The sequence below is a fragment of the Saimiri boliviensis genome, chromosome 1 (assembly GCF_048565385.1).
Source record: "Saimiri boliviensis isolate mSaiBol1 chromosome 1, mSaiBol1.pri, whole genome shotgun sequence".
Taxonomy (NCBI): domain Eukaryota; kingdom Metazoa; phylum Chordata; class Mammalia; order Primates; family Cebidae; genus Saimiri; species Saimiri boliviensis.
The window spans coordinates 288,243,504-288,315,592 of record NC_133449.1 but is presented as its reverse complement, the minus strand read 5'-3'; positions in this window follow the sequence as shown (position 1 = coordinate 288,315,592).

Genomic DNA, 72,089 nt, shown 5'->3' with positions numbered 1-72,089 from the left:
AAAAGATTATCTTAGTGAACATTATTTAACCACATGAGCCCTTTTAAAACAGAAATTTCTCTCTCTGGGGGAAGAAGAGGAATTCATAGATATTGGAAGCACAAGAATTCTTCTAGACATTGTTTCTAGCCTTAAAGATGGAGGGAATCCATGTGCAAGGACCAGTGAGTAATCTCTAGAATCTGGGAGCAACTTCTGACCTGATTACCAGCAAGGAAACAGAGACCACAACCCTGTATCTGCAAGGAAATACATTCTGCCGACAATATGAATAAGATTGGAGCACGTTTCCACCACCCCCCACCCCCCACCCCCACCAAGCTACCAAATAAGAGTTCAGCACAGCTAAATTCTTAATGCTACCCTTGTGGGACCCTAAACAAGAACCCATCTGAGGAAGGCTGGACTTCTGACCTATAGAACTCTGAGACAATAAATGTCTACCTTTTTAAGATGCTAAGTTTGTAATAATTTGCTGCTCACAAAAAGAAAGCACAGAACCAGAAGCCTAAAAATTAAAACAGTGCCTTCCAATAATATAGACAATATTCACAAAATAATCTTTGATATTTATTTAAACAGAAATATTTGCTTATTTTGCTAAAAAGGAACCTTCTAGTTAGGATTTTAAACAGTTTTTATTCTGTTCTTATACTGTTTGTCTCACATTTTTTCTGTTATGTTGTCAACATTTTCTTCTTTTCTTTCTTTGAGGCAAAATCCTATGTGTTAGTGAATATCTTAGGAAAAAAAAAAAAACAACAATGAACAATGAGGATAGAATTTCCAGCAATACCACTCTGCTTCTCCCCATCCCCTCTTTATTTTTGTCATTCTTTGTCTCTAAGACTTGCTAGAGAAGTTTGTGAAATATAAAGTTGTTTAGTTTCCATTACAATGAAGTGACAGTTCCAACCACATAGAGCAGGTGTGAGGCTATGCTGCATGGAGATAAATTTTATGGGTTTCTGAGTAGATCTGTCTGGTTTGCAATCCTGAAAGTTATTTTAAAATGTATAATATTTCTTGCCATCCAAGTGCAAGTATGTTTCATACTCACATGTAACCACAAGCTTTAGCAGTTATGAAAACAGCAACATACTTCTATGTTGAAAGTTAGATTACTCTTATTCTAAGCAACCTTATATTGCATACATCTAGGATTTTAATCCAAATTTCTCTAGATCTTTCCATCTCACTCAAAGAAAAGCCAAAAACTCCTCCTAATAATGGCCCGTGAGATTTCTGATCTGCTCCTTCCACCAGTTCTCTGGTCACATCCACTCCTACTTTCCCCTTTGGTTTTCTCGTTCCAGCCTTCTTGGCCCTCTTAAATTCACACAGCATGCCCTTGCACCAGGTATTTGCGTGATTAATTTATCTTCCCTTAGTATCCTCCCCCAAGATAGCCATATGACACATTCCACTTCCTTCAGATTTTCACTAAAATGTTTCCACTTCAATGAGACCTCCCATAGCCCTTTTTCCCCAAACAACACTTCTTATCCCCACGTTGCAGTCATACTCCACAGAGTCAGGATTTTCCCTCATCCAAAATTTGGTTCCAGTGTTGAGACCAATGATGCCAAACACACATGAAAAAAGCATAAGAAGGGTTATTTCTCACATAATGAGGCTTTTTGGAATGAGCAATGCTGGTTTGCTGAGCACTCAAAAAATAGCTGTGATAGCAGAGAAAGGAGACTGGCTTGGAGTTTTATTACGGTTAGGGAGTAGGGCTCAACTGAGTGTTCATGCATGCAGGCATGGACAAAGGTTTGTATGGTTTTCACTTTCTGCCAGTGTCAAAAAATGGAATGCCTGGGTTTTCCTTATCAGCTTTCTTAGATGTAGGTCAGAGACAGAGAAGGGTGTGGAGGGGCTTAAAAGCTGTCAGCAATCAAACCTCAAAAATGAAGTCAGGGGCTTCATTATACTCTTTTCCATACTTTGTTTTTCTTTTATCCTCATCCAACACACTGTTTACATATATATCTTATTTTATTGTCCATTCTAGAAAAAATGTAAATTCAGTTCACGTAGGCAAGGATATTTTCCTTTTTGGTCCACACTATGTTATACCCAGTTCCTAGAAGAGTACTTGGCACAGAGCAAGAAATCAACCAATATTTGTTATATGAATCAATTAATATTTGTTTCTTCTGCATAAGTATTCTGCACTTGACAATTAAATATTTGTTAAAAGGATGAATGCAATGCAATGAAATTTCTGACAAAGCATATCAGAATGAATCATCTAAATTAATAAACTACTATAAAAATTGTACTTATCCTAACTACTTTGATGTCAGCTGACATATAACAAAATCTTTAGATGAAAAGTACATCAAAATATATTATCATTAAAGATACATTTGCATGTGAATTATTTTTAAAAACTCCATAACTCTATGATTTATACATTTTAATTCAAGTTCATATTATGTCTTATCTCCAAATAAATGGGGCAGTCAATTTGAAATTTTCTATTGTCTCTTGGATGCTCCCACCCCAAGAAACTTAAGCAAAGTAGAAATTATTTGGCCAGTAGTAATGAGCTCACATTTTTGGCCTATTATATTCTAGGCCAGTAAATATTTCAGAACAGTAATGTGCACAATAGCATTTTGGTTGATTCTTTTTAATTATTTTCATCAAATATTTAAAAACTAACACCATTGCCACAGTTCAGAAGAGGTAATTTGAAAGCAGGTTTTTGAAAAGAGAGAGTATTTAAAATTCCAAGCCAGACATAAAATCTCAGAATGCCATCCATAAGTTCCAAAATTTAAATGCAATAGTCCATGGCTGGCTAGTATCTAAGGTAAGGGGCTGAGCAGCTCAGTCATTTCTATAATCATAGAAATGTATTTTCAGTGAATTCTCAGTATTTGACAAATAATATCGTTTAGCTGACCATGCTAGAAAGGTTTGACTTTCAAATCTTAATGCCAGTATATTATAACAATAGAGAGTTCTAATACGTCTTTCCCTTAGCAAATGTTCTGAAGGAATTTTAACCTCACAAATACATCTCATATTTCAGTCCTGGCATAGTCAAGCCAGGCAGGTAATAGAGGTAGGTAATAAACTGAAGAAAGTAATAATCAGCAGTAGGTAATACTGTGGAGCTGGAGCCCATCATTTCACCTATTAAGTCACCTCTACTACATATATTAGATCTTCCCTTCACAGGGCCAACCTCATACCCAGAATCAGTCAATCTCCAACAAAACCAACCTAAAAAAAAATAAATAAATAACAGGACCTCATCTCAGTCCCATATTCATTAAAATCGGCGTGTTGTTCAGGGCTCCTGAGCATTTCTAAGCCTTGTCTAACATGTTGAAATGAAAGTTGGTTTTTCTCATTGAATGCAGGGGAAACTTTCCAAGTCACCTGGGAAGATGATTTGGAAGGTTCAGCATTTACGAAGCAGGCAGCCGCCTGTTCCATGTCCTCAGACATTCAGCCCTTTACCTTGTCATCTCCCTTCCATCCTCACTCCAGCCTACTTTTTCCTCCAAAGTGACTTTAAGCATTTAAGGCAGGGTCTATGTTCAATTCCATAATCATAAAAATGTAGTTATTTCTCATACTTAATTGCTAAAACACCGTTAGGTATTTCCTTCCCTGAGGCCTCCTACAATCATTCCCTAATCTCTTTTGCTGTCAGGTAAATCCTAGGTATCATTACATGACTGTTGGGATAACTTTTTACATACATATATACATATATATATAGGTATATATATATGTTTTATTTGACATATAGTTGTACATATTTATGGAATACATGGTGATATTTTGATACATGCATATAATCTATAATGATCAAATCAGGATAACTAGCATGTCCATTGCCTCAAAATTTTATTTTGTGTGTGTGCTGAGAACATTCAAACTCCTATCTTCTTGCTATTTGAAAATACACAATAAATTATTTGTTAATTACAGTCACTCTTCAGTGTTATAGAACTCTGGAACTTATTCCTCCGACTTAGCTGTAATTTTGTGTCCATTAACCAGCCTCTTTCCAATCCTTCTTTCCCTACCCTTCCCTGCCTCTAGTAACCACTATTCTATTCTCTACTTTGATACCAACTTTTTGAGCTTCCATGTATGAGTGAGAACATGCAGTAGTTACCTTTCTGTGTCTGATTTATTTTACTTAATATAATGTCCTCCAGGCTCATCTGTGTTGCTGGGAATGACAGCATGTCATTGTTTTTATGGTTGAATAACATTCTATTGTGTTTATATACACAATTTTATTTATTCATCTGTCATTTATTCATTAGGTTGCTTCCATATCTGGCTATTGTGAATAGTGTCACAATAAACACGAAATTGCACATATCTCTTTGCAAAATGATTTCCTTTTTGGTAGGGAAAAGGGAAATGTATACCCAGCCATGAGACTGCTAGATCATATGGTAGTTCTACTTTTAGCTCTTGAGGGTCCTCCACATTGTTTTTCATAATGATTGTACTAATGTATACTTCCACCAATAGTGTATGTGTTCTCTTTCCTCTGCATCCCTGCCAGCACTTGCCTCTTTTTGTCTTTTTGATAATAGCCATGTTAATTTCCATGAGATAATATATCATTGTGGTTTTGATTTGCATTTCCCTGAATCAAATGGCCAAAAATCATATGAAAAAATAAATTCTTCTGGCCATTTGTATGTTTGGAGAAATATCTATTCAGATGCTTTGCACATTGTTGAATTAGATTATTTGTTTATTGCTGTTGTTTGAGTTCCTTGTATGTTCTACATATTAATCTCTTGCTGGATGAATAGTTTACAAATATTGTCTACCATTCTGTAAGTTGTCTCTTCATTCTGTTGACTGCCTCCTTTGCTGTGCAGAATCCTTTAAGATATAGTTCCATTTGTCGATTTTTCCTTTTCCTGCCTGTGATTTTGAGCTCTTAACCACAAAAGTTATGCCCACATCAAGACCCTGAAGTGTTTCCTCTATGTTTGCTGCTAGTAGTTTTACAGTTTCAGGTCTTACGTTTAAGTCTCTAATTCATTTTGAGTTCATTTTTGTGTATGATGACAGATGTTGATCTAGTTTTATTCTTCTCCCTATGAATATCCAGTTTTCCGAGGACCCCAATTCATTAAAGGGACTGTCCTTTCCCCAGTATATGTTCTTAGTGCCTTTGTCCAAATTCAGTTAGCTGTAAATATGTGGATTTATTTTTGGGTTCTCTGTTCTCTTCCATTGGCCCATGTGTCTTTTATGCCAGTACCAAGCTGTTTAAATACTATAGCTTTGTAGTACATCTTCAAGTCAGGTAGTGCTTTGTTCTTTCTGCTCAAGGTTGTTGGGATATTTTAATTCTATATGAGATAGGGTAACATTGGAATTGGAGCTCTCCATGATGTTCTGCTTCCCACCTCTTTGTAACACTGTTTAATCTGCGTGGCTCTATGTATATATTATTTAACAGTCACCATTTCATCATTAATTAGATAGGAAAGGATAGGCATGAAATATATATTTTATTCATTTTCTATTGTTCATGTAGTCTAAGTTTTTCTAATCAAAAAATAGAGAAGATAAAATGTTCTGGGATGTAAAATTAAGAAGAAATGATTTGTAAGGGAACAAAGCAATAATTGGTGGCTCTACGATTGTTAAACATTAGACTAATAATTGCAAAATGACGTATTTCTTTTGCTTTATTCAACTTGATGCAATTTCCTTCTTTTCCATTTTAGGAACTAATAATCCAGAGGCATGAGTAAATAAACTTTAGTTAATTCAGAGTTTTAAAGTTGACTCTTTCTGTTAATTGTTATCAATAAAAGACAGCATAGTCATAGTAGCATGGGTTAAGGTTTTGCAGCATCTTTAAATAATTCAATAAAATAAAAAGTACACAAAATAATGATATCTTTATTTAATAATTGTAGAAACTCCTAACTAGTAGTGAATGCATGATTTGCTCATTTACAAATTCAATGTATAATAATCTGAATTAACAGACAAATGATAGCATCGTGGCTGATGTTTTAATGAATAAAAATAATTTAAGTATTATTTAAAGTTATCTTTGTATCTGAAATATTCTCAGCTTTGCAGTGAGCTGGCAGAAGAAAAGTGAGATTACATGTCTTCTTAGTATCATTTTTAGGATTATCTTTGACATGGATTTCTTTGGCAACATCTCTCTACAAAAGACTGCCTTTGTAGGCAATTCGCTTACAAAAATATTGCATAATGCTGTACTACTGGTTTTATTTCTTTAGCAAGGAACAAATTCCTCCATCTACCCAATTGAAGATCCTTTCTTTTTTGCTGAGAATTCTGAAAAAAATAAAATGGCTTTTTCATTGGCTCTTTTCAAAGTAACGCATACCAAACATCCCAGGAAGAAATTTCAGCTATTCAAGCGATTATGTCATATCTGAAAAATTAGCCTTTGCCTTAGAACCTCAAAGGGAAGGACTTGTTGCCTACCACTGCTGTTTTATCATGGTGCTTTTGTACTATTCATCTTGTTTCTTGTCAACTGCTTTTTAAAATAGACTCATTGTAATTACCAAATGACAATTCTAGTTTTAAATAATGGTGTGGAGCACTGAAAGTCTGTTGCTGTACATGAATTGAACTTTTTCTGAAAAATTTATAGCAGTTGTGTTTTATACAAGGAAAAGTACCCATGTCAATTTTGCCCATTAAATTTGGTTGACGCATGATACCTTAATAAGGTAAAGTCCTTTTTCTATTTACATATTTCAAATCAAGTATGTATTGAGAATTAAATTAATGAATAGAATAATGATCAATAACAATCTAAAGTATTAATTTGACTTTGTGCTAATGAGCAACGTCGATCAATGATTACTTTTCTAAATGTGTGAAAGAACAGAAGCCTTAGAAACATGAAGACTGATGTCCAAAGTCTTGCTGTATCGCTTGTTGACTGTATGATCTTGGGCATGTTACACAAGAAGCAATAATTTTCTGTCCCTTGTTTCAAACTCCAAGAGGGATTCTTTGACTAGTTATCACCACATAATAATTATGCAAATACTAATAACTCTAGTCTCCAAAATTTGGCTTATAATGTTCTAGACTGGTAAAATGCAGAACTTGATAGTTCAAAGTTCTTTCAAATTAAGTCAAGGGCCTAATGCCTGATCCTTCTCTCTTAAAAATTATTAGTTTTAAAACTTCAAAAACTTGTGATAATTTCTAAAGTTACAATCCTATTTTTTTACTTCCAGACAATTCATCCTTGAGTTCCCAGTTAAAATATCAAAATTCTAAAAATGCTTTTATCTCTACCCTCCACCAGCCCCCTCCACTTAGGTCCCCCTCCCCAGTAGCACCCTTTGTCATTTATTCACAGTACTTATTACAGTTTTACAATATTTACGTGTATGAGCATTTGACAAATATCTGTACCCTCCTCTACAAGATTATAAGCTACTTAAGGACAAGGATTACTTCTTTTCCTTGGCTTCTTATCACATGTTAAATGCAGGGTTAGGTGCATTATCAGGATTCAACAACAATTTTTTTTTTTGAGTCAAAAAGCAACTGAATAAATGAACAAATTAAAGTTGATAGCCTTTAATCAAACTTTGAGATATAACACTTTAAGTAAGGGTTTAATATGCCATCCCAAAGTATGCCACATTGGCATAACGATTATTTTAAGCATATACAAGAAAAACTCTCTCCCCTCTCCATATTCACCCAAAAGAAAGACATAGATTTACTAAAGTGCCTCCGTCCTTTTTTGACCAAGAAGGACAAAGGTTGATCACAGAAGATGACTTTAAACTACAACCACAGTAACCTTATTATGAAATTAACTAACAAAATATTACATGTAGTTTTAATATGTGCACATATTAATAAAACCCTAAAATATCCTGAATATAATACTAATACATGGCTATGAAGTCACACAGATTTTGACATTTTTCCCCAAGCTTACAAGTTAAAGAGATAGCTAAAACACAGATACTTATTGTGGAAGAATAACACTATTTTTTCTTTATCTATAATAGTGTCAACCTAAGCAATCTGTCTTTCTGGTGCAACTCCCAAAATTTTATCCATTCTCAGGTGAAAAAAAACTTTCTTTGAACTTTATACCATCTCTGACATAGGCCCCAGCAAAATGTCGTACCTATTCCAGAACCCAAAAACTGCACGAATTGCAAAGTATGAAATTAAATTTTAAATAATTGTCTATAACTTCACTTGTTGCTAATATAAAATAAATAAGTCCAAAGTTGAAAAATATGTAAATCTTTTTAAGGGTTATTTCAAAGATCCTATTTACATTTGCAAATATCAAACCATGACTACACTACAGAAACTTCAAGTTTCAAAGAGAATGTGGCTCTGCTTCTAGAAAATTTTTAAAGGACCATAAGTGGGTTTACAGCTTATTCCAGAAATCATAATTATTAATAAAATGTTATCCAAAACTTGAAAGCAGAACTCAAATAAATGTGTTTTCAATATTATACTGCTGCATATAAGAGACCCAACCAAGTATTACCTATTTCTTTAGGGAAATGTACCAATGTTTGACTTACTGTTCATTATTGATCAAGCCCAGACTATATAAAGTTAGACTTGTAAAACAATCAGTTATAAATAATTTTGGCTAATAAAGATGCAATCATTATTTTCTGATAGAAAAGATGACAATAAAGGGTATAATTTTAATTGTTCTGCAGGATATCCCTATTAATGCTTTTGTGTCTTACCTAGCAACCTTATTACGGCATTATTTATTCTAGTAACCACGCATAATCTACCAATTTTATTCTGAATCATCTTTCCCATCCTGTAGGTTTCTTCATTAATAAATTAAATAACAATATGACACATGTTTTTGATATGCTTGAATACAAATCAAAGCATGTGTCAAATTGTTATTTGAATGCTTGAATGTAAATTATACCTTTTGAAATGTATGCCTTAACACAATTACTACCAAAATTTATTTATGATTTAGGCGATTCCAGTGAGTCAGACAAATCACATTAGATCTCTGAGTCTAGCCGATTACCTTCTCCCTGCACACACTCCTGCCCATTATCCTACTATGGAAAAAATATCATAAGAATGCTAAAAATATTCCTCTCTCAGCTGTGCATACTTTTCTGGAAAGAGATTGTATTATCTTTGTAGCTAAATTATTTCTCTCTCCTAAATTAAAGCTGTTAATACAGCAATCAGTGAATTCTATATGAAATGAATGACTAGAAGCATGAACATTGCATCCAACAGACAAACTATTATCAGGAGTGCAGAAGAAGGACCATGACTGCAATGTCAGTAAACGTGTGAGCCAAACAGTACTTGGAATCCTCTAAGACAAGTACTTAAGCTCTGGGGAAACAAATTTGAGATTCTGTACTGTTTTTAAAGTTATTCTGATGTAGTGACATTTAATTTTATGATGATACGCATTGGCTTTGTTAACTAGTTGAGATAATTAAAACTATATTAATAATGCCATTAATGAGTAATTATATCCTGCACTTAGCGAATAAGAGGAAAACTAATCGGAAAAGTTCACAAATTTGAACGAATATAGTTTGTTACAAAAAACTGAGTTCTGCATAACAAATTTAATTTAGCCTCAAGTTTACAAATCAACAATGTTTTATCTGTTAAAACAGATATTTTCCTATTATAAAGAAACCTCATTGTCTTGACTGGTAAACAGTCTGAGAAAGAAATTTAACTCTATGACAAGATAGGCAAGAAGTAGATATAAACACTTCAATTGCATAATGACAGATATAAAATATTAGTAACTATTGGGCTGGGTGCAATGGCTCACGCCTGTAATCCCAGCACTTTGGGAGGCTGAGGCAGGCAGATCACGAGGTCAGGAATTCGAGACCAGCCTGGCCAATATGGTAAAACTCATCTCTACTCAAAATACAAAAATTGCCAGCCTGGTGGCAGGCACCTATAGTCCCAGCTACTCGGGAGGCTGAGGCAGAAGAATCGCTTGAACCCAGGAGGCAGAGACTGCAGTGAGCCAAAATCGCACCATTGCACTCCATCCTGGGCAACAGAGCAAGATTCCATCTCAAAAAAAAAAAAAAATTAACTATTATAGCTATCTAATAAAAGGACTAACTGAAGGCTTGACTTCAAAAAGATCCTGTGTCAGCAAATCCCCACTTCTTCAATATTAGTTATTAATAACAATTAGTCTAGCTGGAAATGATAGACCCTGCTTCCAGTAATTTTCTACCGAAATCAAATTTAAGAATATAGGCATATAATTTTCCAATTCTATAACTCACTGTTAAAAATTCTGTTTCACATAAAAATTACCAGGCACATGTGTGTGTAGGGGGGAGGGGGTGTGTGTATGTGTGTGGGTGTAGGTGTCAAAATGTAACTATTAGGAATGGAACAAAAGAGATACAATTATGGAAATCCACATTGATTTATGAGCTAAAACATCTTACAAAATTTAGCATTTCACAAAGCTACTAAGCTTCCGAAAGGAAAAGTCTTGTTCTATTTTTCTGTTAATGGCCATTTAGCCAACAGAGTAGGAAATCATATATTTTCTATAATTTCATAAACATTTTATTTTCATAATGTTATCCATATATCAAATATAAGTAATACAGTACCATGCTGACACAGAGGTGCATTCTTTCTACTTGGCTAGATAGAATATCATTTAAAGATAACTCATGTGAAGATGTTCACCTCCCCTCCTTTTCTGCACCGGAAGCTCCTGGCCTAAAATGCTTGCTCTGATTTTTTTGTCCCTTTCCTAGTGCTGCAAATTTCTTTCATGTATCAGACCTCTACCAACTTCAAAGGAATGTAGATGAATCACTCAGGGAAACAGAGAAGAATGAGAATCAAGTCCAAGGGCACTGAAGAATTTACTGGAATAACAAGTCACACATGGAAAGAAGAATTAAAACTCATCTTTTCTTAGCAAAAGTGTATGGAAGAGACTAAACATGTGCTAGCAAGCACTGTCAAATCTTATTAAAGCAGTCTTAATTAATTTGCTGCTTATAGGCAAATAGAGACTAAAAGAAAGTTTACCTTTGCATGATGCCTGAGAAAATGGACTCAACCAGCAAATGAGTAGAATGAACAAGATTAGAAGACATTCAAAAGGCAAACTTCTTTCAGGCACATCAATAACATCTACCTTTTCGTATAATAAATGTTCTTTAACAGTAAGTACAGCATGCCAATGACCAACCTTGCTAACCTGCTGCTTTGATGTGTAAATCATAAATCAATTGTCATAATTCACTCATTAAACCAGGACCTTAACAAGGCAATGATCTGTTTCTATGTGCTATGGTTTGAATGTGCCCCCTACAGTTCATGTGCTGAAAATTTCACCTTCAATACAATATGGCTGGGACTTGGGGCCTAATAAGAGGTGATTAGTTCATGAGGGCTCTGCCCACATGAACTGATTAATGTCCTTATCATGGGAGTGGCTAATTTTCTTGAGAGTTGGCTTGTTATGAACATGAAGGCAGCCCCTCTTACTCTCTCACCTTCTCTTCCCCTTTCCACCATGGGATGATGCAGCAAGAAGGCCCCTGCCAAATGTGGGTCCCTTGACCTTGAACTTCTCAGCCTCTAGAACTGGAAGACATAAATTTCTTTTTTAAAAATTTACCCAATCTGTGGTATTCTGTTATAGCAAAAGAAAACAGATTAAAACACTACATGATCATGAGCTCTCATCTAAGTAGTATGCAGTTAAAACTTTTAAAATGATGAGCTGTAAATACAAAATGCTTTTAATAGAAGTCCTAAGACAACATATTAAACTTTTTGTAAGAGATTTTAAAAAATACTTTTTTTCACAATCTACTAAATGATTATAAAAGACTCAAAAATAATTTAAAATATAATAAGAAAGATAAAATCTTGATGAAACTACCTAACCCTGTGGTTTTAGTGATTACTTTATAAATATGTCTTTTATAAACAGGCAAATGATCTGTAATTCTAAAATAGAAAATCAAAAGCAAAATTTTAATATAACCTATCGGTGATGAATCCTGAAAAGTCCTGATGTGAACTTACATATAGTCATCATTTCTTGTTAATGTAAATTAACATTTAACAACAGAAATATTAATGTATTTTATTATGGTGTGCTACCCCAAGCACTTCTTTACATGCTAAGTAACATACAGGATTACGTTTCTAAAGTAAAAATTCTACTGAATTTTGAAAAACAATTCATCCCAGTGATTTCAGATAAGGGATCATGGGATGATATATGATGATCTGATACATAATTTTACATAATCAAGTTTTACACATTGCTCTTTTTAAATTTTTATTTTCCTGAGTTATTTATACTTGTCTTCGCTATTTTTGAAAGTCTTTATCTAATACAAGTAAATTAAAATTTTAACACTGTGAAAATACTTATCTCTCTTTAAATTTAGACATTAAGAGTATGTCATTATTATACAATGGAAAAAAACATGGTAAGTTTTGAGTGTTAGAAAAGTATTTTAATCATAGATCTATAAATACGGATCGTGAATAAACTAGAAATCTAGTAACAACCCAGTCATTCTTCAGATTAAAATATAAGACTCCAGAAAATACTTGATTTATTCTGAGCCACATTTTTTTAAAAGTGTGGCTCAGGATGACAAAAATACAGCAGCATTTGCAATAATGGTAGCATAAAGAGTTCTGGCAATTTATTCATCAGATTATAATAATAAAACTTGAGCAATTACATTAAAACAGAATTTTAAGGCAATAGAAAATAACCAAAACAGGAAGAAACAAGACATTTTATTTTGTTAAGTAAGAATTGCAGGTTTATAGCTTTTTAGCCTAACAGCACTGTACAATTCACTCATCTGTGACACCAGAAAACTATAGCCTTATCACTTCAAAATGGAATATGATAAAGTTTGTGGCATCAAAGCAGATGAATAAAATGTTTAAGGAATATACTCTAGAAGCAAGAAAATCTCAGAAGAGGTGAGGTGAAAAATGTGAATACAACCCCACCCACTCTTCCATTTCCACATCAACTTACTACCACTTATCATGATCTTCCTGGATGAATGTTAAACATGTATTTGCACAGGAAACTCAGAGAGTTTAGCAATAAGGAAGACAAAAAATATGGAATGGTCAATCCCTTAAAGACAGACCTGTTTCTGGTTAGATTTGTAAGTTTTTGTGTTTTGGACCCACTGAGTTGCCCAATCAGCACACAGCATAGACAACAAAGATATGAAGAGGGTTCTAGCTTAAGATAAAAAGGATTGAGCCGGTACAGCAACTGGGCATCTGGGAGGCCATCCAGAAGCAAGGAAATCACACAGGAGGTAAGCTTCAACATGTAAGCATGAACTCTGACAAATTTATAGCTCACCACTGAAGCATATAGACACAGAAGGGATCCCCCACAAAGCCAGATAGCAGAGCAGGACCAGTAAACTGAGAGCACTCGGCAGATACCCACTCTTCCACAGATGGGAAAAAGGGGTGAGGCAGAGGAGCTTTTACAAAGTGAATCAAAATAAGATGGCTACCTTCTAGAAAATCAAAAAGTCCTCCAAGGAGTACCACTGAATTCAATTACTGCAATGTGCTCTCTACAAAGCCCAGCTTTCAATCAACAATAAGTAAATGACTAGCCATTCAAAAAACACAAAAACATTATCCATGTTTAGGAAAATACCACAAGCTATGAAAGCAAACTAATATTATATCCAACTATTACATACAGAAAGACTTCAGGACAGATTTTATCAATATGTTAAAAGAACTAAAGGAAAATATTGTATTAATGAGAAAACCAATAAGGAATCTAACAGAGAAACTGAAACTATAAAAATAAACAAAATAAAAAATTTTAAAAAAAGAAGTACAATATATAACATGAAAAATTCAGTAGGTAGAATCATAAATAGTAAATTTAGATGACAGAATAATCAGCGAACATGAAGATAGATCAATAGAAATTAGCCAATTTAATGAAGAGAGAGGAAAAGATTTTTAAAAATGAGTCAAGTTTCACAGACCTGTTGGAAACTATTGAAAGATTCACAGAACACCTAAGTGGAGTCCTAGAAGGACAGTATAGAAAGAGAAGTGCAAAAAAATTTTTGAAGAAATAATTGTTCCAAATTTTCTAAGTGGAAAACATGTTTCTGACTGATGCAAGAAATTCAATTACCCTTGTGTAAGATAAACATGCATGCATCTAAACAGACACAAACACAAAAACATACTTAGTCACATCATAGTCAAAGTGCTAAAAGATAAATATAAAAAGAAAATATTGACAGTGGCAAGAGAAAAACAACTTATTATTGGAAAATAATGACATACTAAATTGTTGTCTTCTAATCCAAAACAATATAGGCCCATAAGATATTAGAATAAAGTATTCAAAGTGCTAAACAACAACAAAAAATCAACCAAGAATTCAATATTCAGTGGAAATGAAGACTAAATTAAAGCATTTTAATATGAATAAAAACTGGGAAAATATATATTCCTAATAGACCCACACTACAGAAAAAAATGCTAGAAGTCTTTCAGGATGAAGAAAAGTGACACCTGATGGTCACTCGAATATATAGGGAGAAATAAAACATACCTGAAATACGAAATATGTGGGCACAAAATAAAGACTCTCTATATATGTATATAATATATATATATATTACATGCATATAATACATATTACATTTAATATATAGTATATATTTTATATATACTATATTATGTATTCATATGTCTATGAAATTTCAAAAAGAGAAATAAAGAGAAATTAATAAAATATAAAAACAGTAAAAACAATGAAAAAACTGAATAAATATTATAATCAACTATATGATAATAAATTCAACAACTTAGATGAAATGAACTATTTCTAGTAAAAGCAAAAACTCCTTCAAGGTTCAGTCAGGAAGAAATAGATAACCCTATATCTACAAAAAAATTAAATTTTTAGTTAGAAATACTCTAGGGCCAAATGAATTATCTGATTAATTCTATCAAATATTTACAGGAGAATCAATGCCAATCCCACAAAGAAAACATGTCATAAAAATTGAGGAAGGAGCATTTCCCAATGCATTTTAGGAGGCTAAAATCACCACAGTACCAAAGCAGACAAAGATACAAAAGATACATGAAACTACAAGCCAGTTTTCTCCAGGAATAGAGATGTCAAAATCCTCAACAAAAATCAAATGGAAATCAGCAATACACACACACACACATATAAACACACATGTAATGTACATATGTAAATGTATACTTATTTATATTTTTGCTTACTTGAAAATATTTATTGCCTGATTTTTATATATCAATGTACATGGTAATTTATATTACTATGAAGTAGCTAAACACTTTGAATAGAACACGTGACTGTTTTGTGTAGCACTGAGCATATATGATCACTACTTAAAAACTATTGAATTGAGCAATTGAAATCATTTAGTGCTTAGATGCCCTTGTTAATATCATCTCACCCCAAACATCACATGCAAACATAACTGTACACATACAAAGAACTAATATCCTGTGACGTTTAACATCTACAACTTAAAACATATCTTCAATTTTTTTTTTCTTATACTCTAGGTTATTTTTACAAAACAGGGCTAGGAACCAAAAAATTTCTCCTTATACAATGCTAGCATCCTTTTTACAACGGCAAAACACAGCCAGTTTTTTATAAACATAAAATGCTTATGTTTTCATTTAGTAATACTTAAAATTTAGGCGGGCTCTGGCACCTCATGTCCTTCTAGGTCTCAAGAGTGCACTGGTGAGTGGGCCCTGGGCCAATGGGCAGTGAGCCAGGCTCCTGCAGCAGCCGACTCCAGAGCAACACCTTCCTCCTGCTGGTACCTGAACCCAAGCTGTGCATGCGAGCAGCCTGTCCATGCCCAACTCAGTTTCCCACCCTGCTGTGGATGCCTGGGCCTGTGTCATTGTGCTTTATGTGGCCATTGTGGCTCGTGCTGCCTCAGAGCCCCTGGGCATGAAGAAGCACATGGCATGGAGAGCAGCAGAAGCCTCTTACTGCACTGGCTCCAGTGGACAGACAGGAAGCTGCTGCTGTCAGCCATCCTGGGCATCAAGTTGTGGCACGAGCAGTGGAGCCCCACTTTGAAGATCCTGGTGCCCACCAACGGCTGCCACTCCATCTGTGCGGTAGAAACCAAGTTGGCAGCATTCAGTACAGAGCCTGCCATCTCCATGAGAACAGGCCCATGTTAACCTGCTAGGGAAGGAGATAACACATGAAGAAGAACCAAGGTGCCTTAGTTAACAGCCAGCTCACCCTTAGAAACAAAGCCTGCTGGTACAACAGCACCTGACCACACATGCCAGAAGGAGCTCAGTTGACACCAAAAGAATAGCCCAGCTGAGCCCAGCCTAAACCGCTGACCAAATCAAGCATAAGCTAATACGTTTTAGGTGGTTCGTTATGCACCTTTAACACATCCGCTTACTACAGACAGGATACCGGGATTCAAAGAAAAATTGATTCCAGGTTACCCACAAACAGTAGGCACCCTATAGGTGCTGATTTTCTTTTCGCCTTAAACTTGGATCTCTTGTTAGATGGTGTTGAGTTATACAGAAATGCATGTAGGCTTGTATGCATGTAATTGGTGTTTAAATTCACATAGTCCTCCACACCACAGAAGGAAACAGACAACCAGAGCTTGACCATTAAGACTAAGACCAAAGTGCAAAATAAGAAGTGTGTCTTTAATCTATTCCCTTCATATCTAAATGTTGGAGGTCAAGGCTGTGGACAGATCTGAAAACATGGGATTCCTTCCTCCTGGGGCCCATTGTCATTTGTTCACTGTCTGATCTCTGAGAGGAAGATGGGTAGCATGTGGGCAGCAGTGGTCTACCTGTGGACAGTTCCTGCTTGCAGCCTCCTGCTCTCTCTAGGGGCACTACCTTTCCCACCCGTGGGCCTGAGGAGAGACGTTGGGAGGGAAGGGCTGTTCCTTCACCTCTGGAAGAAAACGACCTCCTTGAGGCCAGGAAAGTCAGTGTCCTCAGAACTACTCTTCGATGTGGAAGGCACTGGCCATGTGTGGCTACTGAGTACATGAAATGTTGCTGGTCTGAACTGAGACGTGCTGGGAAGGAAAAATACAGAGTGTGTTTCAAAGATTTAGTACCAAAACATATATTTGATTAATAATTTCATAATAATCATATATTGAAATGACAATATGTTGACAATATATTGTTTAAATCAATCATTATAATTTATCAATTTTTTAAAATAAAATACAAATTTAAATAAATACAAAAAGAACAGGCAAGGTGAGAAAGGATAGCTTAGTTCCCAACTATCCACTCTTCACAATACTTCCCACTCATCTTTCCCTTGCCGATACTAAGATCTTCAGGAAACAGAACCTGAAAGCCTTCAGAGAGGCGATCTATCAGATTTCACAATCTGACTTGGAAAGACAGCTCAATAGAGTCTGGCATATATTAATCATAAAATTCTGAAATTGCAGTCATTAGCTTTCTCATAATGAATGCAAAGGAGCAGTGTTTAAAGATATCTCTTTTTTGGCTTTTTACAAATTTTCAACTGTGTCTTTAGTACACAGAACAGCTCATAGTGGCTAGCTCATGTTGAAAGATGTGTAAGTCTTACAGAGATCATCATTGAACCTTCTGTCTAAATCAGAAGTCCTAACGTTCACATGTTCTTAAGCCCATTGCTTGTTTCCTTCAGTTTATGAGTTTTTATAAGTTCTTTGAGGGCAGGCTTGTATCTCTAATTCAATTACTGTGTCTCCAGTACCCAGTATGCTTCCCAAAACAACAGTTCTTCAATAAATATCTAATGTTGAGGGCATTACTAATATATCTAGAGAACCTGAAGTATCTTTTTTTTTCTTTTTAAACTTAAAATATTAAAGTTGGCACCATACATATCTGGGAAATGATTTTTAAAAGTTGCTAAAACATCGTCGTAATATTAAGAAAATATGATACGAGAACCTGAATTATCTAATAAGCAAATAAGGGAACTTTGCACCAACAAAGCTGCAAATAACAGGACGAAGTACATAGCAGCTATAATAGCTATGTAAGAAGCAAATAGCACACAGTTACAAAAAGTAACACCTCTACAACCAAATGGCCATTTTGGAGAACAAGAAAGCATTCTGGAAATGTAGGATTATTAAATGACAGAGGGAAAAATAAAGAATGATTCAGTCCCCATTTTGTTTCTGTCTTCTCTGATAAGAAAAGTGTCCTAAAATGATAACTGGGAGAGTAAAATAAATATTTGCAAAAGGAATTTAAAACCCCAAATAGTTGAGACAATTGCAACGGAGCTTATTGTTGCTACTTTAAACAAGTTTACAACTTTTGTCTTAAATGAGTTACATTCTTGTGTACTAAGGGACTCTGTAAATGAGATTGCCAGGGAAATAGAAAGGTAGAAGAACTGGGCAACAACAGATAAGGAAAGTGATTCAAATGACTAAAGGGCTTGATCCTTATATGAGGTAAAAGTATAAAATGGAAAATACAAGGGATAGCTTCTGAACACTTAGAATGGAAACCATGGCTTGCTTTAGGCCAGCATAGCTTAATAAATGACATTTAATCAAAGTAGTACTTTTCCTTGTATTGAAGTATTTTTAAGCAATATAATGCCGTTCCACCCCTTGGTATTTGATATGAATCTTTAAATATGAGGGCATTTTCTTATATAATGACATTTCTTATATACTATTATTGCACTAACAAAACTAATAATTACTTGCTGTATTAGTTATTTATTGCCAGGTAACAAATTACCACGAATTTAGTGGCTTTCAGAAGAAAACACGTATCTTTTTATCTCACAGATTTTGTTTTTGTTTTTTAACTTTCATTTGAGGTTCAGTGGTACATATGCACGCTTGTTATATAAGTAAATTGTGTGGCATGGGAATTTGGTATACAGATTATTTCATCACCCAGGTAATAAGCATAGTACCCTATAGGTATGTTTTCTAATCCTCTCCCTCCTCCCACTATCTACCCTCAAGTAGATCCCAGTGTCTGTTGTTCCCTTTTGTGTCCATGTGATCACCTTGTTTAGCTACCACATATAAGTGAGAACATGTGATATTTGGTTTTCTGTTCCTTCATTAGTTGGCTTAGGATAACAGCCTCCAACTCCATCCATGTTGCTGCAAAGGACATGAAGGACATGATCTCATTCTTTTTTATGGCTGCTCAGGATTTCATAGCATGTACATATTTCATTTTCTTTATCTAGTCTATCCTTGATAGGCATTTAGGCAGATTCCATGTCTTTGCTATTGTAAATAGTGCTGCAATGAACATATACATGTATGTGTCTTTAGGGTGGAACTATTTATAGTCTTCTGGGTATATACCCAATAATGAGATTGCTGGGTCGAATGGATTCCAACCATTCATTTACTTTCCTTAGCTTTCAGGCTCATGTAGGGTTCCTTCCCTCATTATTATTATTATTGTTGTTGTTTGTTTGTTTGTTTGCTTTGGAATGTTTTGCTTTGGAGACAGGTCTTCCTCTATCACTCAGTACAGTGACATGATCATGACTCACTGCAGCCTAAACCTCCCTGGGCTCTGATCATCCTCCCACCTCAGCCTCCCAAGTAGCTGGGACTGCAGGCATGGGCTACCACACCCAGATAATTTATGTATTTTTTGTAGAGACAGGATTTTGCCATGTTGCCCAGGCTTGTGTTGAACTCTCAGGCTCAAGTGATCCTCCCACCTTGGCCTCCCAGTGTGCTTCGGCCTATAGGTGTGAGTCATCACACCCAGCCTTCCCTGTTTTTTGAAGAATTCAAAGTATGCTCTCTGTAAAGTCCTTTCTCTACCTTTCAGAGAGAAGATCAACTCAGAAAAGCTTTAATTCCCAAACCTGAAATTTTCAGGACTCAAAGCATTGACTTCTAGACAGTACTTATTCCTTGAATGCAGCATTTTATTGATATTAGCTTTCGGGAATCTACTTCTCAGTTCCTCTGAAACCTCTTTCATTTGCATAGGGTGTTCCTGTCTTACTCAATATGCATTCTGCTCCTCACATTTTCCTACAAGATGAGGTTCTGTTCTTCTTATAGGGAATATTCCCTAGATTTATTTTTCCAAACCAGTAAGTATTCAATGGCTATGGCATTGTTTGACACTCTTACTTACCACATATACCAATTATTCATATTTTCCCATTGCCCACATTTTCTGTCAGTTATGACAATTGACAAAGATGATGTCAACTACCAAATAGAATGGGTACATTCTGGGTTTATCTCACATAAACCATCACTTTTCCTTTCCTATCCTCTCTGCTCTTTCCACAAAGCTGCTGATAGACTGCAGACTATTACTGGGTGAACCCACTCTAGTTCTGGAATTCCCATGTATGACAATTTTAGAAATATGGCCCAAAATTCCACAATTCTTCTCCAATTAAGAGGCAGAGTTAATTGGAGGTTAACTCTAATTAACTTTTTAAACTTTTTAGGTTTCTAAACTTTTTAAATTTGGTTGGACTTTGACATTATCCCACATATTGTGTATGTTAAACAAAAGTTTTGATTTTTATCCACCAGATGACAATGAAACTGGCCCAGTTATTCCATAGAACTGTTATTTATGGATTTTTAAAATAAATATTGAAATTGACACTCCTATTCTAAAAACTTGAAAAACTTACATTTGTCTTCTCTGAATCCCTTTCTCAGAAAACTAACCATCAGTTTTCCCAGATAATCTCAAGGAACTGATACTTACCAGACAACCACATCTGGACAATGAAATGCCAGACTCCTCACCTGTCATGATTTACTAACTGGCCATCTGCTGCCTGCTGACCAACTTCTCTTTCTTACCCTTCCCAAATTCCTGTTTTCCATGCATAGTTACATTTTTTCCCTGCTATATGAATGCCTAATTTTACTTGGTTGAGGTGATGATTTTGCGCCCGACCTTTCATTCTTCTTGGCTGCAGCACCCAAATAAAGCCTTTCCCTTGGCAGTACTGCCTCAGTGACTGGCTCTGTGCAGTGAGCAATGGGTCCTAGAACTGACTCATAGCATTTCAGTAAAAACAGTAGCACATCTTCATTTGTGAAAACAAAAAATTTATCTGGACATTGACAAATGCTTCCCCCTGCATTGAGAACTAGAGTCTTATTTAAATCTAACAACAAATTTAAATTTAAATCTAACAACTTCCAGAAATACATGGTTCCAGGAAATCTGGTGGCAGAGGGGTACCTTTAAGATACTTTGTTACTATCTCAGAAATATGTAAGGCAGTGCTTCAGATACCAACTCAATAAAACAAAAATGTCCCTAAAAACCTTAACCGTATGTCTGTTTGTCCTTCTAGGCTAGACAATGCTGCTTTCAAGACTCTTAAGGGTATTGTCCCACAGCAGTTTCACCGAGAGCTCAAAAGATTCCATGCTCATAAACAGGAAGAATCAGTATGAAAATGGCCACGTTGCCAAATGTAATGTATATATTCAATGCTATTTTCATTAATGACAGAGGAGGACTTATGTCAGAGATATTCCTGGATATTGCTTTCGTCTAATGATATGGATTACAATTTAATATATTTCAAACAATTTATAAAGTGTTTAAAGTAATTATGCCAACTTGGAATGATAGTACAAGAAGTATACAAGGACTTTGGGTCTGCAAATTTCTTACTAGAGCAAGCAGACTAAGAAAACTACTCAACTCCATACATGAAAATGGAAGGAATATGTGACCAGAAGCCACAGAATTATAGGGTAGAAGCAAGAGGCCAGAGAACAGAGACAGGAGACACACACACAAAAAATGTTTTCCAGGGAGCATGTCTGAGCCCAAATAAATCAAATAACTTGTAACTGAGTCCAACTCGATTTCAGAATTGTTATAGAACAGTAACTTTTTTTGTGCTGGTTTCCCTCATTTTCACAGGAATTTCTATAGCCATTAATTTTTACCTGCCATTATTGTATACTGGATATATGTATGGGCACAGGGATGAATAAGGTCGGATATCTAATCTCTTAAATGAACTGGTCTCCAAATCAAGAGGGACTGAATCTGACAATCTTATCTGCACCAGAACCTTAAGATTCTTGAGCCTCATGTCTGAGCTGAAGCCATAAAAGTTTGAGACTTTGGCAAGAGCTTGGGAAGAACTGAGCGCATTTTGCATATGGAAGGAATGTAACTAATTATGGCTACAAACAGAGTACTGTGATTCTTCAACGTTGCTGAATCTTCTCCCATGCAAAAGTAGGGCCTATGCCCTTCCTCTGTGATATGAAAGGACTTGTGAGCACTTCAACCTGTAGAGCTGCCATATGGCATCTGAGTCTGGGTCATGAAAGACCTGGAAGTTTCTACTCAAGTCCTTGGTACAACCTCCTGCAGCCCTGAGCCGCCAGGCAGGATATCTGACTTGAGGCCCTAAGGTTACTCTGCTGGACAGGCACATGTGGGTCTGCCATCAAATGTGCCACCAAAGCCAAACTCTCAGCCATCCCTGCCAAGAGAAAAGCTATCTTGAACCCTCTGGACCAGCCCATAGGTGAACTGGTAGGCTTTGCTGATGTCATGTCCCATTAAAGAAAAAAAATAAGTCACTTTCCACCTTAATTTGTGATTCACAAAATGATGACATATAATGCAGTGGTCATTGGCTTGTGCCACTAAGTTTTGGGGGTGGTTTGCTCAGCAGTCATAAATCATTAGAACACACCTGAGTCCTTTCACTTCCTTATATTGAAGATATTTTTGTAGAATTTTAAATTTTGGTTTATGTTCTGTGGTCATTCTGCTTAGTTTGCAAGAGGAGTTTTGAGAAAATACAAAATTACGCTACTACCAGTTTCCTGACATAACCTAAAGGCTTTCTTCTTCTTAAAAACTATCAATGACTTTGATAGGGATGAAGATGAAAAACCATTCAAATCTGCCGATAATCCAAAGCTAGATACAAAGAGTTAGTGTATCACAGAACCTATACACAGAAAGAACCTTATGAAAAAAAATGACAGGATTAATCAAATACAAGGAAACTCACAAGAAGAAAAAATAGAAAGTATTAGTTGGCCACTGATTACTTTAAGGATATTATTTTAATAAATGTTAAAATGATATTAAAGAAGCTACATCTCAATGGAAATATTTAAGTTCTCTGCAAACTTTGATTCTTAGATTTGGCAAATGAATCTTATACAAAATTACAGAAAAAATGCAGCAAATACCATATTAAGTGGTTTATATATCGTGTTTTGTATGTATACAAATTCCTTGAGAAGCAGACATTAATTTGTCTCTTTAAAGTCAGGAAGTCTAAGACTCAGAAAATAAAGGAACCTGCCTACAGTTGTACAGCTTGGAAATATTCAAGCAGGACTAAAATTGAAGGTTCACCAGACTCCAAAATACATTCTCCTCCTCTCCATACTATTTTATTTCTCTATTCTGGTGACAAAGACACAGTCCCAGCTCCCTAGAGATAGATAATAAAACCAGCCATTACAGAGCAGTATGATGAATGCTGGAGAAGAATGTTATGAAGCTTATACTCTTGGTGTATAGATGATTACACCAAGACACAATTCTGTTTCTCTGGAAATATTCCCAGAAGAAGTGAGATTTAACCAACTCTAATAAGACCAGGAAACCTACAGAGTAGGTGAGGAAAGAGGCAGCCAAGGCACCAGGGTTCCGAGCCATGAGCTGCCATGTACAAGCCATCAAGGCCTGAACAAACTTCATTTAGGAAATCTGTATGAAAAAGAGCTCTTAAAACAGATTCTTCCAAAAGAAAGAGGAGGGTGGGGGAGGCAGGAAGCAGGGTAGGGAAGAGAAGAAATCAATAGATTAATCTGGAGAAGTATATCAGACGTTGGTTTACATGGGCCCCAGGTGTAGAAAAAGGGGGTTTGAACTTTCTCCAAAAAGGTACGGAGAGCCAAGAAGAAATTTAAACAAGGTCAGAGTCCATGAGATGAGTATCTGAGTACTGACAGTCTCAGAAAATAATCACTTTAGTCTCAGACTAACTTTTGATACAATCACTGTAGCCACAGAGATGAGCATGCTAAGTCTCTCCCCAGAGCTGGAGCTAGGGCTGGCTGGGGCTGCAGCTAAATGCAGACCCCCAGAGCCATGCTGCTCACCAGTGGAAGCAGCTCATTCTTGGGATGGGTCAAGAGGGACTGGATGTTGGGAAAGCCATTGACCACAAAATTCATCACATATTCAGATGGTTGGTTTCCAAGTTTTCATTTTTAAATTTTAGATGTCTTTGGTTGATAAAATTAACAATCTTTCATTGTTAATATTACCAAAACATTTTTTGCCCTGTCAAATAAATGTAATATTACAGTATCCCAGAAAGGCATATTTTATTAATATAAAAAAGAATGATATCTTTGTCATTTTAATTTAGAGAGAAATATAGAAACCAGTAGTTACACACACATTACTTATTTAGGCAGACATATACACATATGTATCAAATTTAGTACATGTGGAATATTTTTTAATCAAAATATTAATAACCTTTCAGTGTCTTTCAAGGAAATTAAATCTAAAAGGCACTGAAGCTAAGGATACAGAAGAAAATGCACTAAATTATAAATACATATTTTAATTAACATACAATCATATTAAGAAATAAGCTCATTGAATTAGAAATGTCATTATTTAGCTTGCTTGGAATAAAAGTTTACTTGACAACTAAGCAAAACCATAAAGGCCTTGCTGGGGGAAAGTGAAAACAAAAACACTCAGTATTTCTTAGAGTTTATTGTTGGCTGCAGGACACCACAGTTACATAGCTGGGTTACAAATTCGTTTTAGCTGGGAAACCGAAGTGAATGTACTATGTTCTTTTTATGTAATATAGCAAAAGACAAGGAAGCCTGAGGAACAGTGTTAATCAAGAATAATCTAATGTAAGAGATGGAGGAAAGAAGATAAAATCTTTAACAAGGTAGGAGGTAAAAAGACCTTTACCAAAAGACCTGGATGAGAATGGAACATTCTGGCGAGCAAATCTTTCCCCTGCAGTAATTCCCATCTGAAGAAGAAAGGATTACATGGAGTGTACACAAATACCCACGTACTCTCAACTCTTTTGAGAATCAAAATACGATTCTTACATTCCCCCAGAAGACAGAAAAATTTACCCTTTCATTGGATAGTGGCCAAATCAAATTGTTTCTCCATCTTTAAAGAAAAGATAAGCAAAATATGTGAAGACAATGTACAGACTAAGTGATAACTGATTTTAGATGACTTTCTACAGACTCATTCAATTTAAATTACATTCATAAGGAAGCCATCAATTTGATAGGTTTGTGTTAAAATATGTCTTAGAGAGATGCAACACTCAACACATGACAAAAACAAAAAAAGAAAAAAAGAAAAGAGAGTTTAAATTTAAATGTTGAGTAAAAGCCCCAAGTCACCTCACAGTATCTGTATGATCTTGGTAGTGTTGCTTAGTTTTTCTGACTCAGGTTCTTCATTCATACAATGGAGAGAGTCTTCCTTGCACCATGGAATTATTGTGGTTATTAAACGAAGTAATGTTTTACAGGAACTCTTATCCTACAACATTGGCTTAGTGAGAGTCTTATTAGTTGTGGAACAAAGATGTACTGATTTTCACATTTCCTAATTATTTCCATCTATGCTCCATCAGTTCCTTCCCACATCCTAAAAGCAAGCTCCAATATCTATTTTTACAAACTGTCTCAGTAACCTTTGCTGTTAAAGCAGTAGTCAGTCCCAAGTCTTCAGTTTCCATGGTGCTAAATTTCTTTCTCCTCCTCATATCCCCAGACTTCCCTCCATCTCTCCTCAAAGCAGGTGAGATTTCGATTGCTCTGAGAAGTAGTCAATTTCCCTAATAAACCTCCCATCAGTCTGGAAATGGTAGTTGGCCCTAAAGCACAAGGGAACTCACGTCTATGGTGAATCCTTTCTGTCATACCTGCCGAGCCGGCTAGGTATCAGGTGGAAGAATGTTTCATCTGTTGATAGACTTATCCAAACAGACCACCTAGACATTGCTCATCCCATGTAAGACTGACTCATATTCTCTAGCTAGCACCCTGGCTGGACACGTGTCTCATTACATTCCCTGATGCACTTTCCATTTTACTCCAAGCTGTGCTGCATTTGTGATGGTCGATTTTTTCTGTCAACTTAGTTAGGCTATGGTGACCTGTTGTTTTGTCCAACATCTGCCTAGATGTCACTGTGAATGTATATTGATTGTTATGTGATTAATATTTACATCTGTAGACTTTGAGTAAAGCAGATTATCCTCCACGATGTGGATGGGTTTTACCTGATCAATTGAAGGTTTTGAGAAAAAAGACTGAGGTTTCCAGAAGGAGAAGGAATTCTCAATACTGAAGCATAGATATCCTGCCTGAGTTTCCAGACAGCCTGCTCTGCAGATTTTGTACTTTCCAGCCTCCACAATTATGTGAGTCAATCCCTTAATATTTCTTTATCTACATGTATCTCTCTGAGTGTGTATGTGCATGTTCATATATATATTTAAACAGACTGCCTAGGTATTGATTATCCTACGTAAGATTTACTTTTTTCCCCCAAGTTGTGTTGCTCTATGAGAGAGATTTTATTTGGGGACCATATATATATATGTGTGTGTGTGTGTTTATATGTATGTATGTATATATATGTATGTATGTGTATATATGTATGTGTATATATGCATGTATATATGTATATATATGTATATATATGGAGATTTATATCTCTATACATGCCATATATGTGCGTATATATATGTATGTGTGTATACACACACACACACACAGAGTGATTGGTTCATATGCCAGCTCAAGTTCCCCTTCATTTTCTTGTAAAGCTACCCCTTTCCCTCCCAAGATGTCCTATTAATCTATTAACCCATGTATTTATGAATCCATGAATGAATTAAAGCATTCATGAGGGAACATCCCACATGAGCCAATCACCTGTTAAAAGTCTCATCTTTCCGTACTATCATATTGGGATTTAAGTTTCAATGTGAGTTGAAATCTCCCCAGCACACCTCTTGTAGAAGACGCTGAGTCATATCAAATTAGTCATATCTAGCAGAGATATCAAATGTAAGATTAGGAACTAGCATACTTCTTTCCTCTTTTCACATTTATAAGCAAATATTACAAGTCATTTTTTGGTGTCTTCCTTACTTTGGTGAGTGGAAGGCAACAGAGAATTCTCATCTTGAGCTCTCAGCGTGGTGTCTGACACATAGTAGGTGCTCAATGGAACTGTGGCTATAATTATTCACAGACATAGTGCAACTCTAAAAATGAGAGACTGGGGCAAGAGAGGGGTAGGGAAGAATCAGAAGATGGGATGATGGTGGTAAGGCTGGATCTCTCAGCTGGCAATGTTCTTAAGCCTCTTGGGAAAGAAACTGGTACAATCACCTGTAGTTCTCAGAACTCAACATGTGAACTTGTTAGTATCTTCTTCTGAGTGGTCAATTCCCAGTAAAGAGGGTCCTACTCAGCCCCTAAAACCATCAGGTTACACTACCACCTACCACCTTACCTAAAAACAAGATTGCAAAACCAGATAGTAACATTTGACCACCAAACACTAATATATCTTTTACTCAAAAGATTATTTGAGGCTGGGCACAGTGGCTCACGCCTGTAATCTCGGCATTTTGGGAGGATGAGACAGGCAGATCACTAGGTCAGGAGATGGAGACTATGGTGAAACTCGGTCTCTACTAAAATATAAAAACTTAGCAGGGCGTGGTGGTATGTGCCTGTAGTCCCAGCTATTCAGGAGACTGAGGCAGGGGAATCACTTGAACCCAGGAGGTGGAGGTTACAATGAGCCAAGATCGTGCCGTGACACTCCAGCCTGGGTGACAGAGCAAGACTCTATTTCAAAATAAATAAAATGAAATAAAATAAAAAGATGATTTGGGTTGAGTTCAGCAGCTCTGGCTTCTAGTTCTATCCATAGCCTTGGACTAATTACCTTGCCGTGTTGCTGTGAGGATCAAATAGATGCCTTATGCCAAACAGCTTTACAAAGTACCATCCTAGTGCTATCGGAAGTGCAACTCCCCTTCCTCTTACCAAAGAAAAGATTAACTTTTTTGCATTGATCAAAAATTGTGCCTGTGACCAGTTTTATAATTTCAGCACAGATTCAAATCTATTTGTGTACCTTCAAATCCTATACAGTGACACTGTTCTTCAGCCAGACTCAAGATGAATAAGATCAATGTTTTAACAAATAGAAACCCCATTTAAAATCCTGTAAAGCAGGGCTGCTTTATCGCTCACCTCCCCTTCTGTGTCTGCATTTGAAAAACAGATGGTGCATGCGATGAGCTGACTGGGTGATTAATTTCCGTTTCTTATAAGGAGACAAGCAATGTCTATACCAATATTACTGTTTAGGTACCATAGACAAGACACTGCTTTAAAAAGTAATTAAACCCTCCAACTAAATGTTGGCAGAAAGAACAATTTAGCATCAATTACTTAAACTATATTTTCATTCTTCAAATTTTTAAAGGGCAGTGTTAAATGGTTCTACAATGAGTCAATTCATTATGATTAACTCAGTAATGTCAGGAGAATTGCACTAAGTTCCATTCAAAACTAGAAGTTCTTGGACAGACAAGATTTTTATCATGATAGCTCTTGACTGCTAGCATATTCATTTGAATTATTAATACCAAAATCAATGTTTCAAGTGTAGTATGACACAGAAACATGTATGTATCTCATGTTTTAAAACATATTAAAATTACTTTTGTGACTAAAGTGTATATATGTCCTATATTGCTGATAATCTTTGGGCACACTTCTGTATATGTTACTTTTAGGCAAGAATATTAATTAAGCTCATTAATATTCAGAATCAATTGCCAATTCTGGCACATCTCACATCTGATAACTATAACATATGGTGGCCTCTCTCTTTAATAAAAAAAATCCTGAAATATCAATAGTTCAAGTGCTTATAAAATTCAAAAGTGAGTTATCTTCTAACTATAATTTAACACAGCCTTTCTTGATATGTATAATATTAACACATGGTAAGGTAAATAGAAACTATGCACCTCTATATACTCTCTAAATTATATATCTGTATTAAAATATAAGACACATATCATCTTATATTTCTTTTCTGGCTCTAATATTGCTCATTTGTGCCCAACACATTAGTAAAGCCTTAATCACTGTGTGTCAAAATTTCCTCCCTGTGCAATCTACCCAAAACTTCTTCCTACCCCTGTTGGAAAGAGAATAATACTAACATTTCCAGAGACCAAGAGTTCAAGTCTAAAGTGGACAGATCTTCTACAATACAGAAGAAAAAGATGAATAGGTTAGTCCATATGGAACACATCAGGGAGAAGAGTGGGTCAAACTCAGGGAAACCAAATACAAGCTTTGAGACCCTATGAAGATAAAAGAAACAGAGTTGAACTGAGTTAGGATCCAAATGAGATTCAGTTGGGAATAAAATGAGCAGGCAACAGAAGAGGAAAGAAGCAAGTCAAGTATATTCCCAGTTATTTTTCCCAGTACACAGTAGGGGCTCAATAAATACTTCATGAGTGAATTAAGTAATGAATGCATAAGTAAATGAATGGAAGTTCAACTGGTGAAAATTATGAAGGTTATTTTCAGCCATGCTTTATTTAGCTGGTTATATCTTATTATCATAAAACTGAGAGTTAAAAGTAACAACATTAGGTGATCACTCTCTGCCTTTCAAATTATTCCTTATGAGTCTCTGGTTGATTGAAACATCCTGGTTTTCAGCCTGTATCTATTTGGCCTTTGCCTGCTAAAAGACTCTCATCCAGGCTTTGTAAAACCAAGGTTATGACCCAACTGCTAAGTTTTTGAATCTAGCAGGTTTATCCATAGTTTGTGTCCTTGATCATCAATGTCCTATTGTGTTTGTGTAGCACCAAATTAAGACAAGTCACTTCCTGAGTTATCCTGAGTCTATTTCTATTCTCCTCTAAAATTTTATGAGCATCTTTTTCTTCATTTCCAATGCCCTATCCTACTTATTAAGATTCATTTTCCAGCAGTTTTTCCCCATTGTGAACACTGTTTTATAAGAAACTGCTGGAAGGTATGTCTTGAATGTACATAAGAGCTAGACCTCTCCAGCCAAGCCCTTATATAACCTCCCTGGTAGAAAAGGCAAAATTTGCAGCTGCTCTTCTGAAATTCACCTGCAGTGCTTCCAGTGAATACCTATCAGCTACTCTGAGATTTTTCTGTTCCCAAGTCCATCAGAAGCTGCCTGCTGCTGCTTCTTCCTCCACAGCATAACAATTCCAAGCAGGTCTTGGGGCTATAGGTAATGTCCTCCAGCCACCTATATGTTTACGAAGATGTGCTGTGTAGAGGACAATACTTTTTAAAGATGGCTGCAGCCATATCTGTCATTCCACACGGTTGCTTTACAATGTGGTTTTGACACCATCCCCTCAACAGATGGAATCTGTGTCTTCTCTCCTTGAAACTTGACCAGCGTTTTGGACTGAATCTGTAGAGTATGACAGAAATGCTGCCAGTGACTACTGGGGCTGGATCTGAGGTAGTAAAGCTTCTGCCATTCTTGATGAAATACTCTTGAAGTCTTCAGCCATAATATAGGCACACTGACTTTCCAGAGGATATTATGTTTTGAGGAAGCCCATGAGACATGATCTGGAGATTCCATAAGGAGAGATCCTGATAAGACATGAAGAGAGGAAGTTACCTGGCCAATCCTGAGCTGCTTCAGCACCAATTGTTCCAGTTTCAGCCACAGTCTGACTGTAGCATTAGGAGAAACCTGGAGCTAGAACCAGCCACTTAAGCCATTTTTAAAATTTTCTATCCCCCAGATATTATGAGTGATAATAAAATGTTATCTTTAGCCACTAAATTTGGGGATGATTTGTTTTGCAGCAATAAATAACCCAAAATCTTGTCACCTAGCTTTATTATAAATATAGGCCAAGGGTGTCTGGATTTGCTGTTGAATTATTCTAGCTGGCTTTATGGAAGATTTGGAAAAAGTATGCTACCACTGCAACTATTTTACCAGAATCTTCAAGTGGGATTTATTATTATTTGCTTGGGTGACACTAATATCCTGTCAAATTTGAGAACCACGTGTTTATATGAACTGTTTCCAATACATGATTCTGAACTTTTGGAGTCAGCTTTATATCTGGACTTCCCTCTTGGTTTATGTGGCCAAATTTTACCTCAATGCATCAAGAAGTACATGAAATTGAACTGATCAGCAATAGAGTAGATTCTACAAGCTTCCTTGCAGTGCTTCTGTAAATTTCCACGCTGAGAATTTGATTGGCAGTTGTCATAATTTCTGTGAGCAGTGATTGATCTTGTCCAGTCAGTTTTCTTCCTGATGTTTCCTAGCTGGTGGATATCTCAAGTGAATTAATGGGGTGAGGAGAATATGTAAATGGTAATCTAAACACTTCTCTTCTATGTACATATTTAGAGTAGAGAGCCTCTGTCTATTTAAAAATGTTCCACCACTTAATAAATGAGTTAATTTGTACAAAATGTTTGTAAGCACAAGAAACATATTGACAATTTTACAAATTGTTATATTTTATAATTCAACCAAGTGTAATAATTTGGGTTATTTTTCTCCAAATATTCACTCCCCTCCTTTTCACATCACAGAGTATCCTTTATCGTGCTATTCATGTTCAGCTTGGCTAGGTGAATTTTGGCCAATGGAATGCTAGTAGATGTAAAAACTTGTAGCTTATTCTTGGATCATCCATTTTTTGAACCACCACAAGCAGACTATCTATCAGATAATTACTTCTCCTTTAACCTGGGCCCAAGAAAAAACAACCATGTAGCAGACCTAACTCAGTGTGCTGCCTGGAGCTGAAACCAGCCGACCCATGGCCTGATGCAGAGCCATTTAGTGTGGCCATCACAGATGAGCCAAACTGTAGTTTCTCTGCAGAGCTTTGAGCATAAGCAATAAATGTTTATTTGGGGAATCCACTGAATATTTGTGTAGTTTATAAATAAAAGAGTTTTATAGAGAAATTTACGTAGCTAATGATTCTGCAGACAGGGAAGTTCAAGAGCATGGTCCTGGCTTCTGGTAAGGGCTTTTGTGCTGTATTACAACATGGTACACAAGTTTGAAGGAAGAGCAGACATGTTCGAAGAAACAAACTGGGCTTGTAATACCCTTCTTCTGGCTTTATAACACCCTACTCTCTAGGAGTGTTATATTAGTTCTCTAGAACTAATCCAGTATCCAGAAAGCTCAGAGCCTTCAGCACTCAAAAGCTTCTCATTAAATCCCACCTCTTAACACCACCCCATTGAAGACCAAATTTCAGCATGCACTTTGGTGGGACAAAACAGACCACATTCAAACCACAGCCTAGACCAAAAGTCAACAAACTACAACGTATGTGCCAAATCTAATCTGTGGACAGTTTTCTAAAATGAAGTGTTATTCATGTGTTGTCTCTAGCTGCTTCCATGCACCAGTTGCAGAACAGAACAATGGTGGTAATAACAACGTAGTCCACAAAGCTTAAAATAGTGACTGTCTGACCTTTACAGAAAACATTGATCTACCAAACATGGAAGAATGATTCACACAAGGAGTGATCAGAACTAATCACCCATTCAGGCTGCACATCTGCTAAATGAGATTCCCAGGAGAGGCTGAGTGGAAGTTCACTGTGGCAAAGCCTAGCTCTGAGAGATTGATCTTCAGCCTCAGTTGTGCACTCACCCCTGTATTTACCTTGTTTTCTGACTTTGCAGTTCTTCTCACTATAGGAATTAAAAAAATAGTATTTCTTTGACTTCGTTCATCTTTCTTTTTACTTTGTTCATCTTTTTTCTTGCTTATGCCAATAAAATGAAGAGCGAGTGACCAGTACCAGAAGCACTGATTCTGAGATAATGCCATAAAAGCCCTGCACTTTCTGCTTGCCTCTGCATCTTTGCTTGAGCATCATCGGGCCTAAACAGCCCATCAGCCTAGGACAGAGGACAAGAGACTCACATAAGAAAGCTGCCACAGTGAAGGAACCCGAAATGAGCCTAGATCAGACTGACTGACCTCCTGCCCCCACCAAGCCACCCATAGATGTGTTAAACAAATAAATGCAGAGGGCTACATGCTGCTGAGCTGCTGAGGGTTTGTGGTGATGTTACATGACATCACTGGAGCCAGAGTTAACTGACTGTACTAGGTAGAATTTTAAGATGGCATTCAATATGTCCCCCTCCCTAGTATACATGACCCATAAAACCCAAGTCTGTGAGAATGATGAATTTTACTTCTACAATTAGGTTATTTTATGTGGCACAGTTAACTTTAAAAAAGGGAAATTATCTGAGTGTCACTAGACTAATCGTAAGAGTCCTTCAAATCTGCATCTTGAGGTCAAAAAGATGGGAGAAGTCAAATTTGCAGCATGAGAAGGATGTAATGGGCTATAGCTAGCTGGGAGATGGAGAGAACCAGAGGGCAGGTGGCTTTTAGAAGCTGAGAGGTTCCCACAGGTGACACTGAGCAAGGAAACAGGGATCTCCATCTTACAACCACAAGGAATTGAATTCTGCCAACACCTGAATGAGCTTAGAAGCGTGTTTTCCCCAGAGCATTGTGATGAAGACTCTACTGAGCCAATACCTTGATTTCAGCCTTGTAATATCTTGAGCAGAAAATCTAGCCACACCACGATAGACTTTTGACATGCAGAACTCTTAGTTGCTAAAAGCATTTTGTTTTAAGCGACTACATTTGTGGTAATTTTTTACGCAGCAGTAGAAAATGAGCACCCTGATACAACCTCTGTATCCCATTTTCATCAATGTGGATTAAAACAATCTCTCCTCATAGGATTATTGTGAAGATTAATTAAATAATGTAGTTAATTTTATTACAGTACCAAACACATAGCAAACTGCTGAGTAGGTTTTTCATTATTTCATTATTTTTACTGACACCATTAATAGCGTGTAGTTCAATCCAACCATAATCAATGTTGAGGTACCCAGTGATGCAATGATAAACTCTAAACTGTATGAACATTCCGATAAATATTTGATGAACAAAAAATTAATTCATCTGGAAAGTGGATTTGAGCCTGAATGGAGCAATAAGTTTTACCCGTGGGTAGAAAAATGAATGAAGTGCCTAGAGACTATTCTGTGATTATGTGAAATGGGAATAGTATTTTATGATCTAGTTAGACTCCGTAAGTTAGACTCCATACTCTGGGCAATTAAACTAAAAACTTCAACACAGCTGTATCTATTACACAAGATACTTCAATTAATGTATACTCCATAGTAAAAGAACACTCAATTGTAATGAGAAAAGTTTATTTCTAACATTATACTTATAAGACAGTGTTACAGACTGAATTTTCTTTCCTTGAAATGTGTATGTTGAAGTCTTAACTCCCAGTACTTCAGAATGTCACTGCATTTGGAAATAAGGCCTTTAAAGAGGTGACTAAGTTAAAATGAGGCCTTTAGAGTGGGCCTTTACCCAATCTGTCGTGCTTATAAGAGGGTATAGCTGGGTGCTGTGGCTTATGCCTATGATCCCAGCATTTTGGGAGGCTGAGACAGATAGATCACTTCAGGTTAGGAGTTTGAGACCAGCCTGGCCAAAATGGTGAAACCCTGTCTCTACTAAAAACACAAAAATGAGCTGGGCATGGGCGCACACATGTAATCTCAGCAACTCAGGTGGCTGAGGCAGGAGAATTGCTTCAACCTGTGAGGCAGAGGTTGCAGTGAGCCAGTATCGCACCACTGCACTCCAGCCTGGCACCTGGTGACAGAGCGAGACTCTGTTTCCAAAAAAAAAAAAAAAAAGAGGAGTCTACTGGGATGGGACACAGACCAGAACAGAGGAAAACCATGTGAGGACACAGGGAGAAGGAGGAGGAAAGCCTCAGAAGAAACCATGCCTACGAACACCTTGACCTTGGACTTTTACCCTCCAGAAATAGGAGGAAACAAATGTTTGTTATTTAAGCCACCTAGCCCATGGTACTTTGTCATGGCAGCCCCAGAAAACTAATATAGACAGGAATACAGATCAATTTGAGAGAGTAATAGTTTTATTTGGGAGATTTTTTTTTACCCCCCAAAAAATTAGCTTTCTATTCTAATATATTGTCTTATCAGTCTTTCCCAAGAAGTCCACTTCATAGCACTGGAGCTTCTTGTATTGCAACTTGAATATTCCTGAATAGTAAAAACCTCCTGACAGAAATTTTATGTCTGTTATGTTTAGAGCCACACAACCCCTTGCTGAACATGACCCAGCACAAGAATTCTCAGATTGTTGCAAATATATTCATAATACCTTATTTAAATATATGCATGCATATATTATAGTGGATATTAAAAATGGAACTTGATAGTTATGGATTAAACTAATAGTTTCCATAATTTGTATATAATAGCCACAAAAAATCTGTTTTCCAGTCCATCTGTTGTATGACGAACACAACCTTTACGATCACTTCATTTTGCATTCTGCTACTGAACTACATTTGCCATCTGCTGGCTCACTAAAAAAATTGTCAGTCCTTTTCAGCCATCTTGCATTGTGCTTTAGTCTTGCTATCACTTTAAAATACTTGACAATATGAATATTATATCTTGAATGCCCTTGAATAAATTACTATGCAGGGTCCCAGGCATTTGGCCAGGTTTGAGAGGTTTTACCATATTTCTTGGTAACTGGAAACATATAACTTTGCATACAACTCTTAAACAGACTCCCTGTTGCCCAAGGTCAGTATATTTGTTGGCATGACCAAGGCTGAGAAGGTGCATATCTATTTCAGGCAAACTCCTCCACGTAAGCCTTGAAACAGCAGTGACTTATATAGGGAAGGTGAGGAAGCTGAAGCCCAGGAAAGTAATGGGGCTCAGCCAAAACCTGAGGTAAGAATACAAGGCACAGTTGATGACAGTATATACATTGCTTTGCTTTGCTCTGCAACTTCCCTGTCTACAAACTTAGAGATACAGAGATATTGAATTGAGGTCACATCAGTCTAATGCTGGAAATTTCAGCATTCAGAGCAATAGAAGAGTCTCAAAATAAAAACTGCAGATACCCCAAGGCTTCTGGTCAGTGTAACCCTTTATTTCCTTCAGGAATGTGTGGCTCTATCACAACATACTCATTAAGCCCACACCCTTTGGGGTTAGGCAGCCCTGTATTCAAATCCTCATTCTGTTATTAGCTGATTTTGGATAAGTTACCAGAGCTCTCAGCCCCAACTTCTTTGTAAAACAGGGATGATGCTAGTCCATGCTTCATGGCATTTTTTGAGGGAATAAAGAATCTACTTATAATAAGTGTGAAATTCTGCTGTTTTATAATTACTTTATTATAACTCCTCTTAGTAATAGTTACATGAAAGGTCATATACTCAGAGGATAGGTCTTGTTTGGGCACAATTTTATAAGAGATTTTGTTTACCCTTGGTTTCAGTTTACTGGTTCAAAAGCCAAAGATTTTACCCAGTTCAGATCTTCTGATAAATAGTACAAAGGGAAATTGCCCTTCTGTAGAGCTTATAAAGACAAGAAAGTATTAGTAGAAAATGAACCATTTTATACAATTAAGAATCTGTGATGATCTAATCATCCAACATACCTTAAGCATAGAGAGATGTAGACAGACGCAAGTACGCACCATACGCACCGTCACAGGAACTACAGTTACATAGCATAGTGTAGAGCGGGTTTGCATTTAATCAATTCCTGCTAATTACTTTATTAGAACATTCTCATTCATGAGAAGAGAGGGTATAGTCTAGTTTTTTGTTGGTTTCTGCAATATTCTGATTCATTATTGCAACCTACACTAAAACTCCCGTGTGAGTCACCTACTAACTGTAAAATTAGTCACTTCACAAGTCAGAAATTGCACACTACTGCAGAAAGTCTGTTGTTCCTGGACTTGCACTGTACATATTTCATCAGATTGAATTTGCTGCTTCTAAATAGTTCTCTACTTTCTCTTTCATATGTCATGGAAGCACTGGAATTGGGGAAAGGAAGTGACTCTCTCTCCACCATACTCAAGCTGTGAATTTATTGTCAACAAAGCCTACTACAAAAACACTAGGGAAAAAAAATGCCTACTATGTTTTCCTTGTTGGATTTAGACAGAAAAAAGAATAACTTTGAACCCAGGAAATATTAGCACATGATTTCCATAACCTTTGATTTATGGTGTTGCATATTTTTCAAAGGTTACCTTTGCTCAATATCTGAAGAAACTTAGTTTAAGGATTATCCATTGAGTTCCAGGGCAAGGATTTTACTATTTACCTTTTCTGTGGTTAGCTGCACATCAATTATTCTGTACTTCTTTGTAGAGATTTCATATCTATGTTTTTCTTCAAATAAAAAGTATTCTAAGGCTAATGATTGGGTCCTAGGTGACACTTCGCATTCAGTGTTTTCAAAGAATTAAGTAAGTGATGGGTGAGCTTTCTTGTCCCTCTCCAAAAAAGAAACTATAATACTGATAACTGTCCTTTTAGTCTGACCCAACAAGAACATGGCCAACTACAATAGTCTGAAATCTTGCTTTGCTTACAGTAAACTACTCTTCTGTTGCTTCCCTTTAATATACTCACCTGAACCACTGCGTGATACCAACTCATTCTACTCTGAGCTATATGAGACACTACCTGTATAAGTCTCCAGACTAGGGTAGATAAACAAGAAGGTGGAAACTTTAGTTTTAAAAGTCTAGAGGCCAGTTAAAATAATATCTTGCATTTTTTCATTCTCTACTAAAAACAACATATGCAAGTTAATGTATGATTACACTGGTTTTACCCCTTGTATGAGTTTCCTCTTACGGATGTAACAAATTATCCCAATCTTTTCTGGTCTATAACAACACAAATGTAGATCTTACAGTTCTGGTAGTCAAACATCTGAAATGATTTTCACTGGGCTATAATCAAGATGTTGGCAGGATGCATTCATTTCTGGAAGCTCAGGGAAAACCTGTGTGCTTGCCTTTCCCATCTACTAAGGGCTACCCTCATTCCTTGGCTAATTAGTGCCTTACTTTATCTTTAAACCCAGAAACATAGGGCCAAATTACTCTCACAATACTATCTGCAGTTCTCTTCTATTTTCCCCTGTAAAGTACTTTGTGATTACATTTGGGCCTACCCAAATAATCCTAGATAATTGCTCTATTTTGACATCACCTGATTAGCAATCTTAATTCTACCTGTAACTTTAATTCCCTACTTTCCATGTAACTTATTTATAGGTTCTGAGGATTAGGACATGAACATCTTTGAGAGGGGCAATATTCTGCCTACCATGTCTCTTATGAGTAATTCTCTGAAATTTTAGGTAGTTTTGATAGTCCAATTCTAGGAAGAAGAAAGCACAAAGTGTTTTATTTACAATGAGCAAATGATTTCAAAAAACAGTGCAGGGAAGTCATGCTCCTTTTACAGAGGTCTCTAGATGGAAATGATTGTCAAGAGATGAAGTCAAGTTGTAATTTCATTTTCTCACTGATGATGGATTCAACAGCCTGATCACTCTCAACAGCAATATTAACTAGGAAGACATCACAGTATTTTGAAAATGTTTCCTCAAAGTAACTTTGCAAATTCATTAGGCCAAGGTAAAATTTATTTTTCTTAAGAAAGTGACAGCAAGATTTTTTGTGACTTGCTTGTGAACAATAGCTTACCAAGGCTTATTATTGATAACTTCTTTCAAGAAAAAAATGGTAACATCCTTTCACAGATGTTTGGTTTCAGGTAAATAGACAAAAAAGTACAGTTTGAGTAAGGCTCTGCCAACACGTTAGAAGAGCATTTAATGTACATTAAAATCACTACAGTTTACCTGAACTATCACATATCTTATGGCATAAAACCTACTGGCAAATACTGAAATTTCTAGAAGAAAGCAGAAGGTATATAACATTTTAAAACCTAACTTATTGGAAAATTTTAATTTTGAAAATAAAAAAGAAATTGCAAATTATATTATAATACTAAGGATTAAAATTCTAATTCAAACCAGAAGCACATGAAATTCAAATATGACTCTACTAATGACTCTCTATGCATATGCATAAAGTGTTTTCAGAAAAACTTCATGATATAAAGAGAAATTTACAAGAATTCAAAATTAAACATACCCTTGAATATTTACCAACTTCCACCCTGAAGGAATACAATCTAGCTAATGAATTTGTGTTAGTAGTTTGACACTTACTAATACTCCAAAAGTAAAATTAGTAATCTTGCTCTCTTATTCTGATCTCGTTCTACAATTTGAAACATATAAAGGAAATATTGCAATGATCTATACTAGAATACTTTCCATATTAAAGTAAAACTTACAGATGAGTAGATGGCATTTTTTAAGAAACTTATTTGTACCGTTATCATATCTATAATGTATGAAGTGATAGTACCAATCTCATTTCCTCCTCAAAACACCTGCTTTATCCATGCCTTATATTTGCCCAAAATAAATATATGTCTTTGAATTCAGTATTGTCTTTTAGGGATTATCCTTTGGTAAATTTCAAGTATTCCTGAGATTGTTATTATTTGTCTTACGATTATATCATAATGATGACAATAAAAAAATAATAATTAAAATTTACTGGCTAAGTGGTAGTATATTAGTGATGGAAGTGTGTCATCAGATCCTCTCCACAACCCCATGAGACAGATTTGCTTAAGTTTCTTGGTTGCAAGCAAGAGAAGTCAAAATGAGTGGTGTAAGTGTGAAAGCAATGTCCACAGAAATCACTTTAAGAAGAGCTCAGTTAAAATTACTGAGTAAAACCTTTAAAAACATGCTCATATTATTTAGCTGATTGGAAGCAACAATAAAGAACAAATCTATAGATAATTAATCATCAGGAGCCAATGTTGATGGCAGAACTTATGGTTTTCCCTAATTACAAAAAGATTGTTTGAGAAGGGACATAAATAACAGGTAACAAAGACTAGAGTCCAAGAAAGGTAGGAGATAGAAGAGAATGAAGAGAATGGCTTCTCACTTGCAAAAACCCAGAACTACTGAAGAGTCATGCATTGAAGGAATGCTGCATCCTCTGAAATGTATTTTTTTCTGGTAGGAAAACAAACCCACTTTACAAATGTAGACAAAATTGTTGCCTTTGCTAGTGGAGATAAGAGGTAAAGAAGAAAAATCTTCCATAAGAATCCTAAACCCTAGCCTCTGATCAACCAATCAGCACTCAAATTTAAGTTACATGTGCAGCATAAAAACAAAATAAAAACACTCAAAATTTGTATTTAGATGTGGGATAAGAGAAGATCAAAGATAACAGGTCCATAAGACAATATAGACCTGTAGCAAAATAGCATATTGCTAGAAATAAGATCATGGCTTATCAACAAAAGGTTCAATGCACCAGAAGTTTACTCCATTATACAGCTTTGAATTTTTTAAAGCAAAACTTGAAAAGACTCCAAGGAGAAACTGACAAGTACACCATTACATTGGGACATTTTAAACATATTATATAGTGTCAGTAAATCAGGAGGAATAGTATTTGTAAAATACAGAAAAATATAAATGTCTTCAACAAAAAATATAATACTGAAAAGACAAGAACAATACAACAATATTACATATGAAATTTACTAGATACAAGTAGAATGGGACACAGAAGAAAATTAGTATCTTTAATGCATTTTTTTAAAGGAAGAAAAGTAGAATATAAATGTACAAAGAATAAAGTTTTAAGAAGTTAGAAAATGGACAGTAGGATAAATCGAAAACCAATCAAAGTAAATCATAAAGTAATGAAGTTAAAAGCATAATCTAAAAGTAACAACAAAATTTAAAGAAAATTATGTCAAATAACTAATAAAATTAATAAATTTATTGTAACATTTATAAAGAAAGAAAAGGTGAGAAATCATAAACATTAGAAATGAAAAACAAAATGGTATTAGGATTATCTATAGAAGCAGAACAAATAGGACATATAAATACGTGTAGATATAAATGTATAGCTGTATAAGAGAAGACAGATTATGGGAATTAGCTCAAATGATTATTGAGGGTGAGAAGTCCCATGACTCGCCATCTGCAAGCTGAAGAACCACAGGACTTCGTGGTGTAATTCAGTGTGAGTCTAAAGGCCTGGGAGCCAGGGGATCTGCTGCTGTAAGTCTCAAAGTGTGAAAACTCAAGAGCCTGGAGTTCTCATGTCCAAAGGCAGGAAAATATGAATGTCTCAGCTCCAGGAAGGACAAAGAATTCACTTTCCTCTGCCTTTCTGTCCTCAGTGGATTGGATGGTGCCCACCTATACTGGGTGAGGGCAGATTTCCTTACTCAGTCCATTGATTCAGATGATCTCTTCTGAAAACATCCTCACAGACATATCCAGAAACAATGTGTTGCCAGCTTTCTTGGTATCCATTAACCCAGTACTTCTGGCACTTAAAGATAACGATTACAGGGACTAAATGGAGTTGTGGCAGAGATTATTCACAAAGTTACAACTGACATCACTAATAAATTTGAATTGTTTTTAATTGACAAATTCCTAGAAAAAAATCTGAATTGTTAAAATCCAAGAATTAGAAAACTATTTGTAACCCTAGAACCAGTAAAGATACTAAATTATCTTGATCTTTAAAAACTTTCCACAAAAAAAAAATTAGTTACAGAAGTTTCAACAGTTAGGATCTACCATATATGCAAGGTAAATATAAGTGAAAAAGAACAGAGAAAGAGGAAATATTTCTAAACTCATTTTACAAGGTTAGCATGCTAGAAACCTTATATAATTAAAATATTTTAAAAATATGTATCAAGTTTAAGAATATTGATGCTAAACCTCAAGATGAAATACTAGGCAACTGAGTTCAGCAATGAATAAAAAGGGTACTAAACATGTCATTACTAAGACATATTTAGTCCAAAAATCCAAAATTGGTTTACCTTTATAATTCATAATATCTTTAAATAATAAAAACTGTATGATTCCTTCAAAATGTGCAAGAAAAATATTAGTTATTTAATGTGAGTTTAAAAAAATATATACAAATACAGTGTCTCACCAGGCTAACAACAACAACAAAAAAATAGAACAGACAAAACTTCTAATATCAGAAATGAAGGAAGGGCATCACTAAAGACCTCATATGCATTAAAATGATATGTCAATGCTATAAACAACTCTATGCCTCAAATTTGATAATTTAGGCAAAGTGAACCAATTCCTTGCAAGACAAAATCCACTAAAACAAATGGACAAATAGACAATCGAAATAGGCATATAACAATGAAATAAATTGAATTAATAGCACCAGTCCTGAATGAGTTCACTACTAATTCTAGCATACATTTAAGGAATAAATTGTACTAATTCTCTACAATCACTTTCAGATGACAGAAGATGAGGGAATACTTCTTAACATTCTATGAGGCCAACTATCAGATCATCAAAACCAGGTGAAGACATTACAATAAATTATACACTAATATATCTCATGAACATATATGCAAAAACCCTCAACAAAATATTAGCAGAATCAATCCAACATTGTATAAAAAAAATGTACACTATGACAAAATGGGATTTATGTCAGATTTCAAGGCTGGTTTGACTTTTGAAAATCAGTTTGCATAACATATCACATCAAGAGGTTAAAGAAGAAAAACCATACAATACCTTAATAGATACAAAATAAGCATTTGACCAAATCCAATGCTGATTCATGATACAAACCAGGAATAAAGTAGAACTTTCTCAACTTAATAAACAACTAGAAAAGATCTACAACTATCATATTTAATGTCTAGAAAATCAAACTTTTCTCAGGATATGAAAGAAGACAGAATGTCTGCTCTCACTACTCCTTTTCAACATCATACTAGAAGCCCTAGCTGATGGAGTAAGACCAGAAGAGAAAATCAAATTTTTTTTTTTAGTAACTTTCTATTTTATTTTTGGCCATTTTTATATCTTTTTTTATTGCATTTTAGGTTTGGGGGTACATGTCAAGAACATGCAAGATTGTTGCATAGGTACACACATGGCAGTGTGGTTTGCTGCCTTCCTTCCCCTCCCCTGTATCTGTCATTTCTCCCCATGCTATCTCTTCCCCACTCCCCACCCCCTGTCCCTCCCCCATTTCCCCCCAACGGACCCCAGTGTGTAGTGCTCCCCTCCCTGTGTCCATGTGTTCTCATTGTTCAACACCTGCCTATGAGTGAGAACATGCAGTGCTTGATTTTCTGCTCTTGTGTCAGTTTGCTGAGAATGATGTTTCCAGGTTCATTCATGTCCCTACAAAGGACACGAAAAAATTTTATGGCCTTGGAACCAGCAAAGATATTAAATTATTTTCTTGATATTTAAGGGAAAAAATAAATAAAACTGTTTTGTTTGCAGATGACATAATCATCTTGTAGAAAATCCTCTAAGATCAATAACAACAAAAATTCCTGGAATTAATAACAAATTATAGCAAGGTTGAAGATACAAAGTTAACATACAAAAGTCAATTATTTTTCTATATATCAGTATTGAACAGGTAGAACTAGATATTTAAAACACAATATCCTTTCAATCAGCACTGCAGAAAATGAAATACTGGCAGGGCACAGTGGCTCATGCCTGTAATCCCAGCACTTAGGAAGGCTGAGGCAGGTGGATCATGAGGTCAAGAGATGGAGACTATCCTGGCCAACATGGCGAAACCCTGTCTCTACTAAAAATACAAAAATTAGTTGCACATGGTGGTGCATGCCTGTAGTCCCAGCTACTCGAGAGGCTGAGGTAGGAGAATCACTTGAAACATGGGAGGAGGAGGTTGCAGTGAGCTGATATCTTGCCACTGCACTCCAGCCCAGTGACAGAGCAAGATTCCATCAGAAAGAAAGAAAGAAAGAAAGAAAGAAAGAAAGAAAGAAAGAAAGAAAGAAAGAAAGAAAGAAAGAAAGAAAAGAAGAGAAGAGAAGAGAAGAGAAGAGAAGAGAAGAGAAGAGAAGAGAAGAGAAGAGAAGAGAAGAGAAGAGAAGAAAGAAAAGAAGAGAAATACTTAGGTATACATATGGAAAACTACGAAACTCTGATAAAAGAAATCAAAGAACTAAATAAATGAAGAGGTATTTCATGTCCATGGATAAGATGAGTCAATATTGCAATGATGTTCATTCTTACCAACTTGACCTACAGATTTAATGCAATCCCAGTCAATATCCCAGCAAGTTATATTATAGACATCAGCAAACTGCTTCTAAAGTGTATATGGAAAGGCAAAAACCCCAGAATAGCCAACACAATGTTAAAGAAGAACAAAGTTGGAAAAGCAACACTACTTTAATATTTAATAGAAAAGTACAGCGATAAAGACAGCATAGTAGTGGTAAAAGAATAAACGAACTGCTCAATGGAATAAAGTAAAGGGCCCAGATACAGACCCACATAAATATAATCAAATTATCTTTAACAAATAAACAAAGGCAATATAACTTTTAAAAAATTATCTTTTCAACAAATGGTGCTTAATGAAATAGAAATCCAAATGCAAAGAAATGAATATAGACTTAAACACTCTCTAAAAAATTAATTGAAAATGATCAGAGACCTAAATATAAAACCTTTCATAAGATAACATAGGAGAAAATCTACATGGCCTTGGGCTTGTAGATAACTGTTTAGATACAACATCACTGGATGATTCAGGAAAGAAAGAAATAGTAAGTCGAACTTCATCAAAACTAAAAATTTATGCCCTGCAAAAGATTATGTCAAGAGCTTAAACAGATAAGCCACCAACTTGGAGAAGATGTTTGCAAAAGACATATCTGATAAAGGACTGCTATTCAAAACAGACAAGTCTGAAAACTCAGCAGTAAGAAAACAACCTCATTTTAAAAATGGGTCAAATACATTAACAGACACTTCATCAAAGATGTACAGATAACAAAGAAGCATATGAAAAGATGCTTCACATCATGTATCAGGGAAAGGCAAACTAACAACCAGACACCACTACACATCTATTAGAATTTCCAAAATCCAGGACACTGACAACACCAAATGCTGGCAAGCATATGGAGCAACAGAAATTCTCATTTATTAGTGCTATGAATGCAAAGCAGTATAGCCACTTTGGAAAATAGTTTGAAAGTTCCTTACAAAACTAAACATACTGGTATCATATGTTCCAGCACTCACATTTCTTGGCATTTACCCAAAGAAATTGAACACTTATATCCACACAAAACCTACACACAGATGTTTACAGAAGCAAGTAAGATGTCCTTCTGTAAGTGAAAAGATAAATTGTGGTACATACAGATGACGGAATATATTCAGCACTGAAATGAAATGAGGTATGAAGTCATGAAAAGATATGGAGGAGACTTGACTACATATTACTAACTGAAAGACGCCAACCTGAAAAGGTGGCATACTGTGTGATTCCAACTCTATGACATGATGAAAAAGGCAAAATGACAGAAAAAGTAAAATGATCAGTGGTTGCTAGAGGTTGGACATAGAGATGAGGGAATAAATGAAGCACAGAGGATTTTTAGGGCAGTAAAATTGATCCATATACACATTACTTGCACATACATTAATTGAAGATACATGCCAAAATAGATTGGTCCAAGCCTAAAGAACGTACAACACCATGACTGAACCCTGATGTAAACTATGGGTTTGGGTGATAATGGTATTGCAATGTAAGTTTATCACCTTTAACAAATGTGCCACTATAGTAGAGGACGTTGATAATGAGGAAAGTAGTGAGACAGGGGGTATAGGAAATCATTGTACCTTCTGCTCAATTTTGCTGTGAATCTAAAACTGCTCTTCAAAAATAACATTTGTTTAAAAATATTTTTTAAAAACACCTGAAAACTAAAAGAAACTAAAATTTAATTTAAAAAACTATTTTATGGCCCTGAAGCCAGTGAAGACATCACATTATACATTATTATCTTGACCTTTAAGGGAAGGAAGAAAAAACAGTTTTTGTTTGCAGATGACATGAAATCATCCTTGTAGAAACTTCCTCAACCTGTTAGAGACTATGTAAAGAATAAAACAAATAAACTCTAACAAACATTTCAACTATTTATAAACAATTAATGCATATCTTTAATCTGAAACAGGACAAGGGTGCCAACTATCACCACTTCATTCAGCACTACTCACAACACACAGTCATGAGAGCAAGGGGCAGTGAACTCATAAGAAGTAAGAGGAAGGCCCAAGAGAAAAGCCACAGTCTTTGAAGTCGGTAAATCCAACACACACTGAAGTAAATTCTACAAAGACAAGTAAACCAGGAAAGAAGCAGGGAGACATTTTAGAGGTATAAAAGAAAGAAAAGAAGAAAGGAAAGAGAAAGAAAAGAGGCAAAAGGTTTTAAAAAGAAACATACTGTGAGCTGATATAAGTGTCTTCACAGAAAAAAAATCTAATTTATATATTGAAAAATTATTAGAATAAAAAATGTTAATAAAGATTTGAAAAGTGATGTTCTGTCTTTTCAACAAATGGTGCTGGGAAAACTGGGTATCTACATGCAAAAGAATGAAGTTGCACCTTCACCTAAGATAATATACAAAAATTAACTAAAAATGGTTCCAAAGACAGAAATCAAACAGCAAAAACTTTAAAACTCTTAGAAGAAAATATTAGAATAAATCTTCATCACATTAGATTTGTAATGATTTTATCACATCACACCAAAAGCATAGGCAATGAAATTAAAAATAAATAAATTGCACTACACCAAAATTAAACCTGTGCATCAAAGGACTCAATGAATAAAATGTAAAGGCAACCCATGGAGTTGGAGAACATACTTACAAACCACATATCTGTTAAACAGTTAATATCCCTAATATATAAACAAACTCCTACAGTTCAACAGCAAAAATAGTTTAAAGTAAAAATTTAAATAGACATTTCTCCAAAGAAGATATATAAGTGGCCAATAAACATATGAAAAGATGCTCAACATAGTTAGTCATTAGGGAAGTGAATATCAAAAACACAATGAGATACCACTACCCACATATCAGTATGGCTATAACTTCTTTAAAAATGCTAATAATGTACATAAATAGAAACCCTTGTGCATTGTTAGGAGGAATATAAAATGGCATAAGCTGCTATGGAGAACAGTTTGGTGGTTTCTCAACAAGATAAGCATAAATCTGTAATATGACCCAGAAACTCCACTCCTTAGTGGAATATATAACAAAGAGCATACCAAGGAGTGGAATTGCTGGGCAATACTATAGATCTGTACTTAACTTACTGAAATTGAAAGTGGAGACACAAACAGATAGTTGTACACCAATGTACATAGCAGCATTATTCACAAGAGCCAAAAGGTATATACAATCTTAGTGTTCACTAACATAATTAAACAAAAAATTCCATTATATGCAGTAAATGGAATATTATTCATGTATAAAAAGAAATTAAGGAAGTCATAGCCAGAGCAATCAGGCAAGAGAAACAAAAGGCATCTAAGTAGAAAAAAAAAAAAAGAAATCAAATTATCTTTCTTCACTAATGATATGATCCTATACTTAGAAAACCCTAAAAACTCCACAACAAAAGGCTCTAGAATGAATACATGACTTTGGTGATGTTTCTGAATACAAACCCAATGTACAAAAATTAGTAGCATTTCTAAACACTGATAATGTCCAGGCTGAGAGTCAAATCAAGAATACAATTCCATTTACAATAGCCACAAATAAAATGAAATACCTAGGGAAACTGCTAACCAAGAAGTTGAAAGATCTCTACAAGGAGAACTACAAAACAATGCTGAAAGACATCAGAGATTACATAAATGAATGGAAAACCATCCACAGGAACAGAAAACCAAACACCACAAGTTCTCACTTATAAGTGGGAGCAAAATATTGAGCACCAACAGACATAAATATGGGAGCAATAGACACTCTGAACTATTAGAAAGGGGAGGGAGGGAGTAGAGAATCATAAGTCAAAAACTACCTATTGGGTACAATGCCCACTACTTGTGTGCCATATACCCATGTAACAAACCTGAATATGTACCCTATGTATCTAAAAGTTGAAAAGAACAAAATGAAATTTTGACACAGGCAATGACAGGGATATACCTTGAAATATTATGCTAAGTGAATTTAGCCAGGCACAGAAGGACAAATATTACATGATCCCATTTATATGAGATACTGAGAATAGGCAAATTCCTAGAGAGAGAACATAGAACAGAATTATGAGGGGCAGTGAAGAAGAAGGAATGGAGAGTTATTTTTAACAACTACAGAGTTTATGTTGGAGTTACTGAAAAAGTTTTGCATACAGATGGTGGCAATTGTTATGCAACACCATGGATGCACTTAATGTCACTGAATTATATACACTTACAAATAGTTAAAATATTAAATACTCTGCTATGTATATTTTACCACAATAAAAATTATATTTTATGCCATAAAAGAACTATTACAATATTAAATTAAAATATCCATTTTACTAGCAAAGAAAAAGAAAACAAATATCTGGAATTAAAAGCATATATAGAGAGAAATTTTATAGAAATGGTAAGACTTTATTGAAAAACAGTAAGGAACACAAAATGCATACCACATTCATAGATGGGATGATCCAAATTACAAATTAATTTTCCCTAAATTATTTATAAACTCAGTATAGTCCCAATCATAACCACAAAGGGATCTTCCATGGAACTTGGTAATTTTTAATCTATTTAAGCAAACGCCCAAGACACAAAAGTAACCTCCAGTGATATTAAGAATTGTTAAAAAAAAAATCTATTGTTAGTAAAACAATGTAATATTGGCACAGCAAAAGATAAACAGATCAATGAAACAGAATGAAAAACTCAGAACCAGGACAAGTAGTTGTCTACAGGGAATAAAAATGAAAGAAAACCTCTAGCTTATGCTACACACACTCACACACACACACACAGATTTCAGATGGATCGTGGTCTTAAATATGTAAGAAAAACATACTTAAATAAGCTCTTGACTTTAGAGTAAGGAAAGATTTCTTCAACAAAACATGTTTATAACTTAACCCATGAAAGAAAATCTTGGCTTGTAGCTCCCAAAATCCCCACCCATGTAATGGGAGAGACCTATTAGAAGGTAATTGAATAATGGAAGTGGTTTTTTCCCATGCTGTACTCAAGGTAGTAAATAAGTCTCATGAGACCTGATTTTATAAATGGGAGATTCCCTGCACATGCTGTCTTCCTCCTGCCCTGTAAGACATGCCTTTGCTCCTCCTTTGCTTTCCACCAAGATTGCAAGGCCTCCCCAGCCATGTGGAACTGTGCAACCATTAAACGTTTTTCTTTATAAATTACCCAGTCTTGGGTATGTCTTATTAGCAGCATAAGAACAGATTAATACATGGACAAACGAGAACTCTTGTTTTAAAAATGATCATAACTTAGTAAATTTGAACATACACACATCTTCTATGATCCAGAAAATTTTACTCCTACATATATTACTTTCAGGAAATCTGCATAGGGCCTTAAGAGATATAATTTATAAGAATATTTATACCAGCATCATCTGTAATAGTAAAAAACTGCAAAAAACAAAAGCAGAGACAAGCACAAGTGCTGTAGTTTCACAATAGAATGACAACATGCAGAGGGTATTAACTGGAGCTAAACATTGGAAGTGGGTAGGAGGTTTTTAGAAATACCCATGACTAGGCGCTACCCCAAGAGACAAGAATTTCATTGGTATTTGGTAGAAGCCAGGCATTAATAATTTTGAAAATCTTCCCAGCTGAGTCAAATGTGCATTGATGTTGATTAACCACTGTTGCGTAACATTGTAAATGAAATAAAACTACGCAGTCATGAAGGAGTCTCAAAAAAACACAACTGAGAAAAGAAAATCACTGAAAAATACATAGAAAGATTTCATTTGTGTTAATCAAAAGAAAATGAAAGAACTCCACAATGTATTGTTTACAGCTATGCATATATGTAACAAAACTTCAAAAAAGGCAAAACAATTATTAATATAAATATCAAAGAGTGCTTATAATCTTGTGAGGAGAAAGATTATGTAAGTAGGAAAGAATATACAAAGAAATGCATTTTAAAAGCATTTTAAATTTTAAATGCATTCTTTTTGGCACAAAAGTGGCATTTTAAAATTTTATTTAGTTTTGTAATTGACACATTGTAATTGTACATATTTATGGGGTATAATTTAGTGTTTGAATACACATACGTGTTATAAAATGATCAGATCACAGTACTTGGCATGACCATCCTCTCATGTATTTACCATTTATTTGAGGTAAGGATGTTCAAAAGTTTCTCTTCTATTTTATAATACATGATATCTTGCTTAATGTCTTACTTCTGAAGATAGTGGTTAAACTTAGGGATATGTGTGAATGCCTAAATTATGTTTCTAGATATGACTTAGCATATATAATTGCTTTAAGTTATTTGTAAGGTTAACAAAAACATAATGAGAAGCTCCTAGAGTCAGTTTTGACACTGAAGAACCAGATTTGAAAAACTAGCAGAAACTCTGGAAGTCTTGTCCACTGAGAACACATGGGACCGGACGCTGAACGTTGCTCAGTAATCACTGCCAGGATAAGGCTCCACTGACCATGCAGTTTTGTATCTTTCTGTCACTCCTTATTAAGTGCATAACACACACACACACACACACACACACAGAGAGAGAGAGAGAGAGAGAGAGAGAGAGAGAGAAATCTTCTGACATGCTTACTGTACTGGTTACCAGTAGACTGGAAAAACAAATGTCTTTTTAGCTTCAGCAGTGGGAACTGGGTCCTGCCAACATCCCCCAGGCCATCAGGCAACCCTGTTTGACAGAGAGGCTTACTGAAACTTCAAATGGCTAAGGAATTTGTCTAGTGAATGACAGAATTCAGATTATTTACCCAAGAAGTCACCACATTTCCTCACTTGTTTCTGTGTTTCCTGACAAGAGGATCATTTGTTAAACCTAGGGGTAGAAGCCAAAGAAGAAAGGAAGGCTTGTTTGGTTTTGCTTTGTCATGAAAAAAAAAAAAAAAAAAAAAAAAACAAAAAAACAAAACAAAAAAAACACCTTTTTATTAGAGCAGAAGACCTGTTTCTTTAAGGAGCAACTTCTCCTATACTCACATCTTAAACCACCTCCCACACACAAATACATGCACATACAGGTGCATGCACACATTTATTTATAGGATTTAGTCCATTGATGGTTTTTATCTTTTCTCTGCCACCATACAGACATTGCCTTTGGGATACTATTATGTGAAAACAGCAGTATCTTATTTACAATGCTCTTTCATAGGTATACATTTGAAATTTAGCAGTTCTAGAAAACAGAACCCTTTGTATTCTGTGTTATGCAGCGTAATATGCATGTATATACATAAATTTGTGTGTGTAATTACATATATTTATATACACATGTTATTGGCTCACATTACTGGGCACAAAGTGGTCACTAGTAATTTCTATGGGAGTGTTACCGTGGTGATGGCAGTGAGGTTGTCTAGTAAGTATTGTGAGGCTGTAAAAATTGTGTTTTCCAGCCAGGCGCAGTGACTCACACCTGTTATCCCAGCACTTTGGGAGGCCAAGATGGGTGGATCACAATGTCAGGAGATTGAGACCATCCTGGCCAACATGGTGAAATCCTGTCTTTACTAAAATACAAAAAATAAAAAATAAAAAACAAAAAAGCGAGGCATGGTGGCATGTACCTGTAGTTCCAGTTACTAAGGAGGCTGAAGAAGGGGAACTGCTTGAACACAGGAGGCAGAGATTGCCGTGAGCCAAGATCACACCACTGCATTCCAGCCTGGCGACAGTGCTAGACTCGATCTCAAAAAAAAAAAAAAAACCTTTTGTTTTCCTCTATGTGAACATGTACACGGGAATACTGGTCCCAGAGAAGAGGCAGAATGAGCACACGCTTGAGTTAGGGAATGGCAGCAACCCATAGCCTCGGCCTGACTTTTTCTGAGTGCCAGGAAGGCAGCCAAAGCCTTGCATGGAAATCAGTTGCTAAAGTCTCATGAAATTCAAAGTACTGCAGAAAAATTCATAAGCAAAGAGTAATACTCTATAAAAAGGAACCCAAATCATGACACCAGCATGTTTAGTGCAAACATTTTAGTGAGATAAGAACAATGTGGGCCACACAAAAAAAGCATGTTAATGGTCTGTTTTTATCCCCCATGAGCACAGGAACAAATGCTCATCATGCAATCCCCAGAAAGGAGAACCTGAAGCAGGTCCTTAGAACTGACCACACAGCTTCCGTGTTCCGTTGTGCATAAATATGGGTGATAGGGGTACAGCATTCAATGAGAGAGTGAAAAAGGCATTACACACCACAGGAGCAGTCTCTTGAAGTGGACTTATTCTATTTAATTAGACAAAGAAATAATAAATAGACCCTTCTGATGAGTGTCAATTTAACATCTCTCCACTTAGACTCTGCAACAAATAACCTTTGCAGTCATATAAAATGATAACAGCTAAAACCAAAACGGATCCTTATTTATGACAATTTCAGAAAGAAAAATTACACAATATTGGAGTTGTAGACACAAGTAAATAAATCCCATTTGAAGCTAAAGTCCCTGGAAATATTTTCAAAATAAATGGAAAAATCAATATGTTAAAAATATTTTCTAAAGAAAGTACTGCAACAACCAGTTACAAGTATATTTATTAGTTTTTCATCTTTAAAAATTAAAACTTGAGGTAATTTTCTACATAGATATACATCTATAGCAAACTGAAATATATATAGATCTGAATGTATATTGTACCATTTTGAGAGGATTCTGGAAGACTTTATTTGGATAAAAGGATGTCTCCAGTTAAAAGTGCTATTCAGAAATCATTGCACGTTTCTTTAAATTAAAAAATATAATTGAAATAAAAACCAGACCATATTCACCGAGTTCACTTCTGCTTTCCCCAAACATAAATGTGTAAATCTCATTAAATATAACTTTTACATAAAAAAACAAAATTCAGTGTGACTTTGTAAGGTTTTAAAAATATAATGCTTGTGAGTCTTCCTCACAAATATGTTTGACTTTCACTGAATTGGTGAAGAGCTTAAGGAGAGAACTCACCCTACCACGTATCTAATTATTTTCAGCAGTCCTGCAGGTGTGTGGCCCAGAGAACTCACAGCACAGAGGCAGAAAATGAAGTTACACAGACTTGTTCCATCTCACCTGTGCACTGTAGTGAAACACACCTAGCTGTGTCCCTTCTGGACCTTTATAAAGTTGAGTTGTCTGCTACCTGATATGAAAGTCAGCATTTGCTATTACTCTAGAGTATAAGCCCAGCCTTGTTGAAAGTCAAGAGTTAGCCAGTGTCTTATTCATCTATTTCCTAAAAAGCTAGTTGGGTAAGGTAAGGCTGAGTGGGTGAGTGCAGGAATGGATAGATGAATCAAATTAGGATATTTCATTCCTTCCTAGCAGAGAATAAAAGAGCTGACTATATTATATAACTCTGAAAATTTTGTGCAGTCAGTTTAAAATTACCTAAGAGACTGCAGCTTTTACATTACATTTTATATGTAAATATATGCCAAAAGAGGAAGCAGTGACAGAAAGGTGAGATTAGAAGACCCACAGGGTAACCATGGGACACTGAGTACAGGGAACACGGGAGACAGTAGACTGATAGGCGAGAAATCAGGTCACAGAACCTGGGGCTGAGGAGCTACCTCTCGCCAGTGTGTTCTAATCAATAGCGTGGTCTATCATAAGCATCTGTTACCAAGACTACTTAACATTTGTGACTGACCGACATATTTAAATTGAAGGCAGACTGCAGTGAATCCCTAAAATCTCTTTAATGGACAGTGCATTTGGTTTCCCTGTCTTGAAGAAAAGAAATATGGATCTACTAAAAATTGCCAATAAGGGGATTGTTCCTCGAAAATGCATGTGTCATGGGCACTCCGTGGAGGAAAATGTTGGGAACCACTGCTGTGCACAACCTATACTCTCCAGGGCCTTGTGAACTGCTGGCTTATCCTGACACATAACTCCAGAGAACTGAATTCATGTAGAACTCTACATAGGTTAACTGGCTATATCAGCCACAACACAAACATATGCTGAATTTAGGTTACCACATGCATGGCCATATAATCCTCCAAAATGCATTTCATATGTCAATTCTGGGTGGGAAAGGGGGTATGGGAAGACAGAAGTGAGGTGTCTAAGAAGACAGAAATGTGGAAAGAATAAAAGGCAAAGGATCTTAAGGTGATCCAAAGTGAGGCTCAATAGCATAAAAGGAATGAGGAGAAATAGCACATGAACCTATTAGTGTAAGTCTCTATTAGAGCCTCATGGTACGCTTGATGTCATGTGCTATAAGAAAATTTGGTTAAAGTAAAACTGAAGGTGCCTCTCCATAGAAATTGCAGATTTGGGACAGACATGAAAGATGGGAAAACTACGGGACCCAAAGTCTGTCCCATCTAGGGATTTCACATCTTTGGGAAAGCAAAACTCCGTTATCATTACACAAAAAATGTGAATCTTCAGAAACATCCATGAATGCCTATGAAGACAGGATGGGAGATTATAGGTAGGGCACTCTTCCAGGAAAAAGAGGGTGACAGGGCTAAGAAGGAAAGTATGGTACAATTAAAAAGTCGGGTGTTATGAGGGAAGGATGCTAAACCAGGCAATGAGAATCTTAAGACTCTCCCTGCCTCCATGTCCCATGGAGCTGTTAATGACTTGGTGGGTTATCTGTGCTTGACTTGGCGGTTGTGAAAAAGGAAACTGGAGAGAACAGCAATTAATCAAAATAAAGTACACTTGAGTGGTACAGTTTAAGGCATGGTGGCCCCGGGACAAATTTAAATGTACAGAATTCTTTTCAATTTGAGAGCTCCAGGCGGACTATTACCAACCTTCATTATACTTTCATTTACTTTCTTCTCTTACAATTGTTTTTGTTGTTGTTCTCATCAAAGATCCAATTTCTCTGTATTCATTCTAATTCCTCTTTTTGTTACCATTTCTCTCTATCAATCTCTCTATCAAGAGGTTTTAAGGTTTAGCAGCTATCTCCTTATATCAGTTTTCTATGTCAGTTTTTGGAGTGAAAAGGCAGACAGAAGAGAACCGTAATAACATGAGATTGACTCACAGCTGAATCTTGAAATGGTCTGCTTGAACACTGGCCACTTTTGTCATCATTGAAAGGTCACAAAAAGAGAAACACATTTTAATTTATTACGAGGGGAAAAGCCTGCTGGCACTGACTCATTCTAAAAAGCTGTATCTGTCCAGCAGACAAGGAGCTTGGCAAAAACAGAGGGTCGAGAGATGAGGTCAGATTCAAGATCAGAAAGGATTCTTAGTTGTAAATACGTTTCTCACTAGTTACACTAGTAGACAGAAATTTATTAAACAATATAGGCAGCACACAGACCTTCCAGGAGAATGAAGAACCACCTTTGGACACTGTACAGCCACGTAGCATGCTTAAGTCCCACTGCCAGATGGCTGCAGTCAAATCTGGTGACTGCCATCAGGCAGGGACACTCGAGCCTGCATTGTTGATGCTGGGTGGGAAACCTCTGCAGGACCACTCCAATGGCTGTCATGAAAAGAGAGTGTCTGCCATATGGATTTCTACTTTTTTGGCTCACTCTCTTGTAAAATGAAATTTTGGTCAGATGCCTGTGGATGGAGCTGAGGTCATGCGCTAAGCTCCAAGGAAAGGAAAGGGAAAAGGAAGTGGGAAAATGAATTCCTAATTCATACCTGGAGGACATGGGACTCATAAGATGGAAAATTCTCATGTATGAGAAACATTCAAGAGGTGCTAGGTATCTAAAACTATATACTAAATGTCCACTATAGTAGAAAAGCTTTCAATAGATGACTCGAGGTCTTTAAATACTAAGAAAAAAATATCAAAGGGTATATCAAATTTCTGTATTTACCATCACTGATTGGTTTCTCTGAGAGGGCAGTGTGCATATTGTTATGTTATGATTTTATATAGATAGAGAGAGAGAGAGAGGGAAAGTTTTCATTCCATGGTTCCAGTTCCTGGCTTACAACTCCCAGAGCCATTGGTACAGTGGGTGCTTTAGGCCTCAGGAACAGGCCCCAGGAACCAGAATCCCTCGCACTCACCCCGCTTCTGTTCCTCTTTCTCCTGCCCACCTTCTTTAATCTGATTGTGGATCAACAGACCTTCATCCCAGAAAGAGTTCTACTCCATACCCTAGAGAAAGGAAAGCTTCACAGAGAGGCCAAGAAAGGCCTGAACAGATGGGCCTTGCTGAGTTTAGATCATGTGATTTTTGTCTAATCACATTTTTACATGGTTATCAATTGAGCCTATGTAAAGATGCCTCCATTAAAAATAAAGAGAGAGAGAGAGAGAACAGTGTCAGAGAACTTTCAGATAGCTAAACCTGTGGACCTCCCCAGAGGGTGGTGCACCCAAGGAGGGCAAGCAAGCTCCGCTCCCCTTTCCACATACCTTACCTTATGCATCTCTTCATCTGTATCCTTTGTGGCATCCTTTATAATAAACCAGTAAACATGTTTCCCTGGGTTCTGTGAGCCATCCCAGCAAAGTAATTGAACCCAAAGAGAGGGTCGTGGGAACTCCAGCTTGAAGCTGGTTAGTCAGAAGTTCTAGAGGTCCATACTCCCTACTGAAGGTAGGGGAACAGTCTTCAACACAGTGCTGTCAGCCTGTGGGATCTGACACTACCGCCAGGCAGATAGTGCCAACATTAAATTGGAGGACACCCAGCTGGTGGTGTCCACTGCTGGGTATGTTGGGGAAAAAAAAACACACACACACACCTTTGATTAGAGAAGTCTTCTTGTGTGTTGATGATTGTTATGGTGGTGTGAGAGCAGAGGAAAAACAGTTTGAGAGAGCTTTTCCTAAACACATATGCATGACGATGTATGCATATATTCTAGTACCCAGTAAAAACCAAACTGGTCATTTCAGAACGCTTGCTTCTTTTAAAGCTATAACTAGGATTGCAGATCCTCTGATTCAGCTACTTCATTTGATAAATGTGTGGAGACTGGATGAGTTGGCAGAGCTCACCCAAATAATCAGTGGCAGAACTGGAACTGGAATGATGCAATTATACATGCTCAACATGACTTTCACATTTGCTGTTCCCGGGAAGCCATTGCTGGTTGAATCAGTCTGGCTATTAGAGTCTATTTTCATTTCCATCAGCTCTATAATTCCAAAATATCCTGTTGCTTAGATGAATATCCTGCTCAAACCTACGTTTAGCTATACTATTTGCCCCTTGGATTAATAGTTATTTCTCTAACCAAGTCTCACCCATGCTAGGCCCCAGCTTGTCCACACACTGCTATGCTTCTGAAACATCACTTGTGCTGTTTTTCTGCCTAGAATATTCTTCCACATTTTCTGATTGAGAATAGTCTACTAGTTCTTGGAAGGTAAATCAAGTATAACGTTATGTCTATTCCAACATACCAGATTCAGCTTAGTAAAAATTTGTGTTATATTGTATCGCTATTATTCACACATATGCCTCTTTCAAAGTATGAGTGACATTGTCTTCTTCTTTGAATCCCTAGTAACTGAAATAGTGCTTTATTGAAAGGGCCCTATGAATGTTTGATGAGTAAGTGATGCTATCCTTAGGTTCATATTGAATGTGAAACACCCTCAGAACAAGACTCTGAGTGCTATGAAAATACATTGATATTAAATATATTGTCAATGTGATTTCTGGGAGCATCTTTTTTTACTGACTTATTGATATGTCAAGGATTATTAGAATAAGCTTTCAATGTACTTAATTTTGGGGGGATATCATAATTTAAGGCTCCCTTTTAAACACTGCCTATAGTATCAGTTGAAAAAAATAAAATTTAGTTTATCATGTAAATTTGAGTTCTCTCAAGGCTATATTCAGTTTATTTTTTTAAATAAAACTGGTATATACTGAAAACCCTTGCAGTGGAAATTCAAACAGGTATTTTTAAACGGAGGTTTTGTATACAGGATGTGGATGAGTGAAACAAATGTGTCAGTGGTGGGTGGTTGCAAAATAAAAGGGATTGAATTCCCAAGGCCAAATTAACATTATAGAGAAAGTAAGGGATGAGGTGCAAGATGGTAAACTAGAGGCAGCTAGGGTACGCCACTCTCACAGAGTGGAAACAAAGTGGTGAGTAAATAGCAGCTCTTTAAGACAATCATCTAAGGGACCAGTCAGGATTCACAGAGGAAGTGAGAGGACCCACAGAGAACAGAGAGGAGCCCAGCTGGGCAGGGGTACATTGGGGACTGAAGTGGAACTGGGAGAAGCTCCCTGGCAAGGGGAAAGGATAAGTAAATGCAGATCCCCAGGGGAGCCACACCTCACACACAGATGTTTGCAATCCTAGGAATGGAAAAAGCCGCTAACCTCCCTGCACCACTAACCTCCCTGCACCATCCCCTGGGCATCTAAACTGACACAGAGAGCCTCCTGGAGTTTTTGCAGAGGCAGAGCTGAAGCACACATGGAGCTCTACAAGCCCAAAATACCTGAGCAGTCCTGCACCAGCTGCCATAACCCTGATAGTGGCCACAGCATGGGTGAGGAGGAGCAGTTAGACTGCCCGTGCTCTATGCCGGGAAAGCCTCAGCTCTGGCATCCTGCACGACAGCCCCACTCCTGCCTGAATTCCATGGGTAGGCACAACTCTGTGTTCCCCTAAGAACCAAGTATAGAGTAGATCATGTTCTTACTGCTTCAAGCCAGCTATTCCGGCTTCCAGTGCAGTGACTCACCCCTACCTGAACCCTGCAGGCTGGCACAGTTATTCCTTCCCCTGGAAAATCATACACCTCCATCCTGGATGTTTTAAGCCAGGCAAGGCTCTGCTCAGACACCCAGCACAGAGTCTCTGCCCTTGTCTGAACACTGCAGTGGGTCACAGCTCTATACTCCTTTGGGACAAGACTCCCAAAGGTAATAGATAATGATTGGCACTTTTATGTGCCCCCAACGGTGAAGTCCAGCATTGTTCAAGTGGAAGGGAAGTGCAAGGGTGCCACGTGCCCCACAGCCAGCGGGTTCTGTTGCCCCAGCTGAGGGGTCCCACCCTCTCCTGGGCCCACAGCTCAGCCGCCCTACTCCCACCCTAACATTTTACGTGTGGCCTAGAGCCCTTCTGAAAACCCAGCTCCGACAGATCTGTGATATTCTTTCAGACTCTCACCACCTAAGCCTTCTACCTGCCCCTGCCAGAGAGTTTGGTGACCCAGGGACCAGCACCTGAACTCTGGGCTAGCCCAACCCCAGTCGAACCCCTCCCAGATTCACACACGCTGTCCAGCAGGCCATCTAGGAGCCTGGGAACTGTGGAACTATCCCATCCCAACTCTGCTGGCACTTGATCACTTCCCTCAGGGCTGACACCCAGCAGGCTGTCACCAACATGACCAACACCAACTCACGTGAGCCCAAAGATGGAGCCCACTCCTTTATAAGAAGTAGCAATATTACCACATCAGAACAGGCAATCCTTAAAGACACCTCTATCAGGTGAAGTGATGAAGTTATACCCTGAAGTCACTCCCACAGAGAGTCACAAAACAGGCATTCCCCATAGGTCTCAACCACATTTCAGTCTAGAGATGCACTATAGTGTGCATCTCAACTAGAAGTCATGAGCCCTGGAACATGAGTATGACAAGGAAACAGATTACGTTCTTGCCTATCTAAAATGGAGAACCAGTGTAGCCCCTCACCCCCTACCACACAGAGACCTCAGTGCACTTCACCAGGAACTCCTCCCAACAACCCTTACCAGAGATGGAGCCTGTGCTTGCCATTGGGATATACATGAGCATGCCAGAGTCTCCACCTATGCCCAGCCGTGTGAAACACCTGGTAGAACAGGAACCTTGGAACATCTCGCACTCCACTGTCAATTTCTTCACATGAAACAACAAAGAGCACCTCACAGGAAACAAAAATCAAGTCCATAACCACCTGCTTGCATGGCAGCTAGGTTTTACCTACAACTGCCAGCTACTGGCCTGTAGGTCAACCCCCACAACCTAATACAAAATCTGATGACAGAAGAGCATAGGACTAAAGAAGCAAAGTTGAAAGATCCTATCCAACACCACCTTCTCCATATGAGAAGGAAACAGTGTAAGAATTCTGCCACCATAAAAAATCTGAATGTTGTAACAACAACAAAGGCTCACTCTAGCTCCCCAGCAATGGTCCCTAGCCAAAATGGAGGCACAAAGATGGTAAAGAAGTCAAAGCATGGGTTGGAGGGAAACTTAATGAGATCCAAGGTTGAAATCAACACAAAGAAATCTATAAAGCAACTCAGGAAACAAAAGAAGAGGTAACCATCTTAAAAAGAAATTAATCAGAGCTACTGAAACTAAAACACTCACTTAAGAAATTTCAAAATACAATTGAGAACTTTACCAATAGAGTGGACCAAGCAGAAGGAAGAGTTTCAGAGACTGATGATCAATCTTTCAAAGAAACCTAATCAGACCAAAAAAAAAGAGGAAAAGAAGAAGCAGAAGCAGAAGAAGCAGAAGCAGAAGCAGAAGCAGAAGCAGAAGCAGAAGCAGCAGAAGCAGCAGAAGCAGAAGCAGAAGCAGAAGCAGAAGCAGAAGCAGAAGCAGAAGCAGAAGCAGAAGAAGAAAGAAGAAGAAGAAGAAGGAGAAGGAGAAGAAGAAGAAAGAAGAAAGAAGAAGAAAGAAAGAAGAAGAAGAAAGAAGAAGAAAGAAGAAGAAAGAAGAAAGAAGAAAGAAGAAAGAAGAAAGAAGAAAGAAGAAAGAAGAAAGAAGAAAGAAGAAGAAGAAGAAGAAGAAGAAGAAGAAGAAGAAGAAGAAGAAGAAGAAGAATTATTATTTTTAAAAAGTCTTTGAGGAATGTCAAGTGACCAAACCTACAAATTACTGGCATTCCTTAGAGAGAAACAGAAAAAGTAAACAACTTGGAAAACATATTTGAGGGAATAATTTAAGGAAATTTCCTGAATCTTGCTAAAGATGTAGACATCCAGATACAAAAAATCCAAAAAAATACCTGCCAGATATTATACAAAACAAGTGTCATCAAGACATATACTCATCAGACTGTCTAAGGTCAGTACTAAAGAAAAAATCTTAAAGGCAGCTAAGAAAAAGCTCAGATTACATATAAAAGAAACTGCATCAGGCTAACAGCAGACTTCTCAGCAGAAATCTTATAAGCCAGAAGATACTGAGGGCCTATTTTTAGCATTATCAAAGAAAAGAAACACCAATCATGAATTTCATACATACCCTGACAAACTAATCGTCATAGCAAAGGTGAAATAAAATATTTTGCAAATAAGAAATGCTAAAGGAATGCATTACCAGTAGAACAAACTTATAAAAGATTCTTAAAGGAGTCTAAACATGAAGGAAAAAGAACAATATCTTTCCACAAAACCATATCTAAATACATAGCCCACAGACACTCTAAAGAGACCACATAATAGGAACTACAAAACAATCAGTTAATGACTTTGAGATAGTATCAAAACCTCAGTATTAACCTTGAATATCCATGGTCTTAACACCCTACTTAAAAGGCACAGAATGGCAAGTTGTTTAATGGAAAAAAAAAAAAAGCAAGACTCATTCATTTTCAATCTTAAGAGACCTGTCTCACATGTTTCAGTCTTAAGAGACCTATCTCACATGCTACTCAAGGTAAAGGGTTGGAGAAATATCTATAACACAAATGGCAGAGAAAGAAAGAGTAGGGGTCACTATTCTTATATCAGATAAAGTAGGCTATAAACCACTAACAGTAAAAAGAGGACAAGGAAGGGCACTACATAATAATAAAGGGATCAATGCAACAAGATGACTTAAGTATCCTAAACATATATGTACCCAATATTGAAGCACCTAGATTCATGAAACAAGTACTTCTAGACCTTCAAAAAGACTAGACAGCCACACAATAATAGTGAGGAACTTCAACACCCTATTGACAGTAATAGACAGATCACTGAGGCAGAAAAACTAATAAAGAATTCCTGGACATAAATTTGACACTTGACCAATTCAATATAATAGTCATCTGCACCAATCAACCACAGAATACACGGTCTTTCCACGTATATCATAAAATATACTCTAAGATTAACTATATGCTTGGCCATAAAGCAGATCTCAATAAACTCATAAAAATTAAAATCATACTAACCATGTTTTTGGAACACAGTGGAAAAAATATACAAATCAATATCAAGAAGATGCCTCAAAACCACAAAATTATATGGAAATTAAATAACTTGTTCTTGAATGACCTTTGGGTAAACAACAGAATTAAGGTAGAAAATAAAAACATTCTTTGAAATAAATGAAAACAGAGACACAACATACCAAATTTTCTGGGATACAGCTAAAACACTATGAAGAGGAAAGTTTATAGCACTAATGCCAATATCAAGAAGTTCAAAAGTTCTCAAATAGACAATCTAACATGTCATGTAGATAAATTAGAAAAAATGAGAAAAAACTAACCCCAAAGCTAGCAGCAGAAAAAAATAACCAAAATCATATTAGAACTGAACATAACTGAGACCCAAAAATCCATGAAAAGTTGAACAAAATCAAAAGCAGTTACTTTGAAAGAATCAACAAGATCAAGAGCTAGCTAGCTAAATTAAGAGAGAGAGAGAGAAGATCCAAACAACACAATCAGAAATGACAAAGGTAACATTACAACCATTGCCACAAAAATACAAAAGATCCTCAGACTATTATGAATACAACTATGCATACAAACTAGAAAATGCAGAGGAAATAGATACATTTCTGGAAACACATGTCCAAACACTGAGTCAGGAAGAAATAAAAATTCTGAACAGACCAAAATAAAGTTCTGAAATTGAATCAGTAATATAAAACCTACCAACCAAAAAGAGCTCTGGACCAGATGCATTTACAGCTGAATTGTACTACATGTACAAAGAGTTGGTACCAACACTACTGAAACCATTCCAGAAAATAAAGATTTATCCCATACTCATTCTATGAAGTCAGAATCACTGATACCAAATTCTGGCAAAGACACAACAATAACAACATAAAGAAAACTATAGGCCAATATCTTTGATGAGCATAGGTGCAAAAATCCATGACAAAATACTAATAAACTGAATCCAACACCACATCAAAAAGTCAATTCACCACAATCGAGTAGGCTTTATTTCTAGGATGTTGGTCTGGTTCAACATGCACAAATCAATAAATGTGATTTACCACATAGAGTTTAAAAAAAAAAAAAGACATGATTATACCAACAGAAACAGAAAAAGCCTTTGATAAAATCCAGCATCCCTTCATGATAAAAACTCTCAAACTAGGCATAAAAGGAACATAACTCAAAATAATAAGAGCTATCTAAGACAAACCTACCAACATTATACTAAACAGACAAAAGCTGTTAACATTCTAAGAAATGGAAAAGACAAGGATGCCCACTCTCATAAAGACATCCAATTAAAAAAAAAAAAAGTCAAGTTATTTCTCTATGCTGATGATATAAATGTATACCTAGAAAGCCCTAAAGACTCAATCAAAAGGCTTCCAGAGCTGATAAATGACTTCAGTAAGGTTTTAGGTTACAAAATAAATGATATGGTTTGGCTCTGTGTTCCTACCCAAATCTTATCTCTAATTGTAATCTCATGTGTCAATGGGAGGTCCTGATGGGATGTGATTAGATCATGAGGGCAGTTTTTCCCACGTTATTTCCATAATAATGAGTAAATTAGCACAAGATCTGATGGTTTAAAAGTGTATGGCAATTTCTCCTTCACTCTCTCACTCTCTCCTGCTGCCATCTAAGATGTGCCTTGCTTCCCCTTTGTCTTTCACCATGATTGTAAGTTTCCTGAGGCCTCCCCAGCCATGCTGAACTGTGAGCCAATTAAACTTCTTCTCTTTATAAGTTACCCAGTCTCATGTAGTTCTTTATATCAGCATAAAATGGACTAATACAGAAAATTGACACCAAGAGAATGGGGAACTGCTATAAAGATACCAGAAAATGTGGAAGTGACTTTGGAAGTGGGTAACAGGCAGAGGCTGGAACACTTTTGATGATTCAGAAGACAGAAAGATGTGGGAAAGTTTGGAACTTCCTAGAAACTTGCTGAATCTATTTGACCAAAATGCTGATAACAATACGGACAATGAAGTTCAGGCTGAAGTAGTCTCAGATGGAGATGAGGAACTTACCAAGAACTGAAGTAAAGGTCACTCTTGCTATGCTTTAGCAAAGAGACTTGTAGGATTTTACCCCTGCCCTAGAGATATATAGAACTTTGAGCTTAAGAGAAATGATTTTAGCTGGCAGAAGATATTTCGAAGCAGCACAGCATTCAAGTGATCTGGCATATTCTAAAAGCATATAGTAATATGCATTCACAAAGAGATGGTCTGAAATTGGAAGATATGTTTAAAAGAGAAGCAGAGCATAAAAATATGGAAAATTTGCAGCCTGACCATGTAGTAGAAAAGAAAAAGCCATTTTCTGGGAAGAAATTCAAGCCAGCTGCAGAAGTTTGCATAAGCAAAGAGAAACCAAATGTTAATAGCCAAGATAACGGGAAAAATGATTCCAGGGCATTTCAGAAATATTCTTGTTAGCCCCTCCCATCACAGGCCCAGAGGGATGGCAGGGAAAAATGGTTTCGTGGGCCAGGACCAGGGCTCCACCGCTCTGCACAGCCTTGAGGCATGGTGCCCTGCATCTCAGCTACTCCAGCTCCAGTCATGGCTAAAAGGGGCCAAGGTACAGCTCAGGCCATTGCTTTAGAGGGTGCAAGCTCCAAGCCTTGGCAGCTTCCACGTGGTATTGGGCCTGTAGGTGCACAAAAGATAAGATTCCTGCTTTGGGAGCCTCTATGTAGATTTCAGAAGGTGTACGAAAATGTCTGGATGTCCAGGCACAAGTCTGCTGCAGAAGCAGAGCCCTCATGGAGAACCTCAACTAGGGCAGTACAGAGAAGAAATATAGGGTTGGAGCCCCCACACTGAGTCCCCACTGGGACACTGCCTAGTGAAACTGTGAGAAGAGTGCCACCATCCTTCATGGTAGATCCACCAACAGCTTGCACCACACAACTTGAAAAGCCACAGGCACTCAATGCCAGCCCATGAAAGCAGCCATTGGGCTTCCAGAGCACCCTGCAGAGACACAGAAGTAGAGTCCTCCAAGGTCATGGGAGTCACCCCTTGCATCAGCATGTCCTAGATGTAAATTATGGAATTGAAGAAGATTATTTTGGAGCTTTAAGATTTAATGGCTGCCCTGCTGGGTTACAGATTTGCATGGCACCTAGGCCTCCTTGGTTTGACCAGTTTCTCCCTTTTGTAATGGAAATGTTCACCCACTGCCTGTACCCCCTTTGTATCTTGAAAGTAACTAACTGGTTTTTGATTTCACAGGCTCATATGCAGAAGAAACTTGCTTTGTCTCGGATGAGACTTTTGACTTGGACTTTTGAATTAATGCTAGAATGCGTTAAGACTTTAAGAGACTATTAGGAAAGCATTTTTGGTTTTGAAAGGAGAGAAGGACATGAGATTTGGGAGGGAATGATATGGTTTGGCTCGATAGTCCCCACCGAAATCTTATCTCCAATTGTAATCCCCATGTGTCAGAGGAGGGGCCTGGTAAGAGGTACCTGGATTATGGAAGCATTTTTTTCCCCATGCTATTCTCATAATAGTAAGTTCTCATGAGATCTGATGCTTTAAAAATGTGTGGCAGCTTCCCCTTCACTCCTGCTGTCAAGTAAGATGTGCCTTGTTTCTCCTTGGTCTTCCACCATGATTGTAAGTTTCCAGAACCCAGAAATAAAGCCATACCTACAATCATCTGATCTTTGGTGAAGGTAACAATAACAAGCAATGAGGAAAGGACTACCTAGTTAATAAATGGTGCTGGATAACTGGCTAGCCATATACATAAGATTGAAACCAGACTGTTATCTTTCACCATATACAAAAATTAACTCAAAATGGATTAAAATTTAAATGTGACATCTATAAAAATCTAAGACTACAAAAATCCTAGAAGAAAACCTAGGAAATACTTTTATTGACATTAGCCTTGGCACAAAACTTCCAGCTAAGTCCTCACAAGCAATTGCAACAAAAATAAAAATTGACAAGTGGGACCTCATTAAACTAAAGAGCTTCTGAACAGCAAAAGAACTATCAATAGAGTACACAAACAACCTACAGAATGAGATAAAATATTCGTGTATTAGTCTGTTCTCACATTGCTATAAAAAAAAAAAAAAAAAAAAAAAAAAAAACCTGAGACTGTGTAATAAAAAAAAGGCTTTAATTGGTTCATGGTTCTGCAGGCTATACTGGAAGCATGGCATCACCTGCTTTTGGGAGGCCTCAGAAAGCTTCCAATTACAGCAGAAGGCAAAGGTGGAGCAGGCATCCCACATGGCAAAAGCAAGAGAGACGAGGAGAAGAGAGGTGCTATGTACTTTTAAACAACCAGATCTTCTGAGAACTCACTATCACGAGAACAGCACCAAGGAGATAGTGCTAAACCACCATGAGAAACCACCCCCATGATCCAATCAGTTCCCACCAGGCTTCAGCTCCAGTATTGAGGATTACAGGGTAAGAACACAGATTCAAACATATCAGTTTACAATGGATCTGAAAAAAAGATCTAATATCCAGAATCTATAAGGAACTTAAACAAAAAAGCAAAAACAAATAACCTCATTTAAAAACAACAAAGGACATGAACAGACACTTTTCAAGAGAAGACATAGAAGTGGCCAACAAACATAAAAATATGCTCATGATCACTAATCACAGTGAGATACCCACACCAGTCAAAATGGCTATTACAAAAAAATAGAAGAAAGAATAAAACACATGCTAAAGAAGCTGTGGAGAAATTTTGTGTACCGTTGGTTTGAATGTAAATTAGTTCAGCCACTATGGAAAGCAGTTTGAAGATTTCTCAAAGAACTTAAAATAGAACTACAATTTGACCCTGCAACCTCATTATTGAATATACACTGAAAATACATAAATCGTTCTTTAATAAAGACTCATGCATGTGTATATTCATCACAATAGCAAAGACATGGAATCAACCTAGGTGCCCATCAATAGTGGACTAGATCAAGAAAATGCAGTACATATACACCATTGAATACCACATAGTCATAAGAAAAAATGAAATTATATCCTTTCCAGCAACATGAAGCTGGAGGCCATAATCCTAAGCGAATTAACCCAGGAACAGAAATCCAAATATCACATGTTTTCACTCATAAATGGGAACTAAACATTGAGCATCCATGGATATAATGATGGAAAGAATTAACACTGGGCACTGGGGACTAACAGAGGGGGAAGGGTGAGAGGGGTTTGAGAGTCAAAAATGTACCTATCAGGGACTATGCTCCATATCTGGGTGACAGAATCATTTGTACACCAAACCTTAGTGACATACATTTTACCCATGTTACAAACCTGCACACATAGCCTCTGAACCTAAAAGGATAATTGGGGAAAAAAAGAAAATGACTTGCATGTTCCTGGTGTGGGGCTCTCAAAATTAAGATAAATAATAAATATTATTTAATAAGGTCAAAATCTATCAACTGTTGACATTAAAATTTGATGTATAACAGTATACAAATATTAATCTGGAGCCCTGAAATCCTGTAAAGAATTTCTCACATCACCTTCTGCACTCTGGTGCAGAATTTAGAGGGTAACAAGTAAAAATCTATAACGCATACTACATTCTCATTAGAAAATCCGTTAAGGCTTTACCTTGATGCCTTTTACTCAAGAGCTGATTGTTAAAGTTTGCAGTAGAGCTAGATATTAAACTAATGACTGCATTCATCACACAAAAGTCCTTTTTTCAATTAAGTAGAATTCAGCGCTGTGTGGATTTTGAGAAATATAACCTTCTTATTTCATCTTTCAAGGTAAGGCTTGTGTTTGCAAAAACATGTTAAGCTTTGCTACCTTTCCAATATGAGAAAGAGGCAAAGCATAAAATACAAAATACGAACAAAGGTTCGTTTGCTGGAGCAATAGGCTAAGTTTATACACCCAGGAGCCAAAAGTTATTCTTCCTATGTCTTTTTTTTTTTTTTTTTAAACGGAGTTTTGCTCTTGTTGCCCAATGGTACAATCTCGGCTGGTCGCAACCTCTGCCTCCCAGGTTCAAGTGATTCTCCTGCCTCAGCCTCCCAAGTAGCTGGAATTACAGGCATGTGCCACCACACCCAGGTAATTTTCTATTTTTAGTAGAGATGGGGTTTCTTCATGTTGGTCAGGCTGGTCTCAAACTCCTGACCTCAGGTGATCTGTCTGCCTTGACCTCCCAAAGTGCTGAGATTACAGGTATGAGCCACCATGCTCAGCCATTCCTGTGCTTCTGATTGTGTTGTAGTTATGGGTAATTCTCCTTCTTACAAAACACCTTGTACCAGGAATATGAATAAGATTTCTTTCCTTGGAAAATTCATGAACAGAAAACAAGTGTCTTCCACAAAATATGTGCTCAATCCCCTTTACCATTGGTGGGAGAGACTACCTTTATCCTTGGGTGGTAGCATTCAAGTTACTTTTTACTTCTATTACCTTTCATGTGCTTTGCTACATTTCTAATCTTTATATAAATATATATCTTATCATAAAAGTACAATAACTCAAAAATTGTTTTCAAACTTAGTGTGGCTAAAGATCAGATATACTAAGCTCACACTTACCTCAGTCAATTATTTTCAATTCTAAAAAAATGTATCGTCTCTGATATCTGACATGGCTCCCAGTCAATTTCTCCCAGTTGCTGTTAGCCATGAAACAGTTGTCTTGTACTTGGTATTGTCTGTGAATGCTTGAACTTGATCATTGTGGTTCAATTGTCAATTTAATTGAGTAATGTTCACTTTGGGCAATATTGGAGTTAGCTTTACACTTATTTAAAACAAAATGTATTCTAACATATTATGTTATAATTCAACATTGAATCAGAAAGGTAGTGTTTATGCAGAAAGGTACAGAGATAGAATTCTGGGTCATACATTCAGTAGTAATAAAACTGATCTAAAGAATGATGACATTCTATACTTTCTCACAAAAAAAATAGTTTTATGGAATCTAAAGAAGGACTGAATCCACAGTCCTTTAATTTTAACAAACGAAGATATTTTATTAAAATGTTGTTACTGAGATACGTATAAAAGGACAAGGCTAGATCCCTGGAAAAAAAAAAAAAGATATTTTAAAATAATGGGAGACTGGTGTGACCAATTAATCAATCAAGTACTAAAAAGATTTTACAAAAAATATCAAATAAAATGTCTAAATGAGAAGGTATTATTGTGTCATAGTTTAATTGAAACGTCTTTTATTTTTCTTAGTAGTAAAAAGCTCACTCTTATAACTGATGGCAGTCCAGATTCAATAAAATACAGTAACTTCAATTTAAAAACAAATTAATGAAATATTTTAAGATTAACATTATTAGAAAAATCTAATACTCCTGGAGACTGAAGAGTGTTGTTGAGCAGTATTTGGCAGCGGATTCACCACGATGCCTCAAATTCAACACTTTGAATTCTCCACAAATGCTTCCCCTCCCGCTTCTCCAGTTTGGCTCTCTCACATTTGCTGATGTCCTTGATGGAATGTCGACAGTGACTATCAGTTATGCACATTCAGTATCTATTCACCCTCATGTTCTCCCTGCTCTCCAGGAAAGTGGCTATACCTATTTGTGCTTAAGCATAACACACATTGTTCTGTAACTGTAAAACTGCCATCTCTGTTCAAGCACTATGATTCTCCAGGCACCTCAAATAAAAATGGAAGATTTTCAAGTGGCCAAAAAAGAAAGGGTTAATTTTTAGCTGATGGTCTAAATTTTGAAAATTCTCATTTTTGAGATTTCTATATTTCTTCCACTTTCTCTATCCCTAGGATACACAATTAATCAAACTATAATTACTTGGAGCATGGAGATTTTCATCTTTCATGTAGTTTCACATTATCACCAAAAAAAAAAAATACAATTCGTGGCTGCTGGTTGCCAAGAATTGTGACTATTTCCTGAAACAAGCAATGTTACCATTTCTAATTTCTCCTTGTTTCCAGGTTTGTCTTACAAAGTATACACAGATGTTAAAATTACTGGAGTGGGAGAAGAGAGAGGTGAAAAATCCTACATACTGCATGTGCCCCCTGCCTGGGGATCAAGGGAGAGAGTTCACTTAGTGATCAAATGCTTGGCTATAGAATAAGCTTTGTAGTTATCGAGGCATGACACTAGAGATCAAATGTTTACCTTAGTAACTAGACCTGCTGCCTCAGCCTGAGTATTTTCTTCACCAAAACTTAATCCCCACTCCATCCATTCAGCTTAATTAACCCCACAGACATTTACTTCTGACATAAAACACTGAAAAGGAAAAGCCCAACAACCTCTAAAATACACATTCCACAAACAAAAATAACAGAGGAAAGCGAGCTCAAAGGAACTGGAAACCCCCTTTCTCATAATGATCAGAGCATCAAAACACTGGAAGGTTAATTTTTATGTAAATGAAAGACAAATAATGCAGTCACCCAAATAAGGAAATGATTATGGATGCCGATTTTTATACTGATGAAATTAAATGCTCAAATCAAGTAAATACACTCTTCACTTTACCCCTCCACTTGAATGGCCTTGTTCTTGATCAAAACTGCTCACCTCTCACTTTAAAGTAAGTCTCTCCAGGACTGGGTACTTGAATACTTTTAAAAATAAGTCTAACTCCAAAAAACCTTAAAGATAAATAACATGATTTATTAGGAAAATGGGAGGAAACAAAATTTTACAGAATCCTTTAAGCATGTTTATTCTTTCTCCAAATGTTCTGCCTAAGCAGCAGCATCTCTGTTTTCTTTCCAGCCATGATTTTCCTCCCCAGGAGCAACCCTATGTTTCTCTTATTTTTGCAAGTTGCTTACTTTTTTTGTGCTTTACTGATTGGTACTATACACATACAGTCAATGCTCTAATTCCTTCTGCAGCTACCATATTTGCTCTTACAGCATTTCTATACAAGGAATTCTTACTTCGGGTCAGGAAAGTTGTTCCCTTGTTATGTCCATTGATTAAAAAAAAAAATGGTCAGAGGTCATGACTACTCAAACCTATGGTGTTTTATAAGGTTGATCATAGAGTTGGAATATCCTTGTAGGTAAATAAGCATTACCTAAGGTATTACATCAAGAGTATCTACTCCTCTACTGGCAGCGTTGGCCTTGGGTGGAACTGTCCAGTACGTAAAGTTTGTCCCCAGCAATGCTACTTAAAATGTGGTCCATAAACCAGCACCAGTCTCCTGCTATGTATCTTTTAATGTGATAAGTACAGAAAATTGGAGGTCAGGATTTAGATATTTTTACAGCAGTTCTACATTGCCTAACATTCTAGTGTATGCTCAGTGGACATATCTCACTAAGCAGTGTTAGTACCCACCTTAATATTGCCAAGCACAAATGACAAATAACTTTTGGTGTGAACTGATACCAATGTTGGTCTATAACAAGTTGGAGAAAAGTAACTGGTCTTCACCAAAGATGGTTTAAAGAATTCATCTAGAGCATGTTCTCATCTCTTTTTCAAGGATTTTTCATCTTAAATATTGCGCCAAGTTTCCTGGTCTCAGCGGAATCTGTGTTCTGCCAAGAAACTGTGCTAAGGAATTAACACCTATAAATGTAAATCTATGTTATAAGTAGAT